General features: G+C 39.9%; 1 protein-coding gene across 1 annotated transcript; it reads right to left on the minus strand.

The window, feature by feature from the left end:
• Nucleotides 1-17,658: 17,658 nt before the first annotated feature.
• LOC120857918 (homeobox protein DBX2) lies at nt 17,659-54,236 on the minus strand. The gene is made up of 4 exons (XM_040233812.1): nt 53,837-54,236; nt 37,063-37,158; nt 25,580-25,767; nt 17,659-18,230 (listed from the first exon to the last, which is right to left on the minus strand). The coding sequence occupies exons 1-4, from the start codon at nt 54,234-54,236 to the stop codon at nt 17,892-17,894; spliced, it is 1,023 nt and encodes a 340-aa protein (XP_040089746.1). The 3' UTR covers nt 17,659-17,891.
• Nucleotides 54,237-72,089: the final 17,853 nt, after the last annotated feature.

Consider the following 72,089-nt stretch of genomic DNA (forward strand, 5'->3'; position numbering starts at 1 on the left):
CTCCAGTCCTGGCCTTTAAAAAGGCCTTCCTGAAACCCTTCAGGTAGTTGGGGGGTTTGGGGGAGTGGGAAATGACCTCCAGGTCCCACTCCCTGCTCCTGGCATGGTCCTACAATAAATAAACCTTTCTCTGCTCCAAACTCTGATATTTCGGTTTGTTTGGCCTCCCTGTATATAGAGCACATGAATTTTATTACCTAACATTTTCAGCACAAATGAGCAATTAAATGGCCAGGTGTATTACTTACATGAAAGGAATTTAAAAGTTTTATATATATATATATATATATATATATGTTATATATATATATATAGAGAGAGAGAGAGAGAAAGAAAAGACAATCATATCCTATTTAAAATAATGGTCTCAGGGCTTCTGATTTGACATTTATGACTTGAGTTTCTTCATTATAAAGGGGATTTGTATGTTGACAGACCCACAATATAAAACTACAGTTTGACCAAAAGAAACTACTTTAAACATTCATCTTACATGCTAGTAAAGTAATGCTCAAAATTCTCCAAGCCAGGCTTCTGCAATACATGAACCATGAACTTCCAGATGTTCAAGCTGGTTTTAGAAAAGGCAGAGGAACCAGAGATCAAATTGCGAACATCCTCTGGATCGTTGAAAAAGCAAGAGAGTTCCAGAAAAACATCTATTTCTGCTTTGTTGACTATGCCAAAGCCTTTGACTATGTGCATCACAATGAACTGTGGAAAATTCTGAAAGAGATGGGAATACCAGACCACCTGACCTGCCTCTCGAGAAACCTGTATGCAGGTCAGGAAGCAACACTTAGAACTGGGCATGGAACAACAGACTGGTTCCAAATAGGAAAAGGAGTATGTCAAGGCTGTATATTGTCATCCTGCTTATTTAACTTATATGCAGAGTACATATGAGAAACACTGGGCTGGAGGAAGCACAGGCTGGAATCAAGATTGCCAGGAGAAATCAATAACCTCAGATACACAGATGATACCACCCTTATGGCAGAAAGTGAAGAAGAACTAAAGAGCCTCTTGATGAAAGTGAAAGAAGAGTGAAAAAGTTAGCTTAAAGCTCAACAGTCAGAAAACTAAGATCATGGCATCCGGTCCCATCACTTCATGGCAGATAGATGTGGAAACAGTGGCTGACTTTATTTTTCTGGGCTCCAAAATCACTACAGATGGTGATTGCAGCCATGAAATTAAAAGACGCTTACTCCTTAGAAGGAAAGTTATGACCAACCTAGACAGCATATTAAAAAACAGAGACATTACTTTGCCAACAAAGATCCATCTAGTCAAGGCTATGGTTTTTCCAGTAGCCATGTATGAATGTGAAACTTGGACTATAAAGAAAGCTGAGTGCCAAAGAATTGATGCTTTTGAACTGTGGTGTTGGAGAAGACTGTTGAGTCCCTTGGACTGCAAGGAAATCCAACCAGTCCTTCCTAAAGGAGATCAGTCTTGGGTGTTCATTGGAAGGACTGATTTTGAGGCTGAAACTCCAATACTTTGGCCACCTGATGCAGAGAGCTGATTCATTGGAAAAGACCCTGATGCTGGGAAAGATTGAGGGCAGGAGGAGAAGGGGACAACAGAGGATGAGATGGTTGGATGGCATCATCAACTCGATGGACATGGGTTTGGGTGGACTCGGAATTGGTGATGGACAGGGAGGCCTGGCATGCTACAGTCCATGGGGTCGCAAAGAGTCAGACACAACTGAGGAACTGAACTGAACTGAACTGAATTGTAAAAGACTAGGATACTTTAAAATACTGGTTATGGCAGGCTGAGAAATGCTCCCCACAAAGATATCAGATCCTGATTCCTAGCATCTGTAAATTTCACCTTATATAGAAAAGGGGTCTTTGCAGATGTAATTGACTTAGGGATCTTGAGACTGGGAGGTTATCCTAAATTATGGTTACCCTAAATGCAGTCACATGTAATCTTACAAGAAGGAGGCAGAGGAGATCTGACACAGTCAGAAGTTGAGAAAACACAGACAAGACAAGGCCACACGACTGTGGAGGAAGATGAGAGTGGTACAGTCATAAGCTAAGGAAAGCTGGGAGGCAGCAAAAGCTGGAAGGGGGAAGGAACATATTCTCCCCAGACCCTTCAGAAGAATCAAGCCCTGCAAACACTGCTATTTCAGCCTATTAATACTGATTTTGGTCTTCTTGCTTCCAATACTATGAAAGAATACATTTCTGCTGTTTTAAGATACAAAGTTTGCAGTTACATCTTATTACAGCAGGCATAAGTATCTAATTTGAAAGTATTTTATATACTTCTATATGTTAAAATAGTTTTAATATTATCAATATAGAATAGAATGGGAAGTAGGCAATATTGTTAAGAACTGAATTGTGTTCCCCACAAAATTCTTACATTGAAGCCCTAACCCTAAAGGTAACTATATTTGGAGATGAAGTAAACTAAAGTTAAATGAGGCCATTAAGTGGCAGTGGTGGGGGAGGAGGGTTCCTTTACCAAGGGAAGCCCATAATGATACATCCTATTGCATTAAACCTATGGCTTAATTAAACCCATTAAACCCATTCCCTATGGCTCAGTTGGTAAATAATCTGCATGCAATGTGGGAGACTTAGGTTTGATCCCTGGGTTGGGAAGACTCCCTGGAGAGGGGAAAGGCTGCCCACTCCAGTATTCTGGCCTGGAGAATTCCCTGGACTGTATAGTCCATAGGGTTGCAAAGAGCTGGACACAACTGAGTGACTTTCAAAGTCTTTAGAAAAAAATTAAAAGAAAAGGAAGAGTCTCCAGATACTTCTCTCTCTCTCTGCACACACACAAAAGAAAGGCCCTATGAGCACAAAGTGTAAAGTTGACCATGCACAAGCCAGGTAGAGATGCCCCACCAAAAACCAACACTGCAGGTACTTTCATCTTGAACTTCCAACGTTCAGAATTGTGAGAAAATTCATTTTTGCTGTTTAAGCCATCCAGCGTGGTATTCTGTCATGATAGCCTAAGCTGTCTAATACAAATAATCTTTCTAATTCGCCTTTATCAGAAAGCTATTATTATGTTACTAATTGCTTACAAATTCCTCCATAAATTGAGTTTGTGCTCAGTTATACAATTCAAGAAGAAAAAGACTGTACTTCAGAAAACTACAAGCAGAGACCTTCCTGGTGGTCCAGTGGTTAAGAATCTACCTTCCAATGTAGGGATTGTGGGTTCAATCCCTGGTGAAGGAACTCGATCCCATATGTCACAGAGCAACTAAGCCCGCGTGCCCCGACGACTGAGCCTGTGCACTCTACAGCCCACACCACAACTAGTGAGAAGTCCATGCACTGCAACCAGAGAAGTCCTCACACAGCAACGAAAGATCCTGCACCAAGACCCAGTGCAGCCAGATAAATAAGATGTAAGAACATGTAATGAGAAAAGTGGGGAGCATAGCAGTAGAGCAGCCTGGGATCAGCTTGAGTAAAGATGTGGGAGAGTTATGACAGCTGAACACACTGAAGTAAATAAAGAAAATTCAGCATGCTTGGAATTTAGGAAAGAAGAAGTGGAGACAGATGAGTGGAAATCTGATCTCAGAGAACATTGTAACTATGAGAGAAAGGTTAGCCTTCACCTGAGCTTAAGGAATATCCATGGAAAGATTTTAATGGGTAGAAATGGCCTGAATCAGTTCAGTTCAGTCACTTAGCTGTGTCAGACCCTTTGCGACCCCATGGGCTGCAGCACGCCAGGCCTCCCTGTCCATCACCAACTCCCAGTTTACTCAAACTCATGTCCATTGAGTCGGTGATGCCATTCAGCCATCTCATCCTCTGTCGTCTACTTCTCCTTCTCCTTCTGCCCTCAGTCTTTCCCAGCATCAGGGTCTTTTGAAATGAGTCAGTTCTTCGCATGAGGTGGCCAAAGTATTGGAGTTTCAGCTTCAACATCAGTCCTTCCAATGAATATTCAGAGGAGTGATTTCCTTTAGGATGGACTGGTTGGACCTCCTTTCAGTCCCTTGGACTTTGAAGAGTCTTCTCCAACACCACAATTTAAAAAGCATCAATTCTTTGGCGCTCAGCTTTCTTTATAGTCCAACTCTCACATCCATATATGACTACTGGAAAACCATACCTTTGACTAGACGGACCTTTGTTGGCAAAATAATGTCTCCGCTTTTTAATATGCTGTCTAGGTTGGTCATAACTTTCCTTCCAAAGAGTAAACATCTTTTAGTTTCATGGCTGCAATCACCATCTGCAGTGATTTTGGAGCCCAAAACAATAAAGTCTGACACTGTTTCCACTGTTTCCCCATCTATTTTCCATGAATTGATGGGACCAGATGCCGTGATCTTAGTCTTCTGAATGTTGAGTTTGAAGCCAACTTTTTCACTCTCCTCTTTCATGTTCATCAAGAGGCTCTTTAATTCTTCTTCACTTTCTGCCATAAGGGTGGTGTCATCTGCATATCTGAGGTTACTGATATTTTTCCCAGCAATCTTGATTTCAGCTTGTGCTTCATCCAAACCAGCATTTTTCATGATGTTCCTCTGCATATAAGTTAAAGAAGCAGGGTGACAATATACAACTTTGACATACTCCTTTCCCGATTTGGAACCAGTCTGTTGTTCCAGGTCCAATTCTAACTGTTGCTTCTTGACTTGCATACAGGTTTCTCAAGAGGCAGGTTAGGTGGTCTGGTATTCCCATCTCTTTAAGAATTTTCCACAGTTTGTTGTGAACCACACAGTCAAAGGCTTTGGCATAGTCAATAAAGCAGAAGTCGATGTTTTTCTAGAACTCTCTTGCTTTTTCAACGATCCAGAGGATGTTGGCAATTTGACCTCTGGTTCCTCTGCCTTTTCTAAAACCAGCTTGAACATCTGGAAGTTCATGGTTCACATACTGTTGAAGCCTGGCTTGGAGAATTTTGAGCAGTACTTTACTAGCATGTGAGATGAATGCAATTGTGCAGTAGTTTGAACATCCTTTGACATTGACTTTCTTTGGGATTGGAATGAAAATGGACCTTTTCCCATCCTGTGGCCAATGCTGAGTTTTCCAAATTTGCTGGCATATTGAATGTAGCACTTTAACAGCATCATCTTTTAAGATTTGAAATAGCTCCACTGGAATTCCATCCCCTCCCCTAGCTTTGTTTGTAGTGATGCTTCATAAGTGTCACTTGACTTCACATTCCAGGATGTCTGGCTCTAGGTGAGTGATCACACCATCATGATTATCTGGGTTGTGAAAATCTTTTTTGTATAGCTCTTCTGTGTATTCTTGCCTCCTTTTCTTAATATCTTCTGCTTCTCTCAGGTCCATAGCATTTCTGTCCTTTATTAAACCCATCTTTGCATGAAATGTTCCCTTGGCATCTCTAATTTTCTTGAAGTGATCTCTAGTCTTTCCCATTCTATTGTTTTCCTCTATTTCTTTGCATTGATCACTGAAGAAGGTTTCTTATCTCTCCTTGCTATTCTTTGGAACTCTGCATTCAAATGGGTATATCTATCATTTTCTCCTTTGCTTTTCGCATTTCTTCTTTTCACAGCTATTTGTAAGGACAACCGTTTGGCCTTTTTGTATTTCTTTTCCTTGGGGATGCTCTTGATCCCTGCCTCCTATACAATGGCATGAACCTCCATCCATAGTTCTTCAGGCAGTCTATCTATTAAATCTAATCCCTTGAATCTATTTGTCACTCTCACTGTATAATCATAAGGAATTTGATTTAGGTCATACCTAAATTGTCTAGTGGTTTTCCCTACTTTCTTCAATTTAAGTCTGAATTTGGCAATAAGGAGTTCATGGTCTGAGCTAGAGTCAGCTCCTGGTCTTGTTTTTTTGCTGACTGTATAGAACTTCTCCATCTTTGGCTGCAGAGAATATAATCAGTCTGATTATACTTTTAAAAAGGATCCTTCTGACTACAGCCTGAGGAAGAATTTGGAAGGGAGCTAGAAGAAAAGCAAAGAGACATCTGGGAAACAAGTGCAAACAAGAGGGACTGGTGATTTGGAATGCATTTGCAACTATGGAGATGGCTAGAATGGGGACAAACTGAAGAGATGTTTAGGAGAATGCATACACAGAACTGGGTAATTAATTACATATGAGGGGAGCAGAGAGGAAAGAGTCAAGCTGACTCCCAAGCTGCTGAATTCAGCAACTGTTTGTCCTATTTTACTATCACCAGAAGAAGGAAATACCAGTAAAGATTTGAGGTGATAGAAGAGCTTGTTGAAATTTGAGATGTCTACGAGACATTCAAGTCAACATGTGTTTTCTAATTTTAAAAGTAATATCATTTGGGGGATTTCCATGTCAGTCCAGGGTTAAGACTCCACACTTTCACTACAAAGGGAATAGGTTCAATCCCTCATTGGGAACTAAGACCCACATGCCATGTGCTGCTGCCAAAAATAAATTTAAAGATTTTTTAAAATAATGAATAAGTTTTTTTAAGTAATATATTTGTAGTAGATTATTTATAAAATGGAGGCGAAAAAAAAGAAAGCAAATGTCATCTTTAATCCCACTACTCAGAGACAGTTACAGTTAAAACATGGGTGTATAGGCTTTTCTTTAAACACACAAACACAAGCAAATTGGTATTAAAGTATTGTTTTGTAATATGTTTTTCCCTTTAACAATGAATCATGGCCATTTTTATTAATCATTGTTCTTCAACAATATTTTCAATGGCTGCTTAAGATTTCATTACATAAATTTGTTACAACTGATTTTAACCATCCCCTGTTGCTATCAAATTGCTTTTGCTATCAAAACATATTATAAGAGGACTTTAAGGACAGTGAAACTATTGTGTATAATGCTAAAATTGTAGTTACATGTCACACATATTTCAAAACCTATAGAATGTACACCACCAAGAATGAGCTCTAATGTAAACTATGGACTTTAGGTGATAATGGTGTATCAATGTAGATTCTTTCATTGTAACAAATATACTATTTTTGTGTGAGATGTTGATAGTAAGAGAGATTGTGCATATGTGGGGAAGAAGACATATGGGAAATCTCTGTACCTTCTGCTCACTTTTGCTGTGAACCTGAAACGGCTCTAAAACATAAAGTCCAGTATTATGATGAGCATCCTTGTATGCAAATCTACACATTTCTGACTGTTTCCATAAGATAAATTTCAGTAGGTGGAATTGTCTGGTCAAAAGGTATGCTCATTTAACAACTTTGTGTTACCAAATGGGCCACCAACTAAGAAAGTACACTTGAGTTGATTTTTTCATTGCTGACTCAATGCTGCCCATACTGTATTTCACTCCACACCTCCATATACCATCCTCAAAATAATGCTGTAAAAACAACATTGGGTTTTCTGTCAAAAACATTCCTATTTTCTTAACCACAATATAGTACCAAGTTCACTCTGCATTTTGATTACAAGCTAGCTGCATATCTGAGAAAATGTGTGTGATGCTAATTTATCTTGACTTAAAATTTCAAAGAAATTTCCACATGGATCCCAGATGTTGACCATTTAATGCAAGAAGGTGTTTCCTCATTACACAAATATGGTACGTGTCCAAAATATTGGCATTGTTTAGTTTATGAATCACTTAAAATAACTACATCACAAAAAACAATGGTTCACGTGTGAGTCATAAATTAAACAATGCCAATTTTTTGATGTGCACCACATCCATATAATAAGGAAACACCTTCTTGGATTAAATGGTCAACATCTGGAATCCATGTGAGGGCTCTAAAAAAATTAGTGCTGTATTTTCTTATATTTTCCCAGTATAGAAAGAAATTCAAAATGCAGGCAATTTTTACAAAAATTTCCTTGCCACAAATATCCTTGCTTTGTTTGATACAAAAGCCTACGTCAAAGTAACATAGTCAAATTCCATTATAGGTGATGCCACAGGAGTCTAAAGTGAAAGTGAAAGTCGATCAGTTGTGTCTGACTCTTTGCAAACCCCATGGACTATACAGTCTATGGAATTCTCCAGGCCAGAATACTGGAGTGGGTAGCCTTCCCTTCTCCAGGGGATCTTCCCAACCCAGGAATCAAACCAGGGTCTCCTGCATTACAGGCAGATTCTTTACTGACTGAGCTATCAGGGAAGCCAGAAGTCTAAGTCTCCTGTTTTTATTTATTCTAGATCTTATGCTGGGATATTGTGGAATATAGATGTAGTAGGTTGAATGTGCTCAGCTGTTCAGTCATGTCCGACTCTTTGCAACTCCATGGACTGCAGCTTGCCAGGCTCCTCTGCTATGGGATTTTCCAGGCAAGAATACTGCAGTGGGTTGCCATTTCCTCCTCCCAGGATCTTCCAGACCCAGGGACAGAACCCACGTCTCCTCTGTCTGCTGCATTGACAGGAGCATTCTTTACCACTGAGCCATCTGGGAGGACCAGTGAGTTGAATAGTAGCTCCCCCAAAAAATATGCCCATGTCATAACTCCTGAAACCTGTGAATGTGACCTTATTTGAAAAAAGGCGGGGGGCGGGGGAGGGGGTTGCTTTGCAGATGCAATTAAGTTAAGGATCTTGAGATATGACATTCCTGAACCTCAGCTCTAAATCCAATGACAAGTGTCCTCATAAAAGAAAGACTAAGGGAAGTTTGTGATACAAACACATAGGACAGAAAACCACAAGAAGTCAGAGGTAGAGATTAAAGTCACACAGCCCCAACCAAGAATTCCTAGAGGTACCAGAAGCTGAAGAGGTGGTTTCCTAAAACCTCTGAGGAACCAAGGCCCTGCTGACATCTTGACTTTGGATTTTAGCCTCCACAACTCCAAGAGAATAAACTTCTCTTGTTTTAAGCTATGGTTTGTGGTAGTTTGTTACAACATCCCTAGGAAACCACAATGGGAATCGATTGTAATGGGATTGTTGTTGTTTCTTAGTTACTAAGTCATGTCCAACTCTCTTGTGACCCCATGGACTGTAGCCCACCAGGCTTCTCTGTCCATGGGTGTTTCAGGCAAGAATATTGCAGTGGGTTGCTATTTCCTGCTCCAGGGGATCTTCCTGGAGGGATCAAAGGGATCAGACCCATGTCTCCTGAATTGGCAAGCAGATTCTTTACCACTGCACCACCAGGGAAGCTCCTATAATAGGATTAGATGTATATTATGAATTAACTGTATCACTGCACTTTATTCAGATTTAACATGCTTAATTTTTTGACTTTTGATTAGCATCAAGCACTTGATGGTTCTGCTTTGGGTTTAAATAACATTCAAGGCTCTCTTTTAACCTTGGACTGTTCTGATCTCAAATGATTCTCTCCATAATTTCTGTTATTCAAGCATGTTTGAGAGAATATCCACAGAGCTGTGAGAGCTAGGAGATTCTAGACTAGACAGGCAAATGCCTTATCATCTAAGCCTTCAAAGTGGTAACACATGTCAGATATCCATCAGCTGACTTGGCTTCTGCCCATGTTGTGAGCAAAAGTATGTACTTTAAAAAATTAAATAATGTATCAGTGTGACTATAAAACATGATTAAAGAGAGGTAAACTATTACCTTATATTAGTTATATTTGTAGCCGGCTACTTGCTGAAACCCATGTGCAAACAATCCCTTGGATTTTGCATGGATGGGAGGACATTTTGATAAACATCATGGTGGCTTTTCAGAAGGGGCTCTCCACTTGGTATATCTGATACTCCTTGATGTTAAAGACCATGGAAAGCATAAGCCCTAACTCCTCGATTTTCATTCTATGTCTTATGTTTGCTGGGCTTTTATTAATAGTTAAAAGAAATAATAAGCATCAGATTGCTTTTCTTAGGTAAATTTCTGGTACAAGAGCCCATGATCATTCTTTCCATTACCTGCCATCTCCTGGCCCCATCCCTGGGTCTACCTCAAGAAGTGAAGGAATTATAAAGGAATAATACCATACAGCTGTCATTAAAAGTTTAAAGAATTTCTAATGGCATGGGAAACTATTCTCTATAAAGTGGAGTAAAAAAGGCAGGATAACCTAGACATACACTATGATCCAAATTTGTTTAGACACACACACATCTACATATAAATACATTCAAAAGTGAAACATTTTCACAAAAGAGCTAAATTGGCTATTTCCAGATGGTAGAATTACACATAAATTTTTCTTTGTCAGCTATATTTTCCAGTGTGCTTTCTATAATGAGCATGTATAGCTTTTATAACCAAAAATAATAATGTAATGGAACCCAACTAACAGCTGGAAGCTAAGAACTATTGTGGTGGGGCTAGCATTTTGTCCTTCCTGTAGGTGCTTATTTCAGAACTGGTTTATAAAGGATGTAAATTAATTCTGCAAGATTTTCCCAATATGTTCAAGAATACTCACCATACTTACCAGGCGAATACTCCTGATCTCGCCTCACTTGTGCTACTTGCTTTTTCTTCACTCTTCCTATTCATCATGGTTGAAAGTTGATCTGAGGCTGAGAAGGTAGAAAGAAGAAAGTAGAAGGTAGGGTGCACTATAAACAAAAAGTTACTATATTATTTCCTTAGATTCTTTCTGTCTTTTCTTGGGACCAATGTGGCCCAAATGGAGGAGAAAGAGCACAGAAAATCGGCAATGCCAAGTAGCTTGTATTTTTCTGAAAACTGGAGCATTCAATAACAACCCCCCAATCCACCACCCTACTTCAGGGACCACAGCCTTGTCATGGCAAAGGGGTTTATGTAATTAAATGAGGCTATGAGTCATGGAGTGCAGGAATACCCAAGATGAACAGGTCACAGTGAAGAGTTCTGACTCTACATATGGACATCACCAGATGGTCAATACCGAAATCAGACTGGTTATGTTCTTTGTAGTCAAAGATGGAGAAGCTCTATACAATCAGCAAAAACAAGATCTAGAGCTGACTGTGGCTCAGATCATGAGCTTCTTATTGCCAAAATTCAGGCTTAAATTGAAGAAAGTAGAGAAAACCACTAGGTCATTCAGGTATGTGCTGTGTTTAGTTGCTCAGTCGTGTACGACTCTTTGCAACTGTAGGGGCTGCAGGCTCCAGGCTCCTCTGTCCATGGGGATTCTCCAGGCAAGAATACTGAAGTGGGTTGCCTCCTCCAGGGGATCTTCCCAATGCAGGGGTTGAACCCAGGTCTCCCACATTGCAGGCAGATTGTTTACCATCTGAGTCACCAGGGAAAATTTCTAATACTTGAGTGGATAGCCTATATCTTCTTCACGGAATCTTCCTGACCCAGAGATTGAACCAGAGTCTCCTGCATTGCAGGCAAATTCTTTACCAGCTAAGCTACCAGGGAAAATTTCTTTCTCAGCTTTGTAAAGCCTTCTCAGTGAACCACTTTGCCTTCCTGTATTTCTTTTCTCGGGAATGGTTTTGGTCACTGCCTCCTGTACAATTTAACGAACCTCCGTCCATAGCTCTTCAGGCACTCTGTCTACCAGATCTTTGATCTATGGATGGAGGTTCGTTAAATTTTACAGAAGGCAGTGACCAAGACCTCCCCAAAGAAAAGAAATACAGGAAGGCAAAGTGGTTCTCTGAGGAGGCTTTACAAATAGCTGGGAAACAAGAGAAGTGAAAGGAAAAGATATACCCAACTGAATGCAGAGTTTCAGAGAACAGCAAGAAGAGATAAGACAGCTTTCTCAAATGAACTATGCCAAGAAATAGAGGGAAACAGTAGACTGGGAAAAACCAGGATCTCTTCAAGAAAACTGGACATATGAAGGGAATAGTTCATGCGAGGATAGGCACAATAAAGAACGGAAACGGTAAGGACCCACCAGAAGCAGAAGAGACTAAGAAGAGGTGGCAAGAATACACAGAAGAACTACACAAGAAAGGTTTTAGTGACCAGGATAACCACGATGGTATGGTCACTCACCTAGAGCCAGACATACTGGAGTGTGAAGTCAAGCGGGTCTTAGAAAACATTACTACAAACAAAGCTAGTGGAGGTGACAGAATTCCAGCTGAGCCATTTAAAATCATAAAAGATGATGCTATTGAAGTGCTGCACTCAATATGTCAGCATATTTATTTGGAAAACTCAGCAGTGGCCTTCCCTGGGAGCTAAGAGTTTAAAGCGTCTGCCTCCAATGTGGGAGACCTGGGTTTGATCCCTGGGTCAGGAAGATCCCCTGGAGACAGAAATGGCAACCCAGTCCAGTGTTCTTGCTTGGAGAATCCCATGGACAGAGGAGCCTGGTGGGCTACAGTCCATGGGGTCGCAAAGTCAGACACGACTGAGCGACTTAACTTTCACTTTCACTTTTCAGCAGTGGCCACAGGACTGGAAAAGATCAGTTTTCATTCTAATGCCAAACAAGGGCAATGCCAAAGAATGTCCAGTCTACTGTACAATTGCACTCATTTCACATGGTAGCAAGGTTATGCTCAAAATCCTTCAAGCTAGGCTTCAGCAGTACATGAACCAAGAACTTGCACATGTATGAGCTGAATTTAGAAAAGGCAGAGGAACCAGACATCAAATTGCCAACATTTGTTGGATCATAGAGAAAGCAAGGGAATTCCAGAAAAACATCTGCTTCACTGACTATGCTAAAAGCCTTTGGCTGTATGGATCACAACAAACTATGGAAAATTCTTCAAGAGGTGGCAGTACCAGACTACCTTACCTGTCTCCTGAGAAACCTGTATGCAGGTCAAGAAGTAACAGTTAAAACCAGACATGGAGCAGCTGACTGGTTCCAAATTGAGAAAGGAACATGACAAGGCTCTATACTGTCACTTTGCTTATTTAACTTACATACAGAGAACAGCATGTAAAATGCTGCGTTGGATGAATCACAAGTTAGAATCAAGATTTCCAGGAGAAATATCAACAACCTCAGATATGGAAATGATACCACTCTAATGGCAGAAAGTAAAGAGAGACTCAAGAGCCTCTTGATGAGGGTGAAAAAGGAGAGTGAAGAAGGTGGCTTGGAACTCCACATTAAAAAACCCAAGATCATGGCATCTGGTTCCATCATTTAATGGCAAATAGAAAGGGAAAAAGTGGAAGTAACAACAGATTTTATTTTCTTGGGCTGAAAAATCACTGCGAACAGAGACTGTAGCCATGAAATTAAAAAATGTTTGCTTCTTGGATGCAACGCTATGACAAACCTAGACAGCATATTAAAAAGTAGAAATATCACTTTGCTGACCAAAGTCCATATAATCAAAGCTCTGGTTTTTATAGTAGTCATGTATGAATGTGAGAGGTGGACCATAAAGAAGGCTGAGGGCCAAAGAATTGATGCTTTTGAACTGCGGTGTTGGAGAAGACTCTTGAGAGTCCCTTGAACAGCAAGGAGATTAAACCAGTCGATCCTAAAGGAAATCAACCCAGAATATTCATTGGAAGAACTGATGCCAATGCTGAAACTCCAATACTTTGGCCACCTGATGCGAAGAACTGACTCATTGGAAAAGACCCTTATGCTGGGAAAGATTGAAGGCAAGAGGAGAAGGGGGTGGCAGAGGCTGAGATGGTTCCATGGCATCACTGACTCAATGGACATGAGTTTGAGCAAACTCAAGGAGACAGTGAATGACAGGGAATCCTGATGTGCTGCAGTCCACAGAGTAGCAAAGCATTGGACAGAACTAAGCAAGTGAATAACAAAACTGCCACTATTCCTGCAAATAGATAGATAGGGTTTTGGAGGACACTATTTTTTACCCCAAAACTACTGGATCCAGTCACTGGTAACATGGAAGATTTAAAAAATGTTTGGCAAGAAGACTACATCTAAAGTTTCCTTGAGGGCAAGGACCACGAGCTCCTTCACATTTACTTACATAGAGCTGAATGAAGACAGTGCCTCATACATAATACCTAAGAAGTATGAGATCCAGAAAAAAAATATTTTTGTGGATTTCAAAGGAGTGAAATTAGGTCAGCAGAATTTGATAAAATCACTGTTCGTCAAGGAATGGGTCACAGAGCAAGCTGGGGAGTATGTACCTTTGCAAAAGATGCATCAGAATGGGGAATATAGGGGGTCAGAAATGACATGTGTGGTTTACATATTTTTAGGATCTTATATTTGAAAAGTGAACTAAGTATATGTATGATTTTCAGTGGATGGAGTGGGAGGTGTGGGTGCTTTTGAAGAGCATGTACGAAGTATATTCCAATCTGAGCACATAAAGAAAACAGGTTGGGAGGTATGGCATTCACAGGTATGGATTTTTAAGGACTGAACCACTGGCCTGAATAACCAGGTTACCCCTTCAAACCACTTTAGTACTAAGAAAACAGAATTGCCTTTTAAATATAGTGATCATGGCTTTCACTATCTCCAGATCCCATGACCATTCCTAATCTGTATACTTCCAACTCTTTATACTTAGCTTTATATTTTTATTCATAAAAGCTGAAGGATAGTGTTTACAATTTTTTCTTCTTTTCTGCTTAAGGTAATTTGGCATGTTTTTAAAATTTTTTAAATACTTTTGCCTTCAGGCTTCTATTTTCCTAGTATTTTATAGAATAGTGTTTGTCCAGAAGGCAGATAGCAAAAATACTCATATGTGATCATGTGGAGAAAAGTAGTCTGAATTCTGAAAGCAGAGGAAAATATTGGGTTTGACAAAATGTTCATTTGGGTTTTTCTGTAAGAGGTTACAGAAAGACTCAAACTTCTTGGCCAACCCAATACATGTGTAAGAACACTGTAGGTGGAGGGAACATTGGTTAAGCACAAGTTAAAGGAGAAGGGAGACCCTTGTCAATTAGACTAAGAAGCTCAGCACTCCTCTCTAACAATTTGGGTAAATGAAGGCAAAGTCAAGGTACATCAAGCATATGCCTGTGGCCCATGTGTATTGTTTGTGCATGTTTCCTAAATATTCCTAATATATTCATCCAAGGGGCTTCCCTGGTGGCTTAGACTGTAAAGAATCTGCCCACAATGCAGGAGACCCGGGTTGCATCCCGGGGTTCCTGGAGAAGGTAATGACAACCCACTTCAGTATTCTTGCCTGGAGAATTCCATGGACAGAGGAAGCCTTGTGGGCTTAGCCCAGGAGATGGCAGAGTCAGACAGAACTGAGCAACTAATACTTTCACTTTCATATTCATCCAAGATATTCTTTTCCTAAACCTCTAATACATGCAAAAGTGAAGTTGCTCAGTCGTGTCTGACCCTTTGCGACCCCAGGGACTGTAGCCTGCCATCCATGGAATGTGGCAGCGAAGGATACTGGAGTGGGTTGCCATTCCCTTTTCTAGGCAGGGTATCTTCCTGACCCAGGAGTCGAACCCAGGTCTCCAGCACTGCAGCCAGACTCTTTACCATCTGAGCCACCAAAGAAGCCCCTAACACATCCAAGGTAGAAAATAATTAAAAAATGCATCTGTGTATATGATTATCAGGCCAACCACACAGACAGAGCCCCCACTGGGTCTCAGAATTCGAGGTGAAACCATGGGGAAAGATCATTTCAGCCCCAAGAGGCCCACTTCTAAAACTTGGGTAATTGGATGGCCAGGATGCAGGTTTCTTTCATTTGATTTTCAAGTTATTCTTAAGAAACACTTATCCATGGAAACAGCTTATCCATGGATAAGCTCTCTATGATTTCTAGCAAAGAGTGAGAGAAAAATACTCTTTCATTTCACACTTAGGTTCTCCTATGAGACTATTCTCTATGGAGGAGGCTTCATAACTGAAAGCTTTCATGATTCTTTACTTTCCCAACATTTCAAAATTAATAGAGAAGATACTGAAGAGAAAAACATTCCCCAAGTAAGATACTAAAAAGTAAAATGTCCTAGAGGGGTGGGATATAGGGAGGAGGTTTAAGAGGGAGGGGACATATGTACAACTTTGGTTGATTCATGTTCATATATAGCAGAAACCCAACACAATATTGTAAAGCAATTATCCTCCAAATAAAAATAAATATTTTTTTAAAAGTATGGTGTGTTTCTGAATTTCTTTAATAAATTTCACTTCAGTCTTCAAAATGTATGTCTTACAATGCATCCCATAACTAGGTGAATACATTCACAGTGGTATACAACCCCAAATGGTTGGTTAAACTTCAAGAGTTGAAACTTGACTGCCAGGGGTCAAATTCCATTTACTAACCTCATGACCTTGGGTAAATTACCCTAACCATACTGCTTCAGGTCCCTTGTCTAGGTAACAAGAATCCTAACAGTAATAGTCCCTATACTTCACTAGGTCATTGTCACGAGGATTAAATGAGTTAATTCACCCTAAAGGCTTAGCACAGTCTCCAGTACATAGAAAGGACCCAAAAAATGTAAATGAGGTTAACATTATATAAATAAAAGAAATCATACTATAACTCATTTTAAGACAGGTTTTAAAATTGAAATTGTTGACAGCAGACCTCTGCCTTCACTTCCCACAAAGAGGGATTGAGTCTTCTGAGATGACTTGCAAGCAAAAGATAAAGGCATAAGCTATCATACACCAAATCAAATTCCATTCACAGAAAATAATTTCCTCATGTTGACAAAATTGTTATCTTTGGAAATATTACCTTTGCTAAAAACTCTAAATCCTCAAAGCCAATAGCTAAGAATGTAAGCAAATTAGAAGTCATTCTCTCTGTGTAGCTTTCTAACAAAATTCCATATCATGAACTTCTAATAATGTTTCTTGTCCACAGATTATAATAACCTACTTCAAAATCACATCATTTCCTTTTTATGCCTCATTTCCTTCAAAGTGAAGCATAATTTTTTCTTGGACCTAGAATAAAAAATTCTAGCTGAACTAAGCAAATCATTACCAGAAATGAAATTTTATAATAATACTATTTCACAGTATTCAAAAAACATAAAACATCTGTGTGGTATTTGCTAATACATAAAAATAACCTAATATTATCGTGTACACCACCTAAGTGGAAAATTTAGTCTATAACCAGAAGTGCAAATAGAAGTCATTACAGATTCCATCAGTGTTGGGTTTTGAAGTCCTGTTGGGAACATTTAAGAACTGTGACACTGAAGTCTTAGCCAGAGGTCACAGACCTCTTGGCACAGATGTTTGTTCAACCAACACAGTATTTCAACAATTATTAAACTCACAGATCTTTAGGTGGGCCATGCCCTCTATTTTCCTGACATGCCCTTAAAGGCATTTTATTTGGCAAACCCTGATTAAGGCCCATCATTACAGAAAAGAGATCATATGATAAATAGCAGTTAAATAGGTACCTCCATCACTGACAGCCTGAAGTCCAGAGCCTGGAAAATTAAAGATACTAACAGTCACATTCAGAAATTCTTCTAGCTTGCCTACTGGACTAATTTTAAATACATACTTTCAATGTATATACCTAACAGTGGCACATTTGATTAGGACTGCTGAGCTGGGTTGTTAAAAATCATTTATAGCTAAATACTGAAAGAAGCCAGAAAGTAGAGAAATTTTAAAAACATGTTCTATTGATACGAAAATTTGCACTAAAGTCCAAATTTCACATAATTTTTTAAAAATTAAAAACATTCAGTCCATCGTTGGTTTTTCTTCATATAAAAGGAAATGAATTTGCTCAACGCACTATATAGAAAGGAACTAGTTTCTACTAATGTATTTTTAATGACTATTTATATATATATACACACATAGAGACACAAGCATATATGTACAAACTCAGAGCAGCGACAGTCAACTATTATTCTTGGTTTTTTTTTAGCTTCATCACAATTTCCAGGAGATTCTGTTCCACTTACAAGTTAAATCTGAGTCTAGGACCCAAATAAGAGAACACTGGAGAGGGTTTCCTAAAACATTAGTCCATGTTTCACTCCTAAGGTATTAGGCATTAGGCACTGATGAGGCACAAGCTAGCAGGCTTTAAAGCCTGAATGTTATTAATCAAGCATTCTTTTAAGTTAACATGGCAGACTGTGTCCATTCACACTGTGCCAGTAAGTACACTCTTGTCTCTTGCATCCTCTTCAGAGCACAAATACAAGGCGCCTTGCAGTGACTTTGCATCTGGGGGCAGTGCCTCTGCCCCTGGACTCCCCTGGATTAGTCTCTCTGAAGGTTCAGGCGAATTCTCCCTCCATCCTGGACTCGAGTGCTGCTGGGAGACTTCCCAGAGTGAAGCGCATGGAGAAGGGAACCCTAGAGCCGATCGCGAGAGGGGGTCCTCTTGAAGGACTACTTCTTGGAGACACCTGTTGGAAAGTACTTCCTTTTCTTTGGAATTCCGCCATTTCATTCTTCTGTTCTGAAACCAGATTTTCACCTAGTAATAAAGTAATTGAACAAAATGATCACTTAACTCCACATTACTTCACTTCAGCATTTTACACTGTAATTTTTCCCACTGTTCATTCCACAGAATGCCTTATTATGAGAGCCAGCCTAGCAAAGTCCTTGTAGTTTTTCAGTCCAGAAATATCTGAGAAATTACTTTAATATAACATCTCCACACACACACTTATGAAACAAAACAACTGTGGTTAAGTTGGTGACATCCTATGAGTCAGGCATCTTTCAAGACTGGTTTAACTCTCTTCAATATTTTAAAACCTCATTTAGTCTATGCTAAATTATTTATCCAAAGGAAATGTTATCAGCTAGTAATATCATCTGAGTGGTTTGGGTTTGTTTGTTTGTTTGTTTGTTTTTTGGTGCCAGGTGTCAAGCCAGGCACTCAACATAGATTTTAAAATTTGATCTTCACAGTGACTGCAAGAAGTCCTTATTGCTCACATAAGAAAACTGAGGTTCAAAGCAATGAACTAGCTCAAGGTCAAACAGCTTGTAAAATGGAAGTACTTAGACTAGACTCAGTGAAAGTCCCACTCCAGTGCCGAGGCTCCTATAAACATTCAAACTTCATCAGAAACTTTTGGAGACTAAATTAAGAATATATTTCAAAATGCTTAGATAAATTGCAGGGTTAATATAATTTCCAAGTTCGAGTACTCCCACGGCTTATCAACTTCAAAGAATTAGGCTCAATAAATTACAACTGATTGTAATGAACCTTAAAGTGCTTATGATGGTAGTTTCTAATCTGAGCCATATCTGCCCCCATCCCACTTGAATCTTTTCTACTAACTTCCCTCTTTACCTACTAGGTAATCAACTGTACCTGAGCAGAAAACATCACAATTAGTTTCCTGGTGGTTGAAAAGTCAATCACATTTCTTTCCTGTGCATTACATTGCATCCTTCTGAGTAGCTTTCTATTTTTAAAACAAAAACTGGAAAATTTTTACCTAAAGAAATAATTATTAAAGTGTACAAACCAAATATTTCTCCCAATGAAGTAAAACTCTACCTTAACTTAGACGGTCTTTCCAGATTGGTAAAACATTCTTTCAAAGTGAGTGGCAATGTACAAAATGGCTACAAAAAGAAGCTTATTGCAGGCAGCTGAGTCCGAAACACAGCCGTCTCAGTTACAAGGCTTTTCATAAGAAAACAGTACTACTGTGTACATACCAGAGCACTTGGTTCTGTTCATAAATTCATTTATTATTTGCAGTAGGCATTTACTCCCAGAAAATCTGCCAAGTATTTCTAATGGGTTTTTACTAAGACAGTTATATGTTCCCATTAGTGATTCTTGCCTTTTCATCACATCAATTATTTTCTTCTGTTAGCTTTCCTGTCTAGAAAATTTTTGAGTAATATCTCAAATTGAAGAAAATCATATAAGAAGTTTTTTCATAAGCGGTATTGGGACAAGTGTACCATAAGTGATACTGGGACAAATGTACGTGCTTGGGGAAAATCAAAAAAGTTCTGGGCTTCCCCAGTGGCTCAGTGGTAAAGAATCTGCCTGCAATGCAGGAGACCTGGGTTCGATCCCTGGGTCAGAAAGATCCCTGGAGCAGGGCATGGCAACCCATTAAACTAATCTTGCCTGCGGAATCCCATGGACAGAGGAGCCTGGTGAGCTACAGTCCATGGGGTCACAAAGAGTCAGGACATGACCAAAGCAACGTAGCACGCAAACATGCATAAAAGTTCTACCTCTCAATAAAAGTCTCAGATAGATAAAACAGCTAAACCTAAGCACAAAGCTATAAAAGTTCTAGATGAAAATGTAAGAGATGATCATTACAGTCTTAGGGAGATGAATGTTTTCTTAAGCATGACGCAAAACAGTACGGCTACAAAAGGAAAGCTAGATTTGACTCCATAAAAAGGAGAAATTTTTGGACAAATAAAGATGACCATAAACATATGAAAAAGCCACAGGTTACCCAAAAGAATTAACAGTAGGGACTCAAAGAGGTATTTGTACACACAATGTTCACAGCAGCAACATTTATATTAGCCAAAAGGTGGAAGCAACCCAAATGACCGTTGATGGATCAATGGATAAACGAAATGTGGTCTGTATATACGACTGAATATCATCAGCCCCAACAAGGAAGAAAGTTCTAACACATGCTGCAATACAGATGGAACTTGAAGACATTATATCCAGTGAAATATGCCAGTAACAAAAGGACAAATACAGGATGATTCCACTTATATGAAGTACCTAGAGTAGTCAAATTCATAGAGACAGAAAATAGAATGGGGTTGCCAGGTGCTTGGGGTAGGGAGAAACAGGGAATCATTGCTTAATGAGTGCAAAATTTCAGTTTTGAGAGATGAAAAAAGTTCTGGAATGGATGGTGATGATGGCTGCCTAACAATGTGAATGTACTTCATGCCACTGAACTGTACACTTCCAAAAGGTTAAAATGGTAAATTTTATGTTATTTTTATTTTACCACAAAAAAAAAGCCACAAACTTGGAAGGGACTTCTGTGACAGCTGTTAACAGGAAAATGTTACTAACTGTAATATTTCAAATATTTTGATTAACAGACAAAATAACTGCTGCATATCCATCAACAAAAAGACAGTATGATAGAAATGAAATGGTATAGCCATGAGAAGTCTAAATTCAGATGAAAATAACCAGTAAAATGATTAAAAGATTCCCAAGTTCTGATAACTAGGAAAAAAATAACAAATATAAGCTGCCAATGAAGGTGGCAACATTTTCAAAAATTTAAATAATGGGATTATTTAAAAAAGGGGGACTGTTCATTATTGGCAGTGAAATCTGACACAATTCAATATCTTGATACAATATTATATTTGGAAAGGAATTTTTTAACTGATCACAATTTAAAATGTACATAAACTTTAACCTATAAGTCCCACTCCTAGTTTCCTATCTTACTTTTAATATTTTTAAAGTGCATAAAGATATGTAATAGTAAAAAGTAGGAAGTAACTTAAAGCTGAAGATGGCTAAGTGAATTACAGTATATCCATGTAATGGTCAGTTCTAAGACACCAAAGAAAAATGAAGTAAATATGTATGCAGATATGCAAGGATGTATCTCAGGACATTTGAATGGGGGCAGGCGGGAAGCAAAGTGTAAAACAAAAGTCATTGTCAACCGCTTTTTCATAATAGCCAAAAAATGGGAACAATCTCAATGGCCACCATTAGAATGGATAAACGGTGGTGTACCATGTAATACTATGCAGTGATAAGTGTAGATGAGCTACTGCTACAACACAGCCACATGGATGAATCTCACAATATATGGTCAGTGAAAGAAGCCATACACCAAAGAATATGAACTGAGTGATATTATTTATACAAAGCACAAAAATGGGCAAACTAATCCATGCAGTTCAGTCAGGAAGGAGCAGGTAGTGCCTGGGAGCGGGTGTGCAGGGGGCACCTGCTCCCGTGGTAAAGTTCTACTGCCTGAGCTGTGTGCTGGTTACACAGGTGGTTCGTATTGTCCTTTGGAAAACATCAAAATATGTGCAGTGAGATCCCATTTTTACCTAAAAATACATATATGTGCTTCTAAGTCACAGCTTCTTCCATCTGTAAAACAGAAATAACAGAAGTAGCTATTTTATTATCTGTAAATGACATCAAATGTCAGGGGACGTGGTAATCATTATGCAAGAGTCTATCTTTTTTTTTAATAGGGCTTCCCAAGTGGCACTAGTGGTAAAGAACACACTTGTCAATCCAAGAGATCTAAGAGACTCTGGTTCGATCCATGGGTTGGGAAGATTCCCTGGAGGAAGGAATGGCAACCCACTGCAGTATTCTTGCCTGGAGAACACCATGGACAGAGGAGCCTGGCAGGCTACAGCCCAAAGGGTCACAAAGAGTACGACACAACTAAAGTGACTTAGCATGTGTTTTTTATGTGTTCATGCATATATGACAAATATATAAGCTTATTTGGGAAAGGAGTATGACAAGGCTATATATTGTCACTGTGTCTATTTAACTTATATGCAGAGTACATCATGAGAAATGCTGGGCTGGGTGAATCACAAGCTGGAATCAAGATTGCCAGGAGAAATATCAACAACCTCAGATATGGAAATGATACCACTCTAATGGCAGAAAGCAAAGAAGAACTAAAGAGACTCGATGGGAGTGAAAGAGAAAAGTGAAAGAAAAAAAAAAAACTGGCTTAAAACTCAACATTCAGAAAACTAAGATCATGGCACCCAGTCCCAACACTTCATGGCACATAGAAGGGGAGAAAGTGGGAGCAGTGACAGATTTTATTTTCTTGGGCTCTGAAATCACTGAGGACAGTGACTGAAGCCATGAAATTAAAAGATGCTTGCTCCTTGGAAGGAAAGCAATGACAAATCTAGACAGTGTATTAAAAAACAGAGATATCACTTTGTCATCAAAGATTTGTATAGTTAAAGCTTTGGTTTTTTCAGTAGTCATGTACAGATGTGAGAGCTGAACCATAAAGAAGGCTGACGGCCAAACAATTGATGTTTTTGAATTGTGGTGCTGGGGAAGACTCTTGAGAGTCTCTTGGACAGCAAGGAGATCACATCAGTCAATCCTAAAGGAAATCAACCCTGAATATTCATTGGAAGGACTGATGCTGAAGCTGAAGCTCCAATACTTTGGCCATCTGATGCAAAGAGCCAACTCACTGGAAAAGACCCTGACGCTGGGAAAGATTGAGGGCAGGAGGAGAAGGGGATGACAGAGGATGAGAAAGTCAGATAGCATCACTGACTCATGGACCTGAATTTGAGCAAACTCCAGGAGATAGTGGAGAACAGAGGAGCCTAACATGCTGGAGTCCGTGGCATCATAAAGAGTCAGACACAATTTAGTGACTAAACAACAACAATGACAACATATGAAATAAAATGTTAACCTACTTTTGAGCTGTTCACCAAATTCAATGAGATAAAAAACATTCTTTCCTGGGGCATTTGAATCTTAAAACCAATACAATCAACTATGTACAGCTATGTGCCTATGGATAAGAACTGAGAGATAACATGAAAATATGGAAACAGTTTGTTTTCTCAGAGTGGAAATATTACAGTCAACTTCTCATAAATATTATTGAATAGGTTTGATGCAATCCTTTTTCAATAGTTCATTTTAAAGAAGATACTATGTACTATTATGGATTTTCACTTTCTCAGGGCACTGTTAGATTAATCCTAGCCACTTTTACTCTTTAACACCTAAGAATCCGCCTGCCAATACATTTGCAAGAGACACGGGTTCGACCCCTGAGTGGGGAAGATCCCCTGGAGAAGGGAATGTAAACCCACTCCAGTATTCTTGCCTGGGAAATCCCATGGACAGAGGAGCCTGGTGGGCTATAATCCATGGGATTGAAAAAGAATTTCACGTGACTTGGCAACTAAAAAATACCTACCTCAAGTTCCAATTCAACCAGAGGCCCCCAAACTTACAAAACTACACACTTATCCAGGCCAATGCAATGCAGGCCAGGCCTACTGAGCCCTCATGTGGCCCTTTCTCAGACCCAACAATTCCTCTGAGCACCAGAAAATTCCCATCACTAGACTCCCCAAGGATATATGGACCAGTCATATGACTGTCCCCTCCAGAGGTGGGAATTAGTATAAGGCTCCAGAGAGATATATAAGTTTTAGAAGAACTACTGATTCAGCTCCTATATGGCAGTATAACTAACCTGCCAGGTGCTGTTTCCTATATTATTGTTTTATAATCTTATCTAATTGCTCATAAGCTTCTGTTTGACTTCTCAGTTGGTTGTAAACATTCCTGGGGTCCAAGGAGTGTTACCTGAATCAGTACTTACCAATATTCCCTCTTACCTAGCACAGAGTGTGTTAATTGCTCAGTCGTGTCCGACTCTTTGCAACCCCATGGACTGTAGCCCACCAGGCTCCTCTGTCCATGGGATTCCTAGGCAAAAATAGTGGAGTGGGTAGCCATTTCCTTCTCTAGGGGATCTTCCCGACCCAGGGATTGAACCTGCGTCTCCTGCCTTGCAGGCAGATTCTTTACCATGAAAGCCACCCGGGAAGCTCTGAGTCTTACATAAAAGTGAGAAACTGAGGCACAGAGCAGTCAATTAAGGGTATGGGCTCACCAGTAAAACACGTGAGGAAAACACATACTGGCTGATCTAGGCCAACTGCCCTCAACCACACCTTGTACTGCTTCCTATGACTACAAAAAGTCAGGGGTCAGGGGGACAGATTACTTCCCTGGGGAAAGGAAGCAAGGTTAAGAAAGGTTTCATCCAAAAATAACTAGTTTAATAACATCTAAAGTTAGAAACCAGGTCATTTGTATTGAGGGGAAGTACAGAAGAACACGGTGGTTAACACAGAGCCTCTGCTAGCCCTTTAAAACGTTTATGCTGATTCAAAAAATTCAGGTAGATGGAGCCCTGCACCAGGAAAGCCAGTTAGACAAACAGAGTACCTGCTGCATTTCAGCTGCTGCCATCCCCATGAGCCAAGGGCCCCTGTGCAGTGAACAGCCTGCACAAATGTACATGGTGGTTCCAGGTTAAAGAGAATGCAAATTCCAGAATCAGGTTGCCTGGGGTGGGGAGCTCAGCTCCAAAGCAGTCTCACTCTGTGATATTGGATCTCTGTTTACTTCTCTACATTTCCTCATCTAGAAAATGGGGATATTTCATAACAAGGATTAAATAGGAAAAATGCCAGTGCCTTATACTGTTAATTATTTATAAGTAGGCCAATCTTTAAATGGAGTATGCTGCACTTCCCCAAAGGCCAGAAGTCTCTTTCAAAATTATATGAAACGTCATTGTACAAGAAAGGTTTGTAAAGGTTGCAAACGTGAAACTACTTAACTGTACTTGACATAAACCCACAGTGCAAAATAATGACGTCTATTAAGAGGTACTAATGAGTCATTCATTTATGCCTTGACTGTTGGATTGGAAATGAAGAAAAAGACAGGAAAATTGGTTCCTGCTTTTGTAGGCAATTATGCAGCCAGTTTCTCTGAAAACAGAGCAAACAATGTAATGATGTAAATGCCCCAGCGTTTGCTTTTCTTTTCATTTGGGAAGAATTAATCAGGCAAAAACCTAGACTTCTTAGCAAATGGACCAATTTCCAAACAGGAATTGTTGCACATATTTCCACTCACTAAAAAATTATGAGAATCATTTCAATAATGCTTTGGGGTCCAGTATTATGCTTAGTACAAGGAATAGTTGCCAAATGAATGGATTTCACTGGATTCCTTCAGAAATCAGGAGCTGTGTGCTGATCACACATCTTCCTGCTCATCAGTACCTGTGATTCTTTTAGTCCCAAGTTGATGGCAAGTTTCTTTCGGTCTGTTTTGCTGATATATTTCTGCTTCTGAAACATTTTCTCCAGAGCCTTTCTCTGGTCCTCAGAAAAGACAGCTCTTCTTAAAATGCCCCTCCGAGCTTTGGAAGTAGATTCTTGGGTCAGAAGAGGCAGTACACTCTCTTCTCCTAGAGGGAAAAAATAATACGAAAAGCCCTGTTAGCTTTGGGAGGAGAATTCCACTCATATTCCCCAGAACCGTATCCTCCACCTCTTTGCCATGGCCAAATTATCTCATCCCTGAACTCTGCACACACAGAGTGCTTCTTAACCTCTTTTTGGTCATGGACTCCATTGAGAATCTGATAAAAGTTCTTTGCTCCCCACTGGGGGGAAAAAAACCAACATACAGATAGATGCTTGCCTTCCCAATTTTGCATGCCATGTCAGTCCATGGTCCCAGGTTACAAAGCTCCAATGTAGAACAAGTGATAGATGGTTTAAATACTTAATTTTCTCTAATTCTTCATTTATTCATTCATTCATTTATTGTCTCAAATTGTCGAGCACTTACCATATGCCAGGCACTCTGCTCAATACCACACAATGAGAAGTAAGACATATGTTTTATCACACTCATTACCTATAAAATCAAGGGGGAAGCATTTATTGAACTAGCATCACAAGTGTGATGAAGTATTTCTAAGGAGGGTGCCTTAGGAACACAAAACAATGGGTCTAACCTTAATCTGGGATATCAGGGAAAGCGTGCAAGAGTCGGAGATGTTTAATATGAGAAGGAAGGTTTGGAAGACCTCCAATCACCTCCTACCCTCTCAGTTCAGTTGATTATCAACTCCTTCAGGGCAGAGACACTACTTTGTCTGCCTTCTTTTGGCTGGCACAACACTGGTTCCCATCCTCTGTGAGTTTCATTCATCATTCACCATTCATTCATTCATTCAGTTTTCTAGTAGTGGTAGACAGAGTTATGTCTTTCCCAAAGATGCCCATGTGCTAATCCTCAGAGCACATGAATATGCTACATTGCATATCAAGGGGAAATTCAGGTTGCAAGTGGAATTATGGTTGCTAATCAGCTGACCTTGAAATTGGGAGAGTATCTTGGAGAATCACGGTAGGTCCAATGTAAGTGGAAGAGGGAGAGAAAAAAGGAAGTCACAGTGAGAGTTTTGAAGATGTCACACTTCTTCCTTTGAATATTGGAAGAAGGGGCCATAAGCCAAGAAATGCAGGTAGTCACTGGAAACTGGAAAGGCAAGGAAATGAAGTCTCCCCTAGAGCCTCCAGAAGAAACGCAGTCCAGCCGACACCCGGATTTTAATCCAGGGAGACCCATTTCAGGCTTCTGACCCCTGTGACTGTAAGACAGTAAGTTTGTGTTGTTTTAAGATGTAGGTTTGTGGGAATTGTTACAGCAGCAAGAAGACACTAATACACTGGGTATCAGACTTACTGGGCTAACTGCCGAGGAAAGCAGACAAAAAGTACATGATCCCTGCCACAAGGAGTTCACCTTCTCATGGCAGGACCAACACATGAACATCACTCCAGAATACGAGCACCAGGAGAGCGGGGACTCCAGCTCACAGTTGTAGCTGGTATGCATTTTGGTGCTTAATAATTATTTCTAAATAAAGAAGCAAATGAATGTCTTAAGTACTAGAATAGCATGATCTCAAAAATGGTCTGGCATTACAAAAAAATGAACTGATGGGTTTAGAGAAAATAGGCTGAATCAAGTCTAAAAGAACAATTCAGTTCCAGAGAAAAGGAACTAAGGCCAACCCAGGCAGAATGACCAGCATGCTTCACAGTACTAAGGTACAAAGGAATACAGTGTCGCCAAAGAAAAGCAGTCCCTTGGACTGCAAGGAGACCAAACCAGTCACTCCTAAAGGAAATCAACCCTGAATATTCATTGGAAGGACTGATGCTGAAGCTTCAATACTTTGGCCACCTGATGCAAAGAGCTGACTCACTAGAAAAGACTCTAATGCTGGGAAAGATTGAGGGCAGGAGGAGAAGGGGACAACAGAGAATGATATGGTTGGATGGCATCACTGACTCAATGGACATGAATCTGAGCAAACTCCGGGAGACAGTGAAGAACAGGGAAGTCTGGCATGCTGCAGTCCATGGGGTCACAAAGAGTCAGACATGGCTTAGTGACTGAACAACAACAAGGAAAAGTAAACAGTCAGCAAGGCCAAGGAATGGCATAAAGCAGAGGGTAAAGCTAGAAACCATATCCAGCCTGGAGGTGCGCTTTGTTTGGTCTTAGATTGTTGGTTAAAAAATTCTGATTTAGCTGTTCATAATTAATAATTGGGAGGTTTCATTTGAAGCTCAGGTTTTCAACATCTCTTCAAAGGTAACCTCACTGAGCTTACCTTCCCACAGAGCAAAGAGTTACCAGAATGGCAGATGTCCCCTATAGGAAGCACGTGGTCCCTAGTTTGCCAGAGCCCCGTTAACTTGCTTTTTACCTGTCAGGCTCTTGAAGACATCTGGACCTGTGGTGTAGAGATTGTGGAATGGAGTGGAATCAGACTGAAGAGGACTACAAGGGTCTGGAACATTATCCAATAGGTAGTGAAGATCAACAGAATATGTTTAAGCAGGATGTGACATGATAATAATAAACATACACTGAGCACTTCCTCTGTCCTCATACTTGCCCTGTATTAAGCCACTGCTATCCATTATTCCATTTAATTCTCCCAATCTAACTATGCCATGAATGCTACTATTATTCTCTACATTTTAAAGATGAATAAAAGGAAGCTTAGGAAGCTTAAGGAACTTTCTCCAAAGACTTATTCCAAAACAAATGCTCTCAACCCTACACAGTACTGACACAATACTGACTTGTATTTTAGAAGAAAAATGTCAATAAATGGATAAATCTTGTCAATTCTACCTCTGTAATATAATTGCTTTCTTTCCTGTTTGTCTAAAAGATTCGTAAACAACTTCCAGCTAGACTCTCAGCTCTGGGTTACGTCTCGTTCCCATTCATCTTGACATTCCCAGAAGAAACACCGGCCTCTCTTTCTTTGAGTTCTACAACACTTGTAGAAATCTCCAGAGAAATGTCATAATCCTTGGGATGTAATGAAGCCCAATTCTTTACCAAGTTCTAGTTTTACTGATGCCTTTTTGATTTATCCAATTGTGGGATCTTGGTTAATTCTCCATCTATAGAACCAATTACTTTTGCCTGCCTCACACCAAGATCATATCTTAAAGTCAGGCTTTGGCAACTGGATTCACTGTTTTTTTCTCAGAGGCTTAAATAGTTTTATGCAATACTGGTCAAGGCTCAGTGGTAAAAGAATCCACCTGCCAATGCAGGAGACACCAGTTCAGTCCCTGAGTCAGGAAGATATCCTGGAGGAGGGTATGGCAACCCAATCCAGTATTCTTGCCTGGAGAATCCCATGGACATGGAGATGAGCTTGGTGGGCTATACAGTTCATTGGGCCACAGAGAGTCAGATATGACTGAGTGTGCATACACACACACACACACGCAATATTGGTCAATAATAGCAATAAAAATAGTATGAACATCTCAATATGTTCACATATTTCTAAATGCTTTTCTTCTCTGAACTATCCTTGGTATAGATACCACAGAATTAGCCTTCTGCATTTTATTTCAGAGTACAGATTCATCTGTTGAGATGGTGTCTCTCTAGGAAGCCTCAGGACAGAAGACTCTGAAGGATGGGAAAACTCAGTTTAGACCTCGGCACATACCTGTGTGATTTGGAGAGTTACTCACTCTTTCAGCTTACTTTACAGAGTTGTTCTAAGGATTTGATAAAATAGCACAAGACAACTTTCAGTGCTGAGCCCACAATAAGGATCATCATATGCTAAAGACAACTGGTCAGATGAAAAAGTGTTCAAAGCAGTTAAGGTTCAAAGTGGCACAAAAGATAGAATTAAATGGTAGCAAGACTTTTTGAATCCAAATTCTTGGCTCCCTCCCCTCTCCCCCAGTGTTTCTTGGTGGGTCAAGATTGTGAAGAAAGAAACATTTATGAACACAGCCAGAGCTCCTGTTTGTGACTATGGGCTTCTGCTCCCTGTCCTTGGTCAGGACCACATAGCATCTCCAATACAGCCTGGCAACAGGGTCCTCGAATTCTACCATGCCCTTCTCACTTCATATTTTGATCTGGAATTCTTAACTTATAAATGTATCCAATCTACCATTATTATAGCCGTACGTATTAAAATTAGAGAAAGAAACTTAAATACCCAAAGGTAATGAAATGCATAAGCACATCATGTTATATCTACTAAGTGAAAATTTAAAGAACCATTAAAGATGACTAGGAAGATCAGGCAGCAGCAAGAAAAATACACTATATGATATATTAGATACATATCATGCTCACGCTAAGTAAAAATGCAGAGGAAAAGAGACTGATAAAGCAAAAAATAAAAACTAAGAGAGGCTATTGTCATACCGTTATAGACAAATAATGCATCTCCACTCTACACTTTACCTCTGATTCAGTTTTATAAGGAGAACAAGCAAACATTGTAGCAACCTTTGAGGGAGAATCTAGCCAAGTAATTGAATCATCACTGAGTGACAACTGAAGATGAACCCACTCCATCCTCCAGATGTTCATATTTAATAAGGAGAAATGTGAAAATGATAGAATCAGACATAGTACAATGAGATAAACACCCACAGACCACCGCATAGAGAACGTTTAAGCACCAGTTGAGAAGCCCTTTAGTTTTGGAGGCCAACAGAGTAAGTCCTGAGAGAGACGTGCTACCAAAAGACTAGCAATTCCTCTTGTGGGAAACCTTGACGATGGGGCAGGGAGAGCAACTGACATCTGCAGAAGCTTGAGTGTGGTGAGGACAAGGGCAAGACATGGTGAATCCAGGAAGCTCACAGAGCTTGCTACTTTTAGAGGATGCAAGTGATGAGCAGGAAGAACACAGGACATTAGCTGGGAGGTAGGGCAGGACCAGGAGTGACTGAAGCAAATTTAGGCTATAACTTGCCACAGTGATGAGTCTTCTGAGGACCTTGCATTTCAGAAGACCAACGCTTTCTGAGTTAATACAACTTCTTATTTATTCTTAACTGGCGTATAGTTGATTTACAGTGTACATCACAATTATTCAGTTACACACACATATGTATGTACACATAACTGAAATGAAAGTCACTAAGTCGTGTCCGACTCTTTGCAACCCCATGGACTATACAGTCCATGGAATTTTCCAGGCCAGATTATTGGAGTGGGTAGCTGTTCCCTTCTCTAGGGGATCTTCCCAACCCAGGGATCAAACCCAGGTCTCCCACACTGCAGGTGGATTCTTTACCAGCTGACCACCAGGGAAGTCCAAGAATACTGGAATGGGTAGCTAACCCTTCTCCAGCAGATCTTCCTGACCCAGGAATCAAACCACGGTCTCCTGCATTGCAGACAGACTCTTTACCAACTGGGCTATAAGGGAAGCCCATATATACATATATATACACACACACATATACACATGTACGCACATATATGTGTGTGTGTACTCTCAGTCTCTCAGTCATATCCAACTCCTGTAACCCATGGGCTGTAGCCTGCCAGGCTCCTCTGTCCAGGGGCTTTTCTAGGCAAGAACACTGGAGTAGGTTGCCACTTCCTGCTTCAGGGCGTCTTCCCGACTCAGGGGTTGAACCCATGCCTCCTGTATCTCCCGCATTGGCAGGCAGATTCTTTACCACTGAGCCGCTTGGGAAGCCCCATATTTTATAATACAACTTCTTAAACCTACATAAAAATATAAATAAATTTATGGCCCAATATAAGCTAATTTAAATTTTTTTCCTACATTTTTTCTAAATCAAGGTTTTGTAAATAGGGGTCATAATTCTACTCATTTAGTACTTTCTTCACTAAAATCTAAATGTTTACATAAAGCAATGTGGGTAACACTTTTAAATGCCCCTAAGACTTTTTAATAGGAACCCACAGATTTTCCTACTATGTTTTCTATTGAGCATTGAGCTATGTTAAGAACAGAAAAAAGAGATCTACAAATACAATATTCTCACCAGTGTGAAGGGTGAGAATACACACAGACCAGAGCTCATCTCTAAAAGAGAAAACTTCGGAGTAGTTGTGAGGATCAGAGGGTTAACTCCTTGGTCTGGTCCTCAGGATTCGGTGCTCTATAGCAAAAATACAACCACTGGACAAACAAAAGCCACAGCAAATATAAAGAATATTCCTTTCTTCCTTTGTCTGCTAGTTGCTTGGTTTTCCAAAGTTCTGCTCTCAATACATGAATCGCCACTGTTTTCATAAACCGACGTGGCTCAGTTTCCTACAAGAAGCATGAGAACAAGATGCTGCTTCTACCACCGCTGCTCCTCTCCACATCTCCCCTGGGAGTCTTTTGTGGGCTCTCTCTGGATCTAACTATAAACCAATGATGAACTTACCCCATTTTCCTACCTTCTAAATCTAGGAATATGAGCTCAAATTTACACCTCCAAAACAAACATAGGGACTTGAGAACTTGCTGGTGATTTAAAAGTCTCTCAGAAGCTATCAAAAAGTTACAAGCAACAAATACCTTTGATTATTCCTAAATTCATGACAAAAATATGATTTTTATGGAAACTTATAGGTGACAATAATAAATAAATACTATAAAGTAACAATGAACAGATACAGAGATTAGAGCATGCCTAGATAAGAGGCTTTAGAAGCCAGGGCCGTCAACTCAAGGTGCTATAGACTCTGCCAATTTGCAGATGTCAGTATATTATTTTATAGTATGACTTCCATATATATTTGGGGCTCACTATGTGCTGCTGTATGTGCCAACAATAAGCAGTGTGTCATGAAATCTTTACCATAATCCCAAGAGGAAGATATGAGCATCTTCATTTCCATAGGAAAAAAACTGAGGCTCTGGAAAGACAACTTCTGCAATTGAGACCGCACATGCAAGCAGAGTGAGGCCAACCAATGCTCTTTAAAACTATACTGAAGATTGTCAAAGTTACAGATGGTCGTGCAAAGAGGTCAGAAGGTGGGGAGAGCCATTAAAATGGCAGAATGACCTAGGATAACAAAGTTTTCAAAGGTATAATTCTCAGCATCTTGCGATGGCCCCCCTGTACCACCTCTCCCCCCGCCCCCAGGAATCCCTGTGTGATGTGAGCCTTATGAAAGGCACTTCAAATGGAGGTGTGCTGTGTGTAAATGATACAGGGCAATGAACAATAGAGAAACATGCAGTAGATAAACTGGTGGAGGTCTCTGTCTAGCCCAGGGTAGGCTACGACTACTACTTACGAACACCTGGGGAGAAAGAAAACTCCATTCCAGAAATGTTACTTGAATACTTTCACTGCCTCTGTGGAATTCTTGAATAGAGCCATCAACTTGGAAAAGCTATTGTCTTTGAGTCTCTGACTCCTTTAAACCTTCTTCCTGGTTGACTGAGTGTCATTTAGAGAGTACTATAGAGTACTCTCCCTTCACTATTGAGAAGTCAAAATCTATGTTCAGCTCATCACACAAAATCGCTTACATGTTCAGCACAATAACTAGACTATTTATCTGTTATCACGAACATGCTGCATCCTTCTGAAAATCTTAGAGTTCTAAAGATAAATCCTTATAAAAGAAGCTCTCAGGCAGCCTTTTGTGGGTTTCCATGGCTTTTGATGGGGCTTCCAAGTGGCACGAGTGGTAAAGAACTTGCCTGCCAATGCAGGAGACATAGAGATGCAAGTTCGATTCCTAGGTTGGGAAGATCCTCTGGAGGAGGGCACGGCAACCCACTCCAATACTCTTGCCTAGAGAATCCTATGGACAGAGGAGCCAGGCAGGCTATAGTATGTAGAGTCGTAAAGAGTCAGACACGACTAAAGCAACTTAGCATGCATGCATAGGTCTTGTTCAGTTCCCTAAACCTACTGACCACTCCAGCTGAGAGCAGAACACAGCCAGGACAGGTGAGTTTATCAAGGTGTGTGCCCAACAGAGCATCGCCACCTTTGAAAGTGACACTCTTAGGACCAACCTACAATAATAACAAGGTCCCTTTCCTGCTGCCATCAACAAAATTCTAAATTCAAATTTCAAGAGTATATTATATTCTTTTAAGTTTTAACAAGGAACGGAAGATAGTAAAATTATCTCTAAATGCAGAATGTAAGTTCACTTACCAAGAAAGCTAAAACAATTTATTCCAGAATAGTATTTCCTCACTTATATCTTCATAATGCTGCTCCAAATTTAAGCTTTGTTTTTTAATGCATAAAATTCTTGAAAGGTTAAATTCAAGTTGGGTACTCAAAGACAAAGAAATAATGATTTGATTAATTCAATGAGATATTCTACATAATTAAGACACCTACACATTTTCATGTAGTCTTTTTATTAAAGTCATTCTCTGCATAATTCCTACAACTTTCCATTTCATTTTAGCTGAGCTGTATGCTATTTTGAAAGGAACCTTATGAATACACTATCAAAGATTTTCCTTACACTGCTTTGGGGAAGAAGAGAATTTACCACTGCCTTTTAATTTTTCCCCACTGTAAGGATTGTGCTTAAATAGCTAATTAAACTATTTATTATATGTGAGAAGGGCACTGGATGAATGATTGTTTCCACATTGCAACAAGTCAATCATAAATCTAACAGGTTAACAAGAAAAACTAACTCAATTTTAAACAAGTAAATCATGTAAAGAATCAAAAAGATATTTCTCTTGCTATGGATGTGTTGATCTGATCCTAAACTTTTAGAAATAGTGAAATCAATATTATGAAACGATGAGGGCCACTGATTTTACTACTTATTAAAATTTTTAGTATAAACCATAATTTTGGCTGTCCAGGCTGAAACTACAAAATCACTTGGACAGTTCATTTTCCTTCTTTTGTGCAAATGGAAAAAAAATTAAATTCCTGGGCATAAAATCATTCTTATTAAAAACAAGAAGAAGAAAAGCCAAAAAAATGCCTTAAATAAAAACATTACTGGGCAGTTGTAAGCCTTATCAACTGTCCCTTGATATCATGAGTATTTATGTAAAATTCTTACTGACAGCCGAAATTTACCATTTCATTAATATTTGCTCCCAATACAATGAACATTATACATAAGAACATAAGAAATTCACTTCAGATTTATGACTAATGAGATGCCATCCTTTTTATTAAGAACACTGGTGACATCTCTAAGCTGTTTTAAATTGGCAACTTAGAAATGGAGACAAACGTCAGTCTGACCAGTGCTGATTTTCCACTTGTAGGTTTTATTAAATAAAAGAGATAAACACAGGGCTTTATAAGCTTCCAGGAATAAACACCACAATTTACAACAGCCATACCAAAGACACAAAGTTGGAAGGGCCGAGAAACAGATGGAGAATAAAGAGACTTGCTTAGAATGATTTTTTTCTCAATTGAGAAGATGAAGTTGTCTAGGAAATAACTTTTGACTCACTTTTATGGCCTTTATTTATTAAACTGGCCTGGGCACCAGAATACTTTTACAGCCTAGAAACTCTTATTAAAACACTACTATAAAATGAATACACTCACACACACATGAATATCCACCTGTCACATGGAATGTTTTGGCCCATTGCCTCCTACCTAAACTACACTGCCAGAGATTTTCTAAAGTAGAAGACCAGTGTTATACCAAGGTGAAATCACTGAAACTAGGTGCGGGAACTCTTTCAATCTCCACCCCTGGGATACCACACTGAAGATTAATTCCACAGAGATGCCACCACGCCACGGTATCAGATGTTTGGGGTGTTAAGTCTCTGCTCCAGCTGTTCTTTCCCAATACTCTAATATATGGTGATAAATGTTTCCTTAATCTGTACAACATTTTTCAATTACCCTCATAGGAGACCACCTTGAAGGAGCGAGTAAAAGGTTTAGTCATGGTTTCTATTTTTCTATTTGAATCAATACATTCTAGTTAAATGGACAATTAATAGGTCACTTCCAAAATAGTAGTGTATCAGTCCTGGTTAATAAACGATTCCCACAGTGGATAATGGGCCCTATGTATTCAGCAAGCCCTGTATACACTCAGCTCATCCACTAAATCCCCTTTCAGGTGGACAGGGCTATATGGGAAGATGAGCTGGAATGAGTCTATAAAAGTCAGTTTCATTCACTGCTTTATTTTTCAGCCAAGTGCTTTAAATGGTGTCCAGAAATTCACTTGGAATGTGAGACAGGAGAAAAGACTGACACACAGAGCCTCACTTTATGACCATACAAAAGGGCAACTGACCCCTGCCCGAGCCTTTTCCCTGTGCAATGGTTCCGAAAGTTTATCTGCACAGTGAAAAATCGTGGTGAGGTCGCGTGTGGCTGAGTCAAGTGAAAGTGGCGATTGGTCACGGGTCTGTCACCCATTGTGGCCAGGTCTTGGCCATGTAAAGTGCCCTGTGGGAAAGTATCAGCCCCCTAAAGAGATGCTCAGAAGCCTGCAGCTCATTAAACGGCCAGCATTTGCTGCCTCACTTGTCAGGAATCACTCTGTTGAGCAACTGCCCTCCTAAAACATTCATAAAACACATGCAGAGAGGCAACAGAGATCTGAATTCAACCACGATACAGCTCTGGACTTCAGCCTGACTCTACTCCTAGCTCACTTTTACCTGACAGAGCTGTTAACCTGAATCAATGTTTTCTCTTCGGCAGCAGAAATCCGCGTACCCCTCTGCTGGACTTCTTTATCACAAACTTGAGTCCTCCTGCCTACAGATTCTTAGTTGACCAAAAATCTCAAGAGCATTGTGAATGTTATCTCTTTTTATTTTCACTTAGACATTTTTTTCCCTTTGTGCATGTGAACGTATGTGTGCTCTTCAAGTTTCAAAGACTGTCATTCTCCCTCTATCTCAGACACTATTAAAATGACGTAATGTTTGAAGAAAAGTTCTCTTGAAAATACTTCCTACAACCCTGGTTGGTTTTCTTCAAGATCATAAGAGATGGTATTTATCTCCTTTTACAATCTTGGCAATTTTGGATTATTTTCCATGGACACCTAGTGACTTTCTGTGTCACATTTTAAACCGAATGGAAACTTTTACATAATCTCTTAGTTTTCCTTCCTTTCTTTTTTCTTCTTTAAATGAGCATCGTTCCATGTTTCAGCAAGAGCCAAGATCTTTTATATCAAATGGAAAACAAGTCACTTTCCTTGATGCGTCAGCCCTGGGTTTCAATGCTGTTAGAAACCGCTCACAATCGCACAGTGTGCTGAGGTCTGATAAATCTCTGGAAACCTCGTGAATAGGAACGCTGTGATTTTTAGCGAGGAATTAGCTCCTTGTCATTGCATTACCAATTAGTTTTCCAGAGCACATTAAATCCTGCTGCTTTGGTTTACAGAGTAACTGAGGCATTGCTGATGAAGCATAAAAACTTACTTGCAAAAGCAGTGGGGGATGCCGGGCGCCGACAGGACCCACCGCAGCACGCCGAGTAGAATGGCGGGGCGCTCAGAAAAAAAGGCTTGGAAGGCGCTGCAGAAAAAGCATTGATTGCATTGATTAGCCATTTCTTTTAGACAATATTCAAAATCCCAGTTTTCCCAAAGTCACGGGGTAAAGCCCTACATCTTCGGAGTGTTTAGTTAGCTACAATTTTTACTGGAAGTTAAGTCATTTTAAAGTAGTCTTAACAACCTAGAGGGGTGGGATGGGAAGGGAGGTGGGAAGTACATTCAAGTGGGAGGGGAGATGGATAAACCACAGCTGAGATTCATGCTGAGGTTTGGTAGAAACCAATACAAAACTGAAAAGCAATGAACCTTCAAAATAAATAAATGCATAAAGTTTAAAAGTAAATAAATAAAGTAGTCTTCATCTGTCAGAGCTTGCTGAATAACTTAATCGTGGTTTGGAAGTTATGGTATAAACACTCAAATTATCAAGACAAAACTTAATTGTTCATTTTCTGTGTGGTTATAAATAGTAAATATCAAATAGTGCTTTATTTAAAATTGCCTAGGGCAACACTGCCCAGGAGAACTCTCTGTGATAATGGACACGTCCTCTCTCTCTGCGTGTCCATTATGTATCTACTTGTCCTATATGCCACTAAGCACTTGAAATGTGGCCAGTATGTCTGCATAATTGAATTCTTCATTTCAGTTTTTTAAAGTTTAAATAGACTTGTTTGTCTAGGGGCTAACACATTGAGCAGCACAGTTCTAGATACAATACTTACCAAGAAACAATTTGTATGTTACACACTTCAGTTTAGTTTTCATAGAGATTATATTACTCCACTTTTTATTTTCAGAAGGTGCTTTGAAATATATAGACAGCTAGATTCCAAAGTTGAAAACAGTTAATTTACTGAGTAACTCAATGACAACAGTGCTTTTTTTGATCACTTTTACATGCTTAAAAGTATTTGAGAATAGTAACAACATTTAATCTCAAGTGATATCTAGTTAACCTGAAAGCATGTGTGTTTATAGTATAGGGAGTTGCCATACAATTCTGCTCTGCTCACTTTATTAAACTGTGCTATTCAGAACATTTTAAATACATATATACAGAATAGTTATCATTACTTGATATATCTTATAAAAGAAATTTTAAACTCTGTTCCTCAGCAGATGGAAAAAGGCTATAAAGGATGTCACAGAATATTAGTAGCTCTCCTGTACTGAGCACTTACTATATACCCTGGTGGCTCAGACGGTAAAGCGTCTGACTGCCTGCAAAGCAGGAGACCCAGGTTCGATCCCAGGGTTGGGAAGATCCCATGAAGAAGGAAATGGCGACCCACTCCAGTACTGCTGCTAAGTCACTTCAGTCGTGTCCGACTCTGTGCGACCCCATAGACGGCAGCCCACCAGGCTCCGCCGTCCCTGGGATTCTCCAGGCAAGAACACTGGAGTGGGTTGCCATTTCCTTCTCCAATGCATGAAAGTGAAAAGTGAAAGTGAAGTCGCTCAGTCGTGTCAGACTCTTAGTGACCCCACGGACTGCAGCCTACCAGGCCCCTCCGTCCATGGGATTTTCCAGGCTACAGTCCATGGAGTCACAAAGAGTCAGACACAACTGAGCAACTTCACTTTCACTCACTATGCCAGGCTTTGGTCAAGTGTAGTACCTTAAATACAATATGTCCTTTTGTACAGTAGGGTTTAATATAATATAAACACAGGTGATATTTCCTTAGGTGGGCAACTTGCCTTTACCATCACATAACCATCAGAGTGTCTAACACATTCTAAATAGTCAATAGATTTTTGATAAATGAATGAATAATCTTAAAACTAAGAAACAGGAAATCAGGAATTAATCTTTTCCCTGTTCCTCTGATACTCTGAAACATAGTATCTTCTGTAACAGATAACTTTTAAATCTAGAGGATGACTTGAAAATAAATATTTTTACTATTCTCCCTTTATTTTCAATGGAAACTTTTTTCACTTCTTAATCATATACAGTGAATATAAATTTTGCTGCAAATATATGCCTTTTTCAAGAACAGAGTAATTTCAGACTCATATTTTAACCAACTGAGAAGCATTCATTTATTTTACCAAGATCTTTGAAGGACATATCAAAATAAATATATAGGTACATAAAATAATTTTATGGTTTCATGGTCCTTAATGCTGTCAAATTGCAAATTAACCATAATGGAGGGTCTTTTCTATAATATGGCTACCCTGGTGGCTCAGATGGTAAAGAATTTGCCTGCAATATGGGAGACACAGGATCAATCCCTGGGTTTGGAAGATCCCTTGGAGAAGGAAATGGCTTACCCACTCCAGTATTCTTGCCTAGAGAATTCCATGGACAGAGAGGCCAGGGGGGTTATAGTCCATGGGGTCACAATATGATGAAAAGCTGTCAATGTCAATGGTTTTAGTTTTTTAATACCTGAGTTTTCAAGTAATAAAATGTCAATGCTACTTTGAAAACATGCCAACTAACCAAAGTATGAAAAAGAGATCTATTTTGGTATTCAGTAAGTTCTGATGCTTTTGAACTGTGGTGTTAGCAAAGACTCTTGAGAGTCCCTTGGACTGCAAGGAGATCCAACCAGTCCATTCTGAAGGAGATCAGCCCTGGGGTTTCTTTGGAAGGAATGATGCTAAAGCTGAAACTCTAGTAGTTTGGCCAGCTCATGCCAAGAGTTGACTCATTGGAAAAGACTCTGATGCTGGGAGGGATTGGGGGCAGGAGGAGAAGGGGATGACAGAGGATGAGATGGCTGGATGGCATCACTGACTCGATGGACGTAAGTCTGAGTGAACTCCGGGAGTTGGTGATGGACAGGGAGGCCTGCTGCTGCTAAGTCACTTCAGTCGTGTCCGACTCTATGACCCCATAGATGGCAGCCCACCAGCATACTGCGATTCATGGGGTCGCAAAGAGTCGGACACAACTGAGTGAGTAAACTGAACTGAAGTTCTATAAAACTTTTTAAAAATTGTCATTGTTAACATAAGTTGTTCTAACGCTGATTGAAACACCATCACAGAAATGATACATTACTTTATTTGAACTTAACATCTTATAAGAATAGGGCTTCCCAGGTGGTTCAGTGGTAAAGAATAATCTTCCTGCCAGTGCAGAGGTGGGTTTGAGTCCTGGGTCAGGAAGATTCCCTGGAAAAGGAAATGGCACCCCACTCCAGTATTCTTGCCTGGAAAATTCCATGGACTAAGGAGCCTGGTGGGCTTGAGTCCATGAAGTTGCAAAAGAGTTTGACACAAGTTAGCAACTAAGTAGCAACAATGTTATAATAATATGGCATTGTTTAGGCAGAGTTAAGAGTTACATTTTTTAATGTTTCTATGAATATATGAAGCACTTCGAAAAGTAGATATTAATATATATATAATAAAAGTTGTCTCATGTTTATTTTCAAGTATTTCTGTTAACCTACTTCACCTCAAACTAAGCATTCCATAGGTATTTTAAGTTATAGCTATTGTGCTGCTTGGCATTTTGTAAGTTGAGGTAAAAGAAAAAGGCTCAGCCATGTTGCATTTACATATGTGCATGTAAGCATCTATCATAATATTTGGAAACACACACAAAAATTTTTTTTTGCTCAATATCTATGTAGAAAATAAGTATGATATGGTGATACTATTGATATCAATATAAATTGATATCATATTACAATATGATAATATTGATATCATAAAAATGCACAATAGGTACAAATTACAAATTTTACTATTCTAGCCAAAACGTTTCTCAGTTTAATCCCACAGCCCTAAAAATGAAAACAAAGAATTTTTTTTAAAGTATGGTTCATTTGATACATATACACAATGGAATATTACCCAGCTATTAAAAAGAATGCATTTGAATCAGTTCTAATGAGGTGGATGAAACTGGAGCCTGTTATACAGAGTGAAGTAAGCCAGAAAGAAAAACACCAATACAGTATATTAACGCATATATATGGAATTTTAGAAAGATGGTAATGATGACCCTATATGTGAGACAGCAAAAGAGAGATAGATACAAAGAACAGACTTTTGGACTCTGTGGGAGAAGGCGAGGTGGGATGATTTGAGAGAATAGATTGATAGATGTATATTATCACATGTGAAATAGATCGCTAGTCCAGGTTCAATGCATGAAGACAAGGTGCTCAGGGCTGGTGCACTGGGATGACCCTGAGGGGTGGGATGGGAAAGGGGGTGGGAGGGAGGGCCAGGATGGGGAACACATATACACCCATGGCTGATTCATGTGAATGTATGGCAAAAAACACCACAATATTGTAAAGTAATTAGCCTCCAATTAAAAAAAAAAAAAGTACGGTTCATTTGAGACAAGTGTTCAATTAAATTCAATTGTGATAAATGAGGTTCTGAGATATAGGCTCTTAGTGTTAAATTTAACCAGAAAAAGTTTAATTGAACAGTTTTTTATATAATGCCATACTATTCTATCTTAATATAGTAAATCTGTAATCAAAATGACAGTTGCTACGTCTACTGTAGCAACTCCATAGTGGCTAAAAAACTACATGTGATATAACCAGCCTTAAAGTTCCCTTGTAAAGTATTTTCTCACCATTTAAAATCACCTAATTGACACACATATATTTACACAGAAGATTAGTTGATTCCTAATTTCTGCACATAAATACATCTTGTTTAAGCTGGTTTATGTGGAAATCACTGTGGAATTTCAATTAAGTACTCCATTTTTTTATGTGTTCCTACTTGGACATGAGTCAAATATTAATCTAACGGAGTATGTGATGGCCAGGATATTGAATGGTGTGAAGAAATAGCCATTTAAAACAAAATAAAAATAAAAATATATATTAAAAATTAAAAATATATATTACATTTTAATGTTTGTCAATCACATACTTTTACAAGCAGTGAGCAAAAAATGGAAACTCAAGTATGATAAAAAACAAAGTGACAAGTTAACAGATATGTTAAAACTTTAGCAAACCATTTAAGAACTACTTTGGAGATACTCTGAAATGGGCAGAAAACAAGGCAATTTCAAGACCGTGATATGCATTTCAAAGCCCATCAGTGCAATCTAGATGCAGTTACTTTATCATTTATCATGTTAGGAACAATTTGTTTTAAGCTTACCAAACAATATATATGACAGGAATGCCTAGTATACATAGGCGCTAGACTGGCTATGAAGTTAACACTTGCTATTTCATTTATTAATATTCATCCTCAAATGGGCATGCATCTGGATGTGATGATGACTGTTCTCAGCAGACAAGGGAAACACAGGTATTTTAGCATAATATGTATTAATAGTTCTTAGCCATGAGAGAGGACGTCAGGCACACATACTGGCAGTTACTTAGTAAGAGGCAGACATTTCTGTATCTCCCCAGCTTTCCATAAGAGAAAAACCAATGGCTTTCCCCATGGGGGTGGGGGGAATGCACACTGTTGGGTCCTGCAGCAAGATGCTAGGTTCTCTGAGCACACCACTTCAGGATACTCCAAATTTTGTATTCTGCCAACAAATCTGCCTTCTGGGTTCTGTGGGAATCTGTTTCAAGTTACAAACAAATGATTTAAAATTTCTAGAACAAAACTGTCTGAATCCAAATGACTAAACTAGCTTATTCAGAGAAAACTTTGTGAACTTTTCACTTCTTAATCACATGTTCTGACTTATCTGAAAACACAGAATCAAACTATTAATTATTTTGAATGTTTAATTAAGATGGGAACTTAGAGCCAACTTAATAGTGAACTGGCCTGATTTTTTAAAACCTAACTAGATGGTTCTGTGACAAAAGCACCCCATAGTCAAGGATGGTTACAAGCCTAGTTACAGAGAAATTATTTTCAAAATTCTGTGGTCTAGAAAGCAAGCAAAACATTTTATCGTTTTTTTTTTTTTTCACTTTCTTTACCAATGGAGAACAGAGTGTATCAAATAGGGTGAAACCATATTCTTTTTATTGTCATAGCAAACTGTGGTACTAACTGATGCAGGCTGACATTTCAAAAGAAGAATCTTAAAGACCACTAATAAAACCTTCAAATAAATTTCAGGAACCACTATGATGCTATGCCGACTGGGCAGAACATTTGAAGAAGGATGAGAAAAAGAGAAAAGGTTCCAAGATGTCTTACAAAGGCAACCAAAGGATCAAAACATACCACTGGGAAAGAATAACAGGGAATTAAATAATTTCAAAAGGATGATTTTAATGACCTCCTTCAATTGCTGGGTATATGGGTACTGGGGATAAAGAAATCTAAACTTCTGACTTTTACATATGACACAATTGAACAGACTCTCTTAAGAGGACCCCCCCCAAAAAAAAAAATCTCTAAAGAATGACAACTATCTGTCATGAGTGATAAAACCTAAGAAATATCACTTTTTGAATAAGGTATGATTTATTTTATCACACAAGCTGGAAGTAATTCGTTTATGTGATCCACATGCAAACATGCCTTCCATCACAAGACAAAGCAAGTTAAGTCATCCTCTACCTTTCTGCTCATCAAAAAATGACAGAAGTCCATTTTTTTTTTTTTTTGCTTTGAGTATTTCAGAGACAGAAAGCAAAGGTCTTAATATTCTGGTACAGTTCATGAGAAAATAAATCAAGTGCAGTGTCTACTTGTTTGATTCTGTCCTTTTAATCCCATGCAAATAATATTTACTATCTATCAAGTGCCACGTAATGCATGTGTGCTGGGATGACAAAGATTACAATAGGATAGCTTCCCTCCCTGGAAGAATTTCTAATCTTAAATGTTCCATAACTTACAGATTTGATCAAATAAATGAAATACAAATATTTCCATACTCCAAATTCAATTTTGTTCTATAAAATCTGAGGCATTTCCCATGGCCATAAGATCTTAAAAAAAATTAGTACCGTGTGTTCCCCTAACCACTGTTTGCCAACCCTGAATACACATGAGAACGATCTAGAGTGCTTTTCAAAGGTACAGAGCCCGAACCCCACAGCAATTGGGTTAAATCAGGCTGGTAGGAGTGGGTCCCCCAACATACTATTAATATTTTTTCAAAAGTTGCACACATGATTACAATGTATAGTCAGCATGAGGCCACTGAATAGAACACAAAACAATGCCTGACACACAGCAGGCCCTCAATAAATGTTAGCCTTTATTCCTACCATTATTACACAATTTGGGATTGATTCTAAGACAACAAATGAAAAGAAGCAGCATGGTTCAGACCTGCACTAAAACATAATAGCAAGTAAAAAGAAAAGAGTATTGTCAGGAAGCCTCTGTCAAGAAGGCTTTAAGCAGGAAAAGGAAACTTGACTGGGAAAGTATCTGAATGGCATAAGAAGAGAAATAAGGCATTCCAGGAAAGAAAGCTGGCATGAAAAAAAAAATAAAAGAAGGCAAGGATGATGGTGACACATAGGGCAGGTTAAGATCAGCCTGACTGCTGGACCAAGGAAAGATGTGAGCATTAAGAATGTGGTTGGACACCCCAACAATCATTTCAGCACTATTTACTAAATCCAAGGCATGAAAGCAACCTAAATGTCCACCGACAGATGAATGGATAAATAAGATGTGTGTGTGTGTGTGTTGTCCTAAGTTGCTTCAGTTGTGTCTGACTCTGAGCAACCCTATGGACTGTAGCCTGCCAGGCTCCTCTGTCCATGGAATTTTCCAGGCAAGAATACTAGAGTCAGCTGCTACACACACACACACACACACACACACACACACTGGAATATTACTCAGCCATTAAAAAGAATGAAATAATCCCATCTGCAGCAACATGGATGGACCTAGAGATTATCATACTAAGTGAAGTCAGACAAAGACAAATATTATATAATATCACTTAAAAGTACAATCTAAAAAAAATAATACAAAGTTATTTACAAAACAGAAATAGTCTCACAGACATAGAAAAGAAACTTATGGTTACCAAAGGGGATAGCAATAGGGAAGAATAAATCAGGAGCTTGGAATTAACAGATACATACTACTATCCACAAACAGATAACCCACAAGGACCTTCACTGGGAAATATACTCAATGTTTTATAAAAATCTGTAATGGGAAAGAATACGAGAAACAAGATATATATAAATATATATTTATGTATAACTGAAAAAGGAATGTGGTTGGAGGAGCTAAAGGCAGCTGATAGAATGAAGATCTTAAAGGACAAACTGAATATTTTTATTTGATCTGATAGTCAAATAGGGATAAACTTGATGATACAATCAGAGCAACTTAAAAAAAAAAATCACCTAACTATGATGGATGAGCTGTGGTGGAATAACAAGGGACTCTATGGAAGGATCCTGCTGTGGTCATATGTTGTGGCAAGAGGTAACGACCAGTTGTTTGGACACTCCCACTGGCACCTTCTCTGCTATCCTCACAACACCAACAAGTGTCTGGAGTCTGGCTTCTCATCAAGCTGGGGTACCCTGAAATCACAGTTCACTGCAAGCATCAAAGGATGCCAGAACAGCTCACACTTGAGCACCCCATAAACAGCCAGCATCCTTGTCTGCTATGTGAGTCCATGGACATCCATCTTGGGCATCCAGCTCAGCTGAGCCCACAGATGACCACAGCTGACTTCTAACTGCAATGAGATTCCAAGTGAGAACCACCAGCTGAACCTAGACAGCCCAACAAACCGTGAGCAAAAATAATCAATTGTTCCTCTAAGTGCTGACATGGTTTCCTATACAGCAATACCCCTTTTACCAGTATGCATTTTGTTTATGGCGGAATGGTGGAACTCTGTCTTTTACATCTTTCCCTGTATGTTACCAACAGGCTTTTGAGATGTGTGGCTGAAAGTCCCATGGTGAGCCTATCACCTGTGCTCCTTTTGAAATGAGACTCAAAGCAGTTACATGAATTGCTTAGGATTATATAATCAGTCATTTAAAGATCCTGACTTGAATCTAGGTTTTAAAATTAAAGAAATGCTGCTAAAACCAGCTCAGAAAACTATATATTATTTTTAAATTGACTCAGTATGCATTTTTGCTTTGGAGAAAATTTTGGCAAACTTTTGCTATAAAAGGCCAGAGAGTAAATACATTAGGCTTTGCAGGTCACGTGGTCTCTGCTGCATCTGTTCAATCTGTAGTGCAAAAGCACCTATAGAAATTTAAAAAAAAAGAAACATGCAAACAGAAATGACTCTTTTCCTGCTTTGAAGGATCAGACTGTCTTTTGGTTTCAGACCCAATATAACTCTAGAGTAGGTTCAATACTGGCTTCCCTGGTAGCTCAGCTGGTAAAGAATCCGCCTGCAATTCGGGAGACCTGGGTTTAATCTCTGGGTCGGGAAGATCCCCTGGAGGAGGGCATGGTAACCCACTCCCATATTCTTGCCTGGAGAATCCCCATTGTCAGAAGAGCCTGGTGGGCTGTCGTCTATGTGGCTGCAGAGAGTCAGACACGACTGAGCAACTAAGCACAGCACAGGTCAACACACCTAAACTCAATCTAGTCCTAGATTAGTCTATTAAAAAATTCACCAGGGCTTTGCTGGTGGTCCAGTGGTTAAGATTCCCCTGCCAATGCAGGGAGCACAGGTGTGATCCCTGGTCCCGGAAGATCCCACATGCCCTGGAGCAAACAAGCCTGTGCGTCACAACTACTGAGCCCACAAGCTCTAGAGTCCACGTGCTCCACCAGAGAAGCCACCGCAATGAGAAGCCTGCGCACAGCACCTAGAGAGTAGCCTCAGCTCACCACAACTACAGAAAGGCCACATGCAGCAGCAAAGACCCAGTGGAGCCACATAAATAACTCTTTTAAAAAAATTCACCAGCCTTCATGGGTTTTATTTCCTTTTTTTTTTTAACTTTATTTTACTTTACAATACTGTATTGGTTTTGCCATACATCAACATGAATCCGCCACGGGTGTACACGTGTTCCCAATCCTGAACCCCCCTCCCACCTCCCTCCCTGTACCATCCACCTCTGGGTCATCCCAGTGCACCAGCCCCAAACATCCTGTATCCTGCATCGAACCTGGACTGGCGATTCGTTTCTTATATGATATTATACATGTTTCAATGCCATTCTCCCAAATCATCCCACCCTCTCCCTCTCCCACAGAGTCCAAAAGACTGTTCTATACATCTGTGTCTCTTTTGCTGTCTCGCATACAGGGTTATCGTTACCATCTTTCTAAATTCCACATATATGCGTTAGTATACTGTATTGGTGTTTTTCTTTCTGGCTTACTTCACTCTGTATAATCGGCTCCAGTTTCATCCACCTCATCAGAACTGATTCAAATGTATTCTTTTTAATGGCTGAGTAATAATGCACATAAATCTTCTCAAAGAATAGCTATTTCCTTCATATAATTTAATTTTAAAAGTATTAGAGATTTAAATTTTTAAGGAACAAGAAATTTTGAGCACTCTCCAGAGGACTGCTATGCTGTGTGTGCTTAGTTGCATCCAACTCTTGCGACTCCATGGACTGTAGCCTGGCAGGCCCCTCTGTCCACAGGATTCTCCAAGCAAGAAGAGGACTGTTAGGCATGTATATATTGTACATGCTATTTCTGATGGCCACAGAATTAATGAAATCAAGGTAGCTATGGCATGCATGGTGTCTGAACATGTGAAAGAAAAGGGAAAAACCGAGTTCATCTTTGGAATATTTAAGAACAAGAAGGCAATTAAATATTTTAGCAATATATAGAAAAAAGACCTGATTTCTTTTCCCTTTCCTTTTCCCAGATGCTTTGATTCTTAAACAAAAGTTTAAAAACTTATAGAGACTTTTTGATCTCTGACTTCAGAGAGAATTTTAGTGCCTTAAGTTTACTGTTCATATAACTCACAAAAAGAGTGTGCCCCTGAAATATTCCCAACTAATAGCTGGCTGACAAAATGAATAATGCTATTAAAAATAAAATCAGTTATGGTAACTTTATATAAAAGTGATGAATCACTCAGCATTGCCAAATCAGGTACTGACTGGAGGCTAAAAGGAATGAAAGGGAGAGATTTCATTAAAAGTGGAAACATTACTGAAAGTAAAATAAAAATATTTTGGAATAAAATATACAAGGGTCTGGTAAGCACATTAGACATTAAGGCAAAAATCCAATTTTTTACTAAGAGTGTAAAATGGAAGCATGATCTAATGAAGTCTTAAAGAAGGAGAAATTCTAACAAGCATTCCTACATAGAAATCATGCTGTTTCTTTTTACAATTTGCCTTTTTGTTTCTGACAGAGTCCAGGTGTATTTGAATGAAAACAAAGTTCTTTAACTGAGTTAAAAATTATGTACCTTCACTGTGGAAAAAATTCACAGTAATAAGGTAAAAAAAAAAAACTTTATTTGGTGCCTCTGTTAGCCCATGATTAAGTGGACAAACACTATTTTTAAGAACCACAAATCAAATCTCCCCAAAAGATAGAATAAGATAGATTCAAAAGTTATGGATGATATCAACAAAGGAAATAGGATGGCGGAAAGTAGGCTGAAGAGTAAATACGGTATTTACCTCCCAATTCTAACATAAGAACACATTTGTTTAAATATCTGAAAGATGATAACATTTTTGCTTCTGTAAAAACTTTCATAGCAAAGAAGCTCAAAGTATTTTACCAGTGCAGCTATTACCTATATTGGTTCCCTTACTTTCGAGTTGCTACAATTTCTATCACTGTCCAATGACAAAACTACCCATGAGATGTTTTTGTACAGCAAAAAGAGACTATTTATGCTGGGCACAAGGAGAGAAAGGAGGTGGCACACTCCAAGAGCAATACACCGGACTCTAATGTACAGTGTTGGGTTCAGTATCTGAGCCACACTGATGGTAAACAAACATAGCTAAAATCACGGTTGACAATTCCTTTAAACTGTCCAGAACATATGGTGTCATACATCTGCAACATATAACAACATTTAGCACCCTTTGGCATCCTGATGACTCTGAACTCTCTAGATCCTCTGATTACTTCTGCTTAAATCCGTACACAATTTTCTGGGCATTCAAACCACTGTGCCTCTTAAAATAATCCCCAAATCCCTAACGTGAGTAAGAGGTAAAGGGAAAATTCTAAAATGTTCCTACTTGCCTCCTGGATTTACTCCTGTTTTATTATTAAACCTCAATAACAAAGCTTCAATACATGTGAACAGATTGAGATTTCTTGCTTTTAAAACAAAGTAGAGAAGCATGTTTTAGTGACTGGGAGAGGGACAGATACTAATGTCAGAGGCAAATAAGATGCACATAAATTGCTACCATTTTGTAATTCCAGCTCAAGACATAGAGGCAGTGTGGTTTTCTCAATCCAAAACGGGAAGTAAAAAGACTGTCTATTAGTTCAACTGGTCCTCTGAACTGCAAAACCTTCCTGAACCTGAAGAAGGTTATGAAGTTTGGGACCATACAGCAATTTATTCAGAGCTGATTCCTTATAAACTATGCAAAAGTTATTAATATGTTAATATAAATCCAAATATGTTAAGCAGCTTATTTAAAAAACACAAGTGTAATAAGAATATTGTTGGGTATTATCTACAGTTCCACCAAAGGATGTTTTAGGGTGATGGTCTGAGCAAGGAACTACTAGCATGGGCCCCATCGTTATCCTCTTCTGGGTCCCCCCTTGCCTTTGTCTTGGTTCTGGGTCAGCATTATCAACAGTCAAGATGCCATGATTTTAGTTTGCCAAAACAAAGCTAGAACGTAGCATTAGCTCAAATAAATAACAAACTCTAGCTTCATAACTTAGATCACAAAATGTTCAGCTGGACTGGAATCCTCACCTAGAATACAAGATGCTCCATTTTCTCTTCCCTCCTCAAAGTGCCTAAGGCGTAAGAGAAGCTATTTTATGTCACATTTTCACTATATCTCAGGGAAAACGGAAAAAAACTACCAGTTGGGACACAAAATACAAGTGTGGGTAGTTTAAGACAGAGTCAAGATTAATAAGTAAATAGTAGCTGGGACTGTGAGATGGACAAGAAAATCAGAGTGCACATGAGGTATTAATAGTAATAAGAAACTTAACAGTACCAGAAAAAATAAGATGGATCTGATTCTACGCTTGTCCTACTATATGGTACAACCTACTGGACAAAATTACTTTTAAAAAAAGGACAGTTTAACTCAACTCTTCAGAATAAAAAATTGCTTGCTAATCCTTTTATATGCAGCACAAGAAGTAGATTTAATAATCACTAAATTACATTCAGGAAATTATCTTTATTTCAAACATTATCTAAAATGTTTAAAATAACAAATGTCACTGAAAAGCAAGGCTATTTGTTCCACTTTGAAGAAAATAGGTTGCATAACTAAAAGAAATTTTAAATTGTTCAGATTTTTACATTTTCAAGACCTTCTTTAACATACAAAAGCATGGATATCTGAATCTAGTACAATAGCCATCAAATGATGACATTAACGAACTTCTGGGGAAGGATCTCTGATGATTATTAGGATTTACTTGACAAACCTGATTTCCACCAATACACTATGACATCCAAGCTTCTTTTTCACATACAACGTCTGTAGGTGAATCTACTCACTACCTGTTATCACATTAAACATGCCCCTCCCAAATCTTGGAGAATGTGCTCTGATTTTTAAAGTTTTTAAACTACTCTATATACACAACTTGACAACATATAGCTATGGAGTGTTCCTTTTTTTTTAACTCTAAATACTTAAAGACTTGCCGATTTTTACGAATGAAGCACAGACAGCTAAATTTCATTCATAATCTGTAAATCTGTGTTACTGTTTAACTGTCACATCTTTCAGACACATAACGAGACGAAGGGAAAGACCAATTTCCTATGGGCTCAGATATAGCATCCCAATTTGATTTATTATGAAGATACATGTAATTGGTTATCCCATAAGCCCTCATTAGTTCCTATTCAGTGAAAAACTAGTGTAAGGAATATTTGGGGCAATAGTTTTCTCTTTCACAAGATCACAGAATTTGGGGCAATATTTTTCTTTTTCACAAGATCACAGGTTTTTAAATTGATACTTCAGACAAAAAAAAGTTAGCAGGTGGAATAATCATTGTAGAAAAAATTGGCCTATTATGAGGATTAAAGCAGCTAACAATTATGAAAATGCTTGGTAAACCATAAAGTAGGACAGAACATGGACTGTAAGCTCCACAGGGGCAGAGACGGTCATCTGTTTTGTTCCCTGATTATCCCAATGGCCTGGAACAAAGTCTGGACACATGGGAGACAGTCAGTAAGCATTTGCTGAATGAATGAACTATATGGTATAATTAATAGTGGGTAACAGAAATAATGAAGCAGAAATGCATGCAGTGGCATAAATCCCCTAGTTAAATGGTGCTGTCTTTCACCAATGCACTTAAAAACAACTCTGAGGCTTTCTTACTCAATATTTAGACTAGTGCATTCAACAAATTAAGGTTGAGGGAAAAAACGGGTAATCAATACACTGAAATCATTAAAAGTCACATTCGGTGATCCACTAAGTTAATACACAGAAGATCAGAACCGGTTGTTCACTGATGTTTCAGAAAGAAATACTGTTATCGTTCTAAAAACAGTACCTTTTCTAAATCTCCTGTCTACTCTTTATAGAACGTCAATCACTATTTCATCCTCATCTAATTTTCAGGTGATAGCGAACATTGTCAGCACTCATTATAACTTCATAACTCTACACAGTACAAAAGAATTCCCACAACATTTGGCAGGACAAGAATCTGTCATTTGGAAGGACAAAACCGGAGCAGTGCTCACAAAACTGTTTTCTCTGTCAAATTATTAAAAAATGCACAAAACTGTTTTCTCTGTCAAATTATTAAAAAGTGTTTTTAAGTATATTCGTGGGCACAAATTTACAGGGTTTTAATTTTCTTCTTAAGATATTTTTCGAGTTTCAAAAATTAAATGCACTCTTTACAAGAATGATTTTTTAAAATAAAAAGTTATTTGTTCAAATAAAAATTAACCTCAGAAAGCATCAAATCTTCAATAAGGACTGAATAAAATATTAGGAGATATATGGGCCTAGAGCTATATTAAAATACTTCAAAGTGAAATTTAAATTCTCACATTCTCAATTATTCCAAAAAGCATTTTTGCATTTTGATGTTTCAATAAGGGTACAGAATGAATATGTTCTTGAAACCAAAAAGAATGTAGTTATACCCTTTACTGAATAATTGCAATATTCTGAATGAAAAGAGCAGGTATACAAAATAATTTCTCAGAGTTATTGAAATATCTGTATTTGCTTTGCATTTGGTTTACTTAAATCTAACTTGTAAAATCTACAAAGGTTGAAATTAGCTTTTTGGAGTAGCCAATCATGATCAAGAGCAACTTAAGAATCCTTGAAAAGTGACTTCTATGAACATAATGCCAAGCCATCAGAAACCACAGAAATCACTAAATTTTCTTGAAAATGTTACTTTTATGAGACACTATTTACTAGTGCTTGTTTAAACGGACCTGCTATATACGTTTCTAATTTTCCAAATACTTCAAAAAGGAGAGAGTGGCCCAGATTTCCAAGGCACATAAACTTTGCCTTTAACTGTATTTGTACCTCTCCCAGGGTGCAAAAATGCTGCTTAGAATTTAGGTTTTACACCGTGTGAATGAGACCGGTGCTCATATAATTATATTTGTTCCATTCTGTTAGTAACCATTTCAAACTGAAAGACCAGGACAGGTTCTAAACATGTTCAATTCTATAAAGTCATTAGCAATAAATTTGATCTGGCAGTTTGCTGGGACAATGAAATCTGCTGAAAAAGCGTCGATTAGTCATTCTGGACAAACCCATCAGGATTAAAAGAATGAATTAAGATCGTCTAAGGACGCAGCCAAAAAAAAAAAAATTAATCCGACTGGATCTCAGCTTTTGAGTCACTAAGACGCTTTTTCCCTTTCTCAAGGCCAACTTCGGCAGCCCCTCCGTAAGTTTTAGCTAACATAGAATTAAACTGTCCGCATTCTCTTCCCAGTCACAACACTTCGGTTTTATGCGGGAATTAAAACAAGCAAACCAAAACAGCTGGGCTAAATTCTCATTTATTTGATGAACATCCTACTCCAGGCGCCAATTCAACTGTTCTAGCTCAGCCGGAAGAAAAAGCCGGCGTCGATTTTCTTGCGTCTTAGCGATCCAAAATTTAAGAGTGGAGAAAGCCAAAACTTGGCGCAACTCTTTTTCCAAAGATCTTTGCGCGTGTTCTCCAACCGCCCCGACCGACGCTAAGGTTTGAGAGGCAAAAGCCCCCAAAGCGGGAGCGCGAGGCTCTTCAAGCCAAGAACTTTCCAGGGAGCGGGTATCTCTCCGCCTCCGAGACAGAAGCGGGCGGGTAGAGACGCTGAATTTTGGAAACCCAGTGGAATTGGTCCAGCGAGCCCAGAGATCTCGGGAGCGGGGCTGAGCTTTCGGCTAAGGCCTGAGGTGACTTCAGGATTTCTCCTGAAAGGCCTGAAATTCAAGGTAGCCCTACCACTTGTAGAAAGAAGAGGGGAAGAGGAAGCTGGTGGGATGAGATGGGGAGGAACGTCACGATTAGCGGCGGTCCGCTCCTCACTCCCGAGGCCGCATCTCCACTGATGCTCTCGGAAGCTCGAAGCCCGGGCGGATTCCTGAGCACTGGGGCGGGTGGGCCCGCGGCCCGGGAGGCGCAGCGCGCGGCTGGGGAGGGGAGGACGGGCTCACCTGGGGCTGGTGGCTGGAAGGCACAGTCCGGGTCCCCCGGAGCCCGGCCCGGCAGCCGGGCGCCGTCCGCCGAGGGGCTGAGCACTTGAAACGCCCACCGTGTGCCGTAGGGCGCCCCGCCGGGGCTGACTGGTTCTGGCGCCGGGCACAACTTGAGGGGAACCGGGCTGGCCGGCAGGGGCCGGACCTGCGCGCCCGCGCCGAGAGCCGCTGCCGAGCCGTGGTGCTGGGGCGGCGGTAGTCCGAGCGGCGGGGCGCCCCCGGCCCGCAGCAAGTTCTCGATCAGGAAACTCTTGCCCAGGTTGCCAAAGCCCGGCGCAGCCGGGAAGTTCAGGAGCGAGGAGGAAGCCACCACGTCCCAGTAGGCGCCGGCGTGGGCCGCCACGGCGCTGGGGAGCATGATGCGCGCCGGGGCCTCTGCGCGCTCGCCTCCCGCCGCGCTGGAGCACGCTCAGCCGGCAGAGGAGGCGAGGGCACCGGGGACCCTGGCGGGCTGGGGACGATATTATTTATTTGCGCTGAGCGTTGTTTTCTTAAAGGCGGGAGGAGTGAGTGTGGGAGGGGGGCTGTGCTTTTCCCCCGTCTGCGGCGTAGGCTCTGAGGACGCTGGGGGAGTCCCTCCCGCTGTCTCTGCAGATCCGGACTTTTTTTTTTTTTTCCTAGTAGGCTGGAAGGTGTGTCCAACCCATCCATTCGTGTCACCCAGCCCACAAAGTGACAGACGCGGCCAACAATAAGGGCAACCCGAGAGTCCGAGCTTTGGCGAGGGGAGGGGACGCGTAGCGGGAGGAGGAGGGGTGCGGGGGCGACGGCATCCCGGCCATAGTCCGCGAGCCTGCGCAGCCCTAGGGGAGCTTGGAGCCGGGCACAGAGCGCGGGAGGCGCTCACATTTGGAGAGCGCTCGGCAGACCACCTGTTGGACGACCCCTGGCTCTCCGGGGTTGACGTCACTTCGGGGCCACCAGTGACTCGTGACACGTGAATGGGAGTCACTAGTGTCCTGGAGGGGTATAACCATCAGAGAAAGTCACACGTGTTACTGAGACGTGCCCATGAAAAGACACGTTTTAAAGAAGGCGTTGTTTGTGTATGAAATGTGGCCCCTGTTTGTTTTTAAGAGGAAAGGAAATGAGGTTTTTTTTGGAAGACCCTTAACAAAATTTCTCAGTTTCCAGCAATTCATTTCCAGTCACTTTTTTGGTAAGATTTGACTTAGGAGTCACTTTAGAAGAGGTGATCTAATAAATTTTGATTTAGGAAAGGGGATCTTAGTTGGAGTTGATTAAATGGCAAATAACAGGTGCTTGGGTCAAAATTCCAGGAAGAAAGCCGCCACCAAAGCAAAGGTGGCCAGGGACCCTTCAGAGAGACCAGGGTGAGAACTCTGAATTCCTTAGGATTACAGCTACTCTTTTTTTTTTTCCTAGAAATGTGGTTATTTTTCAATTTATTAACAGTCTGCTAAATAGAGACTGGACAGATGAAAAAAGCTTGCGTGTCTTTAAATGTTCTAGTTAACCACAAGGCAGCTTCATTTTGGAAACTATCTTACCTTGTTAATAATAAGTTCAAACTGTGACTTCTGTCAATTCATACTTCCCACTGCCTCTCTCCTGTGCAAATTTAGATGCATTTATTTAAAATGTGGTTTTTAAAGGATGTCTTCAAAGTTTGGGATCACATGTATTGTTTTACTTTTTACCCTGAGAATAATTTTGTCCCTAAAATGTTGGCCAGATTTGTTACATAGATTTCTTCTTGAAAATTCACCCGGTTGATTTGTGTTTCATTTACATTTGGTATGTCCAAAGATTTTTAAAGGCCCACAGCCCCACGTGTTGCCAAATGAGAGAGAGATTACTGGCAAGCCTGGTTGCTGCTGCTAAGTCCCTTCAGTCGTGTCCAACTCTGCGTGACCCCATAGACGGCAGCCCACCAGGCTCCCCCATCCCTGGGATTCTCCTGGCAAGAACACTGGAGTGGGTTGCCATTTCCTTCTCCAGTGCATGAAAGTGAAAAGTGAAAGTGAAGTCGCTCAGTCATGTCCAGCTCTTAGTGACTCCATGGACTGCAGCCTACCAGGCTCCTTCGTCCATGGGATTTTCCAGGCAAGAGTACTGGAGTGGATTGCCGTTGCATATTACTAATATTCATTCACTTACTGATTGAGTCAGAGCATTTCATGTATTGAAGAAGGCAATGGCAATCCACTCCAACACTCTTGCCTGGAAAATCCCATGGATGGAGGAGCCTGATAGGCTGCAGTCCATGGGGTCGCAAAGAGTCGGACACGACTGAGCGACTTCACTTCACTTCACTTCATTTCATGTATATTGAGCCCTAGTGGTGGTCCTGGGAATATATAGAGAAGAGAAAGATCTAGTCCTTGCTTTGTATTAATAATTCACAGCCTAGTGAGTCGGAAAAACAAATGACATCTGAAAAAGGACTTGAAATTTGGAGGGAAAAGTGTGAGAAAACTTCCAGAAGTCTCCTCTACTTTGAGTCTTAAAAGTGAACAGTGGTTGGAAATAGGGTGTGAAGCAGTAACCTTTGAAATTAGCAAGGAATAGAGAGATTACATCATCACCACCATTCCCATATCATAGCCACCGTTTATCCAGTGTTTAATGCATTAAAGCTGGATTGAAACTCAACATTAAAAAAAAGACTAAGATCATGGCATCTGGTCACATGCCTTCATGGCAAACAGAAGGGGGAAAAGTGGAAGCAGTGACAGATTCTCTTGGGCTCTAAAATCACTGCAGACAGTGACTGCAGCCATGAAATTAAAAAATGCTTGCTCCTTGGAAGGAAAGCTATGACAAACCTAGCGTGTGTGCTAGTGTGCTCAGTTGTGTCTGACTCTTTGCAATCCTTTGGACGGTAGCCCACCAGGCTCCTATGTCTGTGGGATTATCAAGGCAAGAATACTGGAGTGGGTTGCCATTTCCTCCTCCAGGGGATCTTCCTGACTCAAGGATTGAACCAGCATCTCCTGCATTGGTAGGTGGATTCTTTTACTAAGCAAAAAAAAAAAAAAAAATCAATCTTTATTATGTAATACCTTTAAAATTTAAAGATTTGATTTCCACAGCAAATCCTCACCTACCTTAGTTAATATGCAGCTCTGTAAACTTGAACTCTTTGCTTCAAACCAAAAAAATAACTTGATTCTAAGTGACTTGGGCAAGAGGCTTTACATGGAGAGCAAAGAGAGGCAGAAGCCTGTTTGTGAATGATTGAGGGTCCATAGAAAATAGGAAAGTAGAGATTGAAGAAACATGAGGAAAAGCTAAAGAAAGTCATGGGTTAAAAGAAGAGATGACTATGTCTATATGATGATAAAAAAGAGGTGCTAAGGACAAGAGGCTGAAGGTTAAAAAGAGATGGGGCCGTTTGATGGAGCCAAGAGAGGCAATGAGCCCAGCACAGGCTGAGTGGGCTCTTTCTCTCCTGGGAAAGAAGTACTCCAGGTCCCAGGCCCATTGTTATGCAGCCAAGTGGGGGATGAAAGACTGCCTTTCCCAACATTTATCTTTATCTTCAATTAACACCAGACCTTTTTTAGTTAGTACAATGGACATCACAAATTATTTTTCAGGAGATCAATAAGCAAGTGTTTAAGATGTGGAGGGAATCCTTTACACCTTTACATGAAAGCCTGTAACCTCCACAATGGAGTGTAAGGCTTAATTCTGAACCAGTCTTGTCTTCAGCCACTAACTTAGAGAACGTATTGCCCAAACTCAGCTAAGATTAGCAGCATCCCAGGACTAGAACACTGTCACATTTCCTCAAGTAAATCTCTCTTAGAGAATGTGAAATTGAAAGGGTCAAGAGCTGCCATCACTGAGCTTCCAAAACATACTGTGACTGTCTCTGTACCTGCCTGCACATAAATGTTTAAGTGTGTTGTAGAATTCAGTCTGACTCTTGCTTTCACATGTGGTGGTAGTGAGGTTATGGGAATGGCTCTGTATTCCTTAATTTGCTTAAGGAGCTATTGTGCTTATTCGCTTAGTTGTGTCCAACTCTTTGTGACCCCATGGACTGTACCCCTCCAGGTTCCGTCCATACGGATATTCCAGGCAAGAATACCGGAGTGGGTTGCCATGCCCACCTCCAGGGGATCTTCCCAACCCAGGGATCTAACCCAGGTCTCTGGCATCACAGGTGGATTCTTTACCATCTGAGCCACCAGGGAAGCCCAAGTAGCTTTTAAAAGCTACTGATATTTATGGGAAAAAAAAAAACTAATAATTGACAATGCACTGAGTCTCAGCCATTTTGCTACAGAGCTGTCATTCCTTAAAGAACCACCTTGGCCTATGCTGAAATCTGGTCCAAAAAAAGAACTTGAATGCTTTCAAGTTCAGATGGGTAAAACCTATACGATAGCCTTGTATAAAACAGTGAGTGTGAGTTATCTATTAAAGAAGGTTGCAATGAGGGGAGAGAGTTCATAGGGAAAAGTAAGACCTATGTTGTCATTAGACTAGAGATGTAGGCTGGGGCCAGATTGTGTCTTGTATGCAGCACCCGGGATTTTGGACTTTGTCATTAATGAGGTGCAGCAGCAGCAGCAGCAGCATAAGGGGAAAAAAATCGTAACTATGTGTGATGATAGATGTTAACTAAAGTTATCATGGTAATAATTTTGCAGTATATCCCTATATCAAATCGTTATGTCTGTACCCTAAAACAGAACGTTGTATGTCAGTTTTTAAAAAGCAATGAGGAATGGTCTCCAATTTGCATTTAAAAAGACCACTTCTGTGATAAGAAGGCTATGCTAAGAGTTGGAGAAGACTATGATTGGAGATGATTAAAGTAATTCAGTCAGGAGTTTGGGCTGGGTTTGTGGCAATGATGATAAAAAGAAGGAGAATTTGAGGGCTATCTAGAAGGTACCTGTGAATGTAAAGCCTGAAGAAGTCTTGTCTCTTGTAAGGAACCAGTGTGCTTAGTTTTATCAGACCGTGAGAACTATATAGCCATTGTGTTTCCTAATGTGTTTTCAATGCCAAGAAGTTGAGCTAATTTTAGAGTTCAATGGCAGTAACTCTCTTAGCCTGCATTTCCTTCATCTCCATCCCCTCCTTAGCTCACTTTACATCTTTTATGTTTAATTAAATTCCTCTGTGGTATGTATATCCATTTAGTCTGTCTCCTCAAAGCCTTCAAGTAGTAAACAAATACACCAAACAGGTAAATCTCTTCTTTTAAACACATGTTTACAACAGCTCCGTTAAGACCTGGACCTCTGCAATGGCATCTGAAGAAGCTCTTCCCATCCCTCCATAATCAGAAAAATTCTTCCCTTTGAGCAGGAGCATCTCTGTGCTTGATGGAAAGAGAAGCTGTTTCATAGCTGTTTCATAGATGGTGGAAGTCTAGGATGAACTGCTGACCTCTCATTGGTAGACTCTGAGCACCCACTCTCAACAATCAAACATCTTTAAAAAGATGTGGAACTTCCCCGCTGGTCCAGTGGTTAAGGCTGCATGCTTCCAATGCAGGGACACAGACTGGATCTCTAGTAGGGAAATTAAAATCCTACATGTCATGTGGTACAACCAAAAAAAAAAAGTCACGGTGAGGAGCTAGATTCTGTTCTCAAAAGGGAAGCTTCAGGAACCCATGGTAGCCCTTTTAGTAACCTGGAAACCTTGCTGGTACAGGGTTACTCAGGGAGAAACAGGTTTTCCCCGGTAACTGCTAGCTGTAGTTCAATACCCACTCCTGACTCAGAGCCTTGGACAGATTACATCCTAATCCTTGAGTCAGAGGGAAAAAATATTTTATAGGAAACTACAGGAATATGTTAAGAGATAGGCATATTCGACCACTTCAATAATCACTACTCAATTGAATTCTAAATATTCTCCCACTCCTTCCACCCCATCTCATCCCTATACACTTCTCTGATCCTTGAAATAAATTCTAAAAGTCTGGCACACATTTATAAATATGTTTTCAGTGTTGATCTGGCAGGACTCGTGCTCCGATTGTCCTGCTTTCCCTGCACATGTCTTTCCTGGCTGGCTGTGTTGGCATTGGTATATTATTTTGCCATTCCTCGGGCATTTTTCATCTCCGTGCCCTGCATTCTATCTCCAAGCTCTATTTTACTGACTTTCTTCTGTAACTGGGAGACTTCCCAGTTTCTTTCCAGGCCATTCAGTTTCTCTGGCATTCCTCGCTCATTGATCATTTCTAACCACATCTCTGCTTGTACTGTTTGGCCCGAAGTGAAATGTGAGAACCACTGAAAGATTTTGAGGAAATTACCCTGAGTGCTGCTGAGCAGCGGCTTTTCAACCGTCTCTCATTAGCTCAGTGTCCTCAGTCACAGGTGCCTCTCATTCATATTGAAATCCTGCAAAGCTTTCTGGTTGGCCCTGAATTACAGCTTTGGACAAAAGGATGGATGCACCCTGCATGGAGAATTTTGTCATATTCTCCAATGTTTACACCACAGTAGTCCCTTCCAGTAGTCCCTTCCAATGAATATTAAGTTGTTTGCATTTACTACCAAAATTATGAAGTACACACAGAGCATTTAATCCCTTGGTGAAGCTCCACTCTAAGGCTATGAATCAGGCTCTCTGAACCAAATTTAGATATGTTAATTACCTTGCCTTCAGAGTGTCATTTCTCTGGTGAGAATTTGTTTCATGTAAAATATAACAAGTGTTTTAGGTCAGTAAACAAAAATTAATCCCTAGAGTTTGTTTCTAGCCCTCCGCCTGTCCTCTATTGAGTTCCATAGCTTTGATTTATTTGGAAACTAGAGTAATATTACAAAGCTTCTATAGTAAGCATTTCTTGAAAGCCAGCCATATAAATCACACGGTATAATTCTCCAGTGATGTTCCTTATGTCACTTCAGTACCCTCCCTGTTTTTCAAGCTCCTACACTCTCCATCATTCCATCTACTAATTACCCACAGCCCCAATCCAACACCTTTGCTCTGGCTACACGTTCTTTCCTTAGCTACACACTTTGACCAGCGATAAACTTGTGAAATGGCACATCGCTTAACTGAATGACACACGAGGGTCTTTCACTTCTTATTACATTGCAGTATTTCATTATAGATTGCATTGTTTGATTAAACAGGTTCTGCCAAAGTCTCACCTTTTTAATAGAGTGTAACTACTAATTAGCCTTCTAGTTAGGTTAATGTTAGATTGGAAATAATGAGTTTTGATTTCTTTAAAATATTCTGTAGCTCTGACTTCTTACTAATCCAAAAATGGCTTCTCCTAGGCAACACTCTGTCAATGTGCGATCTTACTGTATTTGTTACAAATGTACATAATGTTCAAAGATAGGGGTAGGTTAGATTTTGCTCTGCTAACGCATGACTGTAGAATTGTAATGGCTTAGAGGAGTGAAAGTTTATGCCCATTTCTGGTGGGCCATAGCTGTCCTCCACGTAGAATTTATTCAAGAATTCAAACCGATGGAGCAACCTCCATCTGAAGTGTTTCTGGCCTTTTGGTTGAAGGAAAAGAAAAGTAGAGCAAAGCATATACTGACTCTTAAAGCTTCTGCCCAAACGGGGCACATGTCGCCCCTGCTCACTTTTCACTGGCCAAAGCAAGTCGTGGCCATGCTTGCTTTCAATAGTGTGAGCAAATGAAATCCTCCTGTAAGGAGGGACAGTGTGCACATGTGAATAGTTTTAAGGTACACTACAGTATCCTAATCATATAATGTTCTGCATTAATTAGAAATCAAAACATAATATACTACTACTGGGTTATAAAATCAAAAGAAAATATGATAAACTCAGTTGACCATAGAAGGAATTATCTTTCGTTTGTGTGAGTAGTAACAAAACCTCATAGTAATGCAATTATTAGTTAGATACCCATGCAGCTTTTTTCATTTATTTCTATTAATTATCTGGATTTTTATTGCTTTGCCTAATAGTTAAACTGAGATAGCACTGAATAATTTTTAGTGATGTTTTTGTATGGCACAGATCACTGACATCTGATTTTTAGACATTTTAAACAGTAGCACAAATGTTTCTGTATAAATTACAGTCTTTACTTCTTCAGTCATTACAATAACAACTATTCTCCCAAAATATGTTGTTTAGTGAACTACTCTAGTTAAAAATAGAGGAACAATCTTCTCCGCTCATCACTGTTGTTTTTTTTTTAATTGAAGGACAATTGCTTTACAAGATTGGTTTCGTTTCTGCCATACATCACATGAATCAGCCATAGGTGTACATATATACCCTCCCTCTTTCACCTCCTTCCCACCTCCCACCATTTCTCACCCCTCTCAGTTGTTACCGAGCCCTAGTTTGAACTTCCTGAGTCAAACAGCAAATTTCCGTTGACCATCTATTTTATATATGGCAGTGTATATGCTTCCACAGTACTCTCTCCATTCATCTCACCCTCACCTTCCTCTCCACTGCCCGTGTCTGTGGTCAGTTCTCTTTGTGTCTCCAAGGCTGCCCTGCAAATAGGTTCATCAGTACCATCTTTCTAGATTCCATATATATGCACTAATATATGATATTTGGTTTTCTCCTTCTGACTTACTTCACTGTGTGTCATAGGCTCCAGGTTCATCCGCCCCATTAGAACTGACACAAGTGTGCTCCTTTTTATGGCTTAGTAGTGTTCCATTGTATGAAGGTACCACAGCTTCTCTATCCATTCATCTGTCGATGCACATCTAGGTTGCTTCCATGTCCTGAAAGTGAAAGTGAAAGTCACTCAGTTGTGTCCGACTCTGCGATCCCATGGACTGTCCATGGAATTCTCCAGGCCAGAATACTGGAGTGGGTAGCCTTTTCCCTGCTCCAGGGGATCTTCCCAACCCAAGGGTCAAACCCAGGTCTCCCGTATTGCAGGCAGATTCTTTACCAGCTGAGCCACAAGGGAAGCCCAAGAATACTGGAGTGGGTAGTCTATCCCTTCTCCAGGGGATCTTCCCAACCCAGGAATTGAACTGGAGTCTCCTGCATTGCAGGCGGATTCTTTACCAACTGAGCTATGAGGGAAGCCCTACTGGAGTGGGTAGCCTTCTGTTCTCCAGGAGATCTTCCCAACCCAGGGATCAAACCCAGGTCTTCTGCATTGCAGGTGGATTCTTTACCATCTGAGCCACAAGGGAAGCCCAAGAATACTGGAGTGGGTAGCCTATCCCTTCTGCAGGGGATCTTCCTGACCCAGGAATTGAACTCCATGTCCTAGCTATTATAAATAATGTTTCAAAGAACATTGTTGTACATGTGTCTTTTTCAATTTTAGTTTCCTCATAACATTACCCACTTTTTAAGAGTTGAAGCTATTTGCTTGCTTCTGTTAAATGTAGTTATATTTAACCAAAAGATAAGTACAACTTTTTAAAGGTGAATTAATGCCCTTTTGAACTATAGCCACATAGCAAGTATCTCCCGCTTTATTTATTCAAAAATATTTATCAACTGCCCTGGTACTTACAGTGGACAACGCCCTAGAGATATGACAGTGAATAAGACAGAGATGGTCTCTCCTCAGGGAGTTTAAATTCTAGTTAAAGAGATAGAAAATACATTATTAATTAAGTAAAATAAGTATATACTGTTGATAAATGATGGAGAAAGAAATGGCAACCCACTCCAGTACTCTTACCTGGAAAATCCCATGGACGGAGGAGCCTGGGATACTACAGTCCATGGGGTTGCAAAGAGTCGGACATGACCAAGCTACTTCACTTCACTCACTTCACTCACTTCATACTTTATTGCTGGAGAAGGAAATGGCAACCCACTCGTGTTCTTGCCTGGAGAATCCCATGGACAGAGGAGCATGGCAGGCCGTGGTCCATGGGGTTGCAGAGAGTCAGACATGACTGAAGTGACTGAGCACGCACGCACATTGATAAATTATAAGAAAAAATGAAATGGATGCTGTGTTTAAGGAACTAACTGATAGGGACTGAATATATTCCAAAATATATTTTGGAAATAAAATATATAGATCGTATTGCTGGATTGTATGTACAAAATGAGCAACAGAGAGAAATCAAGGGTCATTCAATATCTATCTAGATCAGATTAGTAGATGATAATGTCATCATCTGAGATGGGGAAGAATAGAAGAAAATCAACTTTTGGAGGTAGCTGGCAGCAGAGGGCTCCTATGTTCGACATGTTAAGTTTGAGAAGCTTATTAGATACAGAAGCACAAGCATCAAATAGGAAGACAGTAACATATATAACATCTAATATGTTTAATATACAATGTTATCATGTTATAATATGCATAATATTTCTATATGTGTGTGTGTGTAAAAAGAGAGATGGAGACAGAGTACAACATTTAGAGATAAACCAGAAGAGGTGGAGCCACAAAGAAGATAGAAAAAGAATGGAAAATGTCTTCTGTTAAGGGTCAGATAGTAAATAGTTTATCTTCAAGTCATTGAGCAACTACTTAACTCTGCAGTTGCAGTACAAAAGCAAACCAAAGACAGTAAGACAATGTAGCTATGTTCCAATAAAATTTTATTTATGGGCATATTTGAATTTCACATAACTTTTTCAATTCATGAAATATTATTATCCTTTTTATTTCAATTCAACCATATAAGAATATGAAAACCATCCTTTGCTCACGTGGGTGTATGTGTTAAGTCACTTCAGTCATGTCCAACTCTTTGACACCGTATGGATTGTAGCCTGCCAGGCTTCTCTGTCCATGGGGATTCTCCAGGGAAGAATACTGGAGTGGGTTGTCATGCCCTCCTCCAGGGGATCTTCCTGACCCAGGGATCAAACCCACGCCTCTTAAGTCTCCTGCATTGGCAGACAGGTTCTTTACCACCAGCACCACCTGGGAAGCCCCTTGGCTCACAGATAGGACAAAAGCAAGCAGCGGGCTAGATTGGCCCATTGCTGTAGTTCGCTGAACCCTGAGGGAAACTCCCCTCTATTAGTTATCTATGGCTGTGCAACATGTTACCTTAACATTTAGCAGCTAAAAGGACATATATTTATTTTCTCGCAATGTCTGTGTTTCAGAAATCTAGGCTCAGCTTAACTGAGTCCTTGGCCAGGGGTCTTTCACAGGCTGCCACTGAGGTGTTGGCTGAGGCTGTCACTGCAAGACTTCACTGGGAGGGTCTGCCTCCGGGCTCACCCAGTAGTAGTTGGCAGGATTCTGTTCTTCACTGCCTGCTATCCAGAGACCTCTTTTAGTTTAAATTTTTTTTTTTTTAACCATAGGGGGCTTTACATAGGGAAGTTCACAACATGGCAGCAAGCTTCCATCAAAATAAAAAAGAGCAAGTGAGGGAGAGTAAGCAAGTTGGAAAACAGAGCCTTTTGTAATCTAATCTTAGAAGTATCACTTTTGCTGTGTTCTATTTGTTTCCCAGGTGGCACTAATGGTAAAAAAAAAAACCTGCCTGTTAATGCAGGAGACATAAGAGATACAGGTTCCATCCCTGGGTTGGGAAGATCCCCCTGAGAAGGAAATGGCAACCCACTCCAGTATTCTGGCCTGGAACATCCCACGGACAGAGGAACCTGGTGGGCTACCATCCATAGCATTGCAAACAGTCGAACACGACTGAAGTGACTTAGCACACACACATTCATTTAGAAGCAAGTTGCTAGGTCTAGCTCATGCTCAGGGTCAGAGGATCACACAAAGGCATGACTACCAGAAGTGGTGATCATTGGAAGTTATTTTAGAAGCTGCCCCCTGCTAGGAGAATGTGGTATTACATACAGAGGCTGAGAAAGGGGAGTGATTTCAGAATGCAGAAGTGGTCAACTATATTCAATAAGGGATTGATACAAAGAATGAACTGCAGGAGAGTTAAGTGAATACTTTACGAAGGCCATTTTCAAGAGTTTTTGCTAGAAAGCAGTAATAGAGGCACAGACATAGAGAAAAAAATGTATGGATGCCGTGGGGGATGGGAGGGGTGGGTTGAATTGGGAGATTGGGATTGACATATATACACTATTGATACTATGTATAAAATATGTAACTAATGAGAACCTACCTATGGCAAGAGAACTCTACTCAGTACTCTGTAGTGACCTAAATAGGAAGAAATCCAAAAAAGAGGAGATATCTGTATATGTATAGCTGATTCACTTGGCTGTACAGTAGAAACTACTGTAAAGAAACATTGTAAAGCAACTATACTCCAATAAAAAGTAATAAAAAGGGAATTTTTGCTAGGAGGAGTCTAAAATGAAGCAGTTGATAGAGAGATATATGAAGTAGGGAGGGGTTAAGGAAAACAAAAAGGCAGGCCATTCTAGAACATGCTTGTAGGCTGATAGGAATAATCCAGTAGAAAAAGAAATTCTTGATGCAAGGGAGAAGAAAAACCAAAGAACTGTCCTTAAGAACAGAGGTGTTGAAATCCAGATTACTCATGCAAGTATGGTTCTCTGGTGGGAAGAAGGAGGCAACTTCTGTTGTAAATACATAGAAAATCCTGGGAAGAGATATCATTGAAGATATTGCAGACAACTTGTTGATTTGATGGTAGAAAGATAAGGAAGTTCCTGGATGGCTTTCATATATTCAGAAAAGTGTGAGATGTTGTGATCTGATTTGGAGGTATAGACATGAAATAGAACACTATTTTTTGAAAAGTACAAAACTAAACTTACAGGTAATCTTAAGATTGCCTGGCACGATTGAGCTTTGTGTTCATGTTTTTAATGTCAGTCAGTCAGCCTGATGATTTGATTTTCTATAGTAGCTTTTCAGCTGCTCAAGTTAGGGTAAGAGAAAATGGATGGTTTGAGGTTTTGCTGACATGTACTATGAGGAGGAAGAGAAGAAGCCATCCTTGCATTTTGTAAGGAGACCAGAGAATCAAAGGTGAGTCCATCGACTGTCAGGCCAGTCTGACAATGGGAGAGTGGTAAAAAAAAAAAGAGATGGGATGCTTATTTATAGAAACATGACATTCAAAGGAAAAGTTGACCATTTAAAAATTCTTCATGTAAGTAAAGTCTCCTTAGTAAGAGGATATTTGACAGGTGAAATCTGTGTTCAACTTTGGATTAGTCTGATTTGGTAATTTTGAATCAGTCAGAAAGAAAGGAGGTTTTCTCCTTTAAGAAATATGATCCTAAAACAAAGGAGTGTTTTGCATAATCATGAAATCAAAATGGAAATTTGTGATCTTTAAAAGGAAAGAGAGGTTTGACAAGGAAGGGGAGGGGAGGGTTCATGTTGAGAACCAACTGTAACAATCGGTGTTTCTCTTCTAGCTTCCTAACCCTGTAATTTCAAAACCTGGATGTGCTAAGCCTGTGTAGAGCTTGCTGAAAATCAGATGTCAGGCACCACTCAACACTTTCTGATTCAGAATTAGCATCAGCATCTTTAACAATCACCCCAGATGTTGCTGGGGGACGGTGGGTCTGAGTGAGCCCTTAGTTGGCTGGAAACTTGTGCTTCCTGCTTCTTGGAAACAATTTATCATAGAAGTGTGCCTTCCAAAGACCTTCATGCTAAGACAACTTCAAGCCATGTGAAGAGGGTCTAGAAAATGGAGTGCCTTTTAGAGAGAGGAGGGCTGACAGAGGGCAGTATCAGAGAGATACAGATAGACACTAAGACACATAGAGACAGTAGACATGTGAATGAAACATCTTGGATGTCCAGTTAATATGTCCCTTTCTTTGGAGTCTTCTCTATCTATATTTAAACATGCTCAGGTTTCTTCCATCTGATAAAACAAAGCTCATCATTAACTTTAGAGATTCTTCTCTAGCATTTCTCTCTCTTTTTGCCCTCAAGTTTACCTTCTAGAAAGGCTTGTCTACTTTCTAACTCTAACTCTCCCCCCTCCATTCACTTCTCAAACAACTGTAACCTGATTTCCTCTCTTATCCTACAGAGACCTGATCATGCCTGAGTCATCAGTGATTTTTATTTTTTCTACACCCAATGGTCAAAGTTAGTCCTTCTTGAAATCCTCTTGATTTCTTTTAAGCTGATGATGCTTATAACCATTTCCTCCTCCTAGAAACAGTTCCTTCTTTAACATTTTGGTTCCAGTCTCTTCTAATTTTCCCTTTTACGTTTTGAACATCTCATTCTATTTACCAGTGTCCCTTCCTCTGATAGGATTCAGTTCAGTTCAGTTCAGTTCAGTCACTCAGTCGTGTCTGACCCTTTGTGACCCCATGGAATGCAGTATGCTAGGCCTCCCTGTCCATCGCCCGCTCCTGGGGTCTACTCAAACTCATGTCCATTGAGTCGGTGATGCCATCCAACCATCCAATGCTCTGTCGTCCCCTTCTCCTCCTGCCTTCAATCTTTCCCAGCAATCAGGTCTTTTCAAATGAGTCAGCTCTTTGCCTCAGGTGGCCAAAGTATTGGAGTTTCAGCTTCAGCATCAGTCCTTCCAATGAATATTCAATGACTGATTTCCTTTAGGATGGACTGGTTGGATCTCCTTGCAGTCCAAGGGACTCTCAAGAGTCTTCTCCAACACCACAGTTCAAAAGCAATTCTTTGGCACTCAGTTTTCTTTATAGTCCAACTCTCAGTCCAACTCTGATAGGATTAGGGTCTCTTAAATTTTAGTGTTCCATAGGAATGTCTTTTCTGATACTTTACACACTCATTGATTGCTCTAAATATGCATCTCTGTGCAACCCCTAGCTCCATGATGAGACTCCTCAAATGTCTCAGCCAAGATTCCTGTCTGAACTAGAATTTTAACCTGGGGTTTGCAGGCTCATTGCTGAACTCAGAATAACTTAGGTGGGAAAAAATTGTATCTTTCTTCTCATCATTCTTTAACTGAAATTTAGCATTTCCTTCAATTATGAATGTAACCAACAAACCACAATGGAACAATCAGTATCTGTGCCAATAGAAGTCACAAATACTTTTATATCTAAATGCATTTGTTGTAGATATCTTGAAATATGACTTACACTTATTGCTACCTCAAACTTTTGACAGTTATTAGACTCACTACTAGGCCCTGTCATTATTTAATATATAATAGGAAAATTATGTATTTCCTATATCACAGATTTCCTTTTCTATATTTTGATAACTGTTTTTCAACATACTTATTTTCCTTTTTTACCCTACAGACTTTACTCTATGAAACATTTTTCTGAGAATAGTTCCATAAGCTTTACTTATGATAAACTGATAAAGAGATCCATGAGACCAAAACTACAATTAATTCCCAAGATAAACTCAACTCTGTTGTATACATGGCTAGATTTAGTTTACAGATATTTTGTTTAGAATTTTTGCACCTATATTCATGAGTCAGATTGGCCAATGATTTTGCATTCCTATGTTGCCCTTTTTAGATTCTCTCTTCTTTTTTCTATTTTGTGGAATTATATGAATTGAAATTATGTTTTAAGAAACCTTGGTGAAGACTTTTCTGTAAACAATAGATCAGGTGCTTTTGTGTGTGTTTGGAGGAGGGAGATTTTAACTACTGGATTACACTGGTTTTCTATATTTTTCTTGAGTCACCTTTAATAAATTGTATTTCCTAGAAATGTATTAACTGCAATTTTATAGGCAAAAAATATAATATACTTTTTTCTGTATATGTTCTGTGAAATTTCTAAGTATTTTTTTATTCATAATATTATTTATTTATTCTTTTTATTTTCTCTTGATTAGTCTTGCTAAGTTGGTTAGTAACTTTTATTAATTTTCACAAAATATTAAATTGGCATTTTGACCCTATTTTATTGTTGTTATTGTGCTTAGTCACTTCAGTTCAGTTCAGTTCAGTCGCTCAGTCGTGTCCGACTCTTTGTGACCCCATGAATCGCAGCACGCCAGGCCTCCCTGTCCATCACCAACTCCCGGAGTTCACTCAGACTCACGTTCATCGAGTCAGTGATGCCATCCAGCCATCTCATCCTCTGTCGTCCCCTTCTCCTCCTGCCCCCAATCCCTCCCAGCATCACAGTCTTTTCCAATGAATCAACTCTTCGCATGGGTGGCCAAAGTACTGGAGTTTCAGCTTTGGCATCATTCCTTCCAAAGAAATCCCAGGGCTGATCTCCTTCAGAATGGACTGGTTGGATCTCCTTGCAGTCCAAAGGACTCTCAAGAGTCTTCTCCAACTTCAGTCGTGTCTAATTCTTTGTTACCGCTTGAACTGCAGCCCACCAGGCTCCTCTGTCCATGGGATTTCCCAGGCAAGAATACTGGAATGGGTTGCCATTTCCTCCATGGGATCTTTCCAATCTAGGGACCAAACCCAAGTTTCCTGCATTGCAGGCAGATTCTTTACCTCTGAGCCACCAGGAAGAATCCTGTTAATTTAGGTTAATGTCAGGGCAGGTAGACGGAGTTAGGAGGACACTGACCTCCTTTCCCTCCATGAATTCATCAAAAATACAGCAACATGCAGAGCAGCTCTTGTTGGAACAACCTAGAGACTGACAGAAAGGGTCTTCTCTAACCAAGGCCCTACAGAAAGATTCACATGGAATCTTGTAGGAAGGGAGGAGAAGCAATCTCCTTGGAATCTGCACACCTGATGGAGGACCCAGGAAAGGAGAGAGATACCACAGGTTAAGGGATCATCTCCAGGGAGCAAGGGGTTCAAGCCACATATAAGACACCCCAGCACTGGGTCCAACACCAGGAAGCCAAATCTTAGCTGGACTGAAAACTAGTGGGGGCTACCAGAAGGTAATAAGAAATGGAGACTCTGCTCTTGAAGAGCATACACCTGCTTCCTTACTCCCAGTCACAATGCAGAAGCAGCAAATTGAAAACTGCTGGTGCTCTGGCTGGCTTGTCAGGACTGCCCCAGCATGGCTCTAAGCCTGTACCAAGCACACGATCCTGCCCATCTTGCTCCCAGTGCTGCTCTCCATTAGGGCAGAGGCTGCCTTTGCCAATGGCAGTGTGTAAACTTAGAGGGAACAGAGCCAGCTTGGACATGACCCTATCTCTGATCAGAGAGAAGGTAGCCATTGCCAGCACACACATCCCTATCTGTATCTAGGAGGAGTGAACCTAGCTCCAGGACAGAGACTGACATTGCCGGCATTGCCGGCAGGAGTGAAACCAGCTTAGTAGTGTGACCTCAACCCTGTGGTCCTGACCCAACCTCTAAGCAAAGCACACACAACAGGGAAAAAGTGAAACCAACACAGAAGTGAAGTCCCATGACCTAAGGCCCACTGCCACTTAACCAGTCAAGGTAGAGACTGCCATCACCAACATAAGAGAAATCCAGTTCCTTTAGGGATTTTGCTCCAGCAGCTTGAGCCCTGCCCTTATACTTGATAAGATAGGGACTACCATTGGGCATCAGAGAAGCCCTGGATCACACCTGGCTATAGCTGTAGCCCCTCCATCTTTGTTGCTGCCTCCCACCTAGGTGGTAGCTGACAACACACCCTGGGGGAAGATGTGACCTGTGCTCACTTCAGAATTAGCTTTCCTCCAAAGCCAGTGGGCACACACAGACTGCATAGAAAGCTCCCATGCAGGGGCACCTCTTTAAGACTAGGATAGGTAGACAGAGAAAGTTAAACTAAATATCAAGACAGAAGAATATTCTTAAATGAAAGAACAAGAAAGAAAACCTGAAAAAAAAAAACCCTAATGAAAGAGGGATAAAAAATTTATCAGATAAAGAGTTCAAAGCAGTCATAAGAATAGTAACTGAACTTGGAAAAATAATATATGAACACAGTGAGAATTTTAATAAATAACTAGACAATATAAAAAAGAACCAGTCAGACCTGAAGAGTAAAATAGCTGTAATGAGAAATAAACTAAAAGAATTAACATCAGATTAGGTGACACAAAAGAATGCATAAATGATCTAAAAGATGGAATTATGGAACTCACCCAATCAGAATAGCGAAAGGAAAAACAACTTTTACAAAATGAGAAAAGTTTAAGGGACCCCTTGGACAGCAACAAGCATACCAACTTATGCATTATGGGACTCCCAGAAGAGCAAGAGAGAAAAGGGTCAAAAATGCATTCAATGAAATTATGACTGAAAGCATCCTGATCCTGAAGAAGGAAACAGATATCCAGGTACAGGAAACAGAGAATCCCAAATAAGATGAACCCAAGAAGACCCACACCAAGACATAATTAAAAGACCAAAAGTTAAAGAGAGATTTCTAAAGGCAACAAGAGAAAAACAGAGTCACATAGAAGGGAACTCTAATAAGACTATCAGCTGATTTTTCTGTAAGAACTTTGCAGGACAAAAGTGAGAGACTTGGT

Source organism: Oryx dammah, unplaced genomic scaffold (assembly GCF_014754425.2).
Source record: "Oryx dammah isolate SB20612 unplaced genomic scaffold, SCBI_Odam_1.1 HiC_scaffold_29, whole genome shotgun sequence".
NCBI lineage: Eukaryota > Metazoa > Chordata > Mammalia > Artiodactyla > Bovidae > Oryx > Oryx dammah.

Excerpts from the sequence above, each read along its gene's own strand:
- LOC120857918 (XM_040233812.1), bottom strand. The coding sequence starts at position 54,236 with ATGCTCCCCAGCGCCGTGGCGGCCCACGCCGGCGCCTACTGGGACGTG. Across the intron at positions 37,159-53,836 it reads CTTCCAGCCACCAGCCCCAG|CGCCTTCCAAGCCTTTTTTT; the intron begins GTGAGCCCGTCC and ends CTTTTTCTGCAG. Across the intron at positions 25,768-37,062 it reads ATCCCCCACTGCTTTTGCAA|GAGAAGAGAGTGTACTGCCT; the intron begins GTAAGTTTTTAT and ends TTTTCCCTCTAG.